The sequence below is a fragment of the Hyalella azteca genome, unplaced genomic scaffold (assembly GCF_000764305.2).
Source record: "Hyalella azteca isolate HAZT.00-mixed unplaced genomic scaffold, Hazt_2.0.2 contig17496, whole genome shotgun sequence".
In the NCBI taxonomy this organism is placed as follows: Eukaryota; Metazoa; Arthropoda; class Malacostraca; order Amphipoda; family Hyalellidae; genus Hyalella; species Hyalella azteca.
The window spans coordinates 12,680-80,242 of record NW_025947278.1 but is presented as its reverse complement, the minus strand read 5'-3'; the positions used below and the strand labels follow the sequence as shown (position 1 = coordinate 80,242).

Below are 67,563 nucleotides of genomic sequence, written 5' to 3'. Positions count from 1 at the left end.
AACTTCAGAGTTCCGACCAACCGCAATGAAAATATAAATAACGATTTTGAATGCTTAAAACAAACAAAATGTCATTAAAAACTTAGAAATTCTGCAGTTGTGCTCAAGAGCTCTTCTCTCGTCATGATCAAACTGTCGATCCTCCTAATCGTAGATACTCTGGGTATCGTAGATGCCATGGGTATCGTAGATACTCTGGGTATCGTAGACACTCTGGGTATCGTAGATACTCTGGGTATCGTAGATACTCTGAGTATCGTAAATACTCTGGGACGGTACTAGTAGATACTCCTGCACCCAGATCGAAAACCGACATGAAAACACTGACCCCCAGATAGTTACGTTTATTATATAATAAGCAACGTATTACACGAATGTCGGTTTGAATATGTTGCTATTTCGTTTGCAAATAAATTAATTTGTAAAACTTATTGCTGTTAAAGTAAGCGACAAATTTTGAGTGGGGTGAGTTTTGTAATACGCGCCTAATTTATACCCAAATAAAGTTGATATTCAGATGACTGTCAGACGTTAGATGTTCTGGCTTCAACACCGTATCAGTCTCAATGTATCCGTCGAGCTGTAAAGTCTAACCACTGCCGTTATGTAATGTAAGTTTCCTGCCACGTACATTACTGAATATAAATCAGTTTTATTACTGTTTCTGTTGCTGATTTTATTTGAGTTGTAATTTGTTAATTAGTATTTGATATCTGTTACTCTTATTCCAGGTAACTGGGCATTTGTTAGAATATAATCTGGATTGCCAAGTCTTCCTTATTTTGCTACATAGACAATACATACAATTACTGTGACTTTGAGAGAATTTAGCAAGAAATCTTGAGTATTGCTGCCAACTTTGGGCGCTGCTCAAGGCGGGCGCAGTGCGGAAACTGGAGTCAGTCCAGCGGACCTTCACTACAGGATCAGCGGCATGAGGGAGCTGAAGCTGGACAACTGGGGAAGATTGAATCACCTGGGACTGTACTCACTGACGAGGAGAAGCGAGAGGTATATCATACTGTACACTTGGAAGATGATAACCGGACTGGCTCCCAACTTTGAGAGCGAGACCTCCAGAATAGTGACATATTACAACGAAAGGAGGAGGAGACTGTGTATGATTCTCCCATTTAATAACTGAGCCGCGGCCAGAGTACAGACTTTTCGTGAGGGATCACTGTCCTTTGTAGGACCGAGGCTCTTTAATGCCTTGCCAAAAGTGCTGAAAGGAGGGGAGTTCACCCTTACAACATTCAAGAGACGACTGGACAAGTGGTCGAGGAAGATCCCGGGTAGTCCAGTAATGGGAAACTACCCTCAGCAAGTGACAAGCAACTGCATCTTGCATAAGCTGGCCCAAAGGATCGAGGGCTAATGGACGGAACACGTCCAACGTTACATCCGGGACCCGAGGGCGGGGTGACCCGCCTAGCCAAGACTCGGTGACGGAGGACGACGAAGGCGGCGCATAAGCGTGACCGGGGACTAGGAAGTCCCAAACTCATTATAAGGTCACGTAACATTTTATGCAGGGTGAGCAACTTGGACTTCTCCTCCGTAAATTACCATTATGACAAGATTTAATGTCTTTTCATACATTGGCCTCTATAAACAGTTTTATTCATCATAATTAGTAGCAACATGATGCCGCATTAGCTATAATACAATTTCCAGGTATATCGCTCCGCACCCATCTTTTCAAAGAGGTTCTTTGGGCATCAAAATTTATATAATGCTGAAAATATATTAGTGAGGCAGTTGCGTCATGACTGAGCACGCGCGTTTTTGAGCAATAATTAAACTATTCTGCAGCAGCAGCCAAATACTAGTCGCCATTGTCGAAAGTAAGTATATTCATTAACCTTTATCACAACGACCACATACATCATGTATGTGTGTGTTTCCGTGCAGAAAATTACTGAATACGAAAAAAATTTTCGCATAATATGTACTAATTTTCTAACACTGTACTGGTGTAATGAAGCACGCCAGGAAAATTCCCATTTCCAGGACTTGCATTGTCAACAAAAGAATAAAGTAATAAAATTTTTTGCCCAAAGACTGTGCTGCACAAGAATGATGCTTCGGATTAATAGTGAGTAATTATGCGATCTGCAATGAAATGTATTAAGGCCTAAGTGACAAACATGAGACGATAAGTTTTGCAAAATTATTACAGTTATATGCGCAGGTAATTTGTTATAAGCGATGAGTGACCGCAAAAATAGCAAAAACTTGTTATCCGGCAAAGATTGGGCCAACGAATGCTAGTGAATTAGTTAATTTCTGACGAGAACAAGAAACCAGCAGCAAAGGTTAATTAGTTAATTTCTGACGAGAAACCAGGCTCCTATAAGGAGCCTGATAGAAAACAATATCCTCGACGCCGTAGCATGTGTGCTACCGATGAACATGGCCACAGTTATACTAGTGGTTTTTACTACCCTTCCGATAAACGATATAACAGTGCTCAGTTGACGTGAATTAATCATTTAAACGCCAAATAAAAGGTTAATTTGACGCAAGATGTCTAGTGTGCAATCCTTGACTGAATATATAACGTAGAATTACTTTGTTTCATTTCAGCCCGCCTCATGATACGTTGATTGAAATAAATGTAAAACATTCTGTCTTATAACGGATATAAATTTTAATGGCTATTATGTTTTGCGGCTATACTCGCAAAACAATTTATAAACGTTGAGATTTTTAACAAACTACAGCCAACACGTGAAATATTCTAAAACATTAAACTTAGCTATTCTCAAAATAAGGACGTATAGCGAAAATGATTTAAAAATAAAAGTCTAGAACAACAGCGATATGTCAACATGTTAAAGAAATCATTCTGGCTCTCAATAGTAACTCAGCGACAGCCGTCCAAAAGATATCCATCTCTTTTTAATTGGAAATTTCAAAAGCCGTGCCGCGGACGAACGAAATGAAAGCGACCGCGTATACGTGCACGTGCGTTTATCGTGAGTTAAATGCTATGCCAGCTACTCTGCTCCAATCATCCTCTTCACATAAAATACTCAACCTGGTATCTCCGTTACATGTTACACTTACAAAGCACAAATACGGTTCTTCTTCCTCATATGCAACACTCACACAACACCCAACATGCTATCTTCTTTCTCATATACAACACTCACAACACCCAACATGCTATCTTCTTTCTCATATACAACACTCACAACACCCAAAATGCTATCTTCTTTCTCATATACAACACTCACAACACCCAACATGCTATCTTCTTTCTCATATACAACACTCACAACACCCAACATGCTATCTTCTTTCTCATATACAACACTCACAACACCCAACTGGCTATCTTCCTCCTCATATACAACACTCACACAACACCCAACATGCTATCTTCTTTCTCATATGCAACTCTCACACAACAACCAACTGGCTATCTTCCTCCTCATATACAACACTCACAACACCCATGTACACATCGGCCTCACCTCACGCAACACTCACACAACACCCACACACGCATCGCCCTCCTCTCACGACACACTCACTCAACTCCCATGCACACAACTCTCCTCTCTCACACAACTCCAATGCACACAACTCTTGTCTCTCACACAACTCCCATGTCTTGGGAGTTCACCATGCACACACTCCATGCACACAACTCTCATCTCTCACAACAAGTCCTCATATGCTGCACTCACACACCTCCTACCACGCAACACTCACACTAAATTCAGCACGTGTCTCTTCCTCATTTCCTCTTGGTGGCTCTTCAAAAGACTTTTAGGGCGCTGTACCCCTCGGCGGACAGCTCGTAATTACCTTGTCAACAGTCGTGGCCTATTTATCTCTTAGAATGATACGTGAAAGGTAATCTTCAATTGGATCGGGCAGATGTTCAAACATGTCATTCAAGCCTCTTCCATGAAGCGCAGTTCAACTCGATTTTCTTAATTGGAAAGTATTTGATTCGTAAACACATATGTTTCTTGATTTTCAGAAATTAGACAGGAATTCATGAATCATCTATTGGACATATCGTAAAATAATATCTATTACAGTTAAACATTAAATATAAAAATTTAAAATATGCGTTAATCACAAAAGTTTTAATTTTATGGTTGTTACTGGTATGGTTTGTGTGGACGATGTTTTTTACTCGCTTCCGAAAAAAGCTGATGGAGAAGAGAACACCAATTGCATTTGCAACGGTGCAGACAAAGTTAGAAAAATTAAGCGTCTTAACGTTCATGGGGGCGGACAAAGCAAATTTCATTTTACGAATTTCATTGCTTTCGCAATGAAATTAGCATTCTAATTTAGAGAAATTTTCTCGTAAGTGAAAGCAGAGCCAAGAGCAATTTATCTAGCAAGGGAGAGATTTATTGCTCAATTTTTAAGTGATGAGCTGAATAAGGCAAGGTTGAGGAGAAGGCCACTTGAGCCATGCGAATCATAAATGAATCAAGGCTTTCTCACAACCTCGGTTCACGATGGACAGAGATCAACAGACTTACGTGCTAAAACTTCCAGCAAATCGTTTAACTTCAACACCTTAACATTGTAAAATGACGTTTGATTACTTGTGATTAGAGTGCAAATCTTGGGTATTAATCTGACATCAAACAGAACATAGTTGAATGCCTCGAGTAAACTCCGTAGATTTATGCTGAACTGGGAGCCAAATTTTCCTGAGGTATTCGTAAGGCAACGTCTCATATAGAGACATAAACTAAATGAAATTGAATTCAACCTTTATTACATTGAATGCTTTATAATCACGACAATTTGAAGGCTATTCAGTCACTGAAGGAATGGCAATCATGAATGGCTTCAAACGAGAGAATTGCGCGATTAAATTGTCGTTAAGGCATTCATACAAGGCAATTACTGCAATTGTAATTACTGTGTAGTGTCTTGGATTTAATACTTGAAATGTACTATACATTTTATGTAAACTGCACTACAGTAATTGAACTTACTATTGAAATCCATTTAGAATTCTCCTTACAAAACCATTCAAGGTCCGTTATTAAAGCAAGCAAGACCGTCGCCCCGAGCTACAGTGAATGCGATATGGGAGTTTCCATTGCTTCTATTGTTGAACTTTTGCTGACTGAGGGTCGGCTGCTCAGACAAATTACGAAGGGTCGTGTCGGTAATTCTTGCGTGTGGATCAAAAGAGAGGCACTTGTTGCCGTCGCCGGGACAGTCGACAGCTTTGGAAGTTCACGACTTCTTTCAGTCACAATTATTACATTTCATAAGTTCACCATAAGAACACAATACGGAATGAAAGAACCTAAACTTATAACTCGCTACAAAATATTTGATTGTGCGACGTTTTTCATAAACAATCCAAATGACGATTTGATTAAAGTCAGTTATCGCGAAGGTTCCCGGATAAAATTTGCCTAATATTTCAAAACGCATTAAAATTCCCGAGCAATGTAGTTAGAATGGCAACTGAAATTGTAAAAAGACCTCGTCGAAAGGCGCGTGTGGAGCGCGCCGGGCGAGCGACCACACTTCCCGAGCGCCAGAGCCGCACTGGCGGCGAGGGAACGTGTGGAGCTCGGTGCTGAGAGTTGAGCGATGCTGGCAGCGGCGGCGGCGACAAGCCACTGAGGGGAGCCATAAAGTGTACGCGCAAGATAAGGAATGATAGTGTTTTATCCGCCGTCCGGCATCTTATGCAATAAAATAGAAAGCGTTTTATAGGATAGGCTCAGCTTCTTCACGCTGGCCTGGCCTCAGAAGCGTTTAACGTCGAGTATTATCAGCAGAAAATCACTTTATTAATAATATAAAGTCTTTACCGTTTTAGTATTCGTAAATCGAGCATAAAGCTTTGTAAATATAATGATTCAATATTAATCTAGTAGACAAAATAAACCACCTCGCAAGCTGCATAGTTTGCCTAGGCCACTCAGATTGCAGCAATAACCTCGGCCTATCCTAATTAAACTTTTTCGCCCGAGTTCATTAGGGAGCAGTTGGCGGCGGCGCCGGAACTTTCCTCTCGTGTACGAGGGCACCTCCAGCATCTGACCCTCAACTTTAAGCTTTATTTGCAGTTTTTATCTTGTACAATATTTCCTCCTGAGTCTATTTTATGTTATTGTGTTTCTATGCAATATGCTTATTTTTTGTGCAATATGCTTTTTATTGCATTACTTGCTATTTCAATCGGACTGTACATACCGCAGTATACATACCATGTCATTTTTCGCATACATATTGCTTCTTATATCAGTGTTTCAAGTAATTATCCTTTGGTCTTTGCTCTTTTGGATTTTTTATTTGTGCACGGTAAAGCTTCTAATTATTAATCAAGAATATTATACTTCGATAGACAGGGGCCTGACATGCATGTCGATCCTTGTGCGTTATGACAATACTCAGTCGCTCTCGATCAAACTCTCGTTCCTCCTGAATTATCAAGAATTCGAAAGCAAATAATATAAGAAATAAATTCACCATATTTTCTCTGAATAGCTCCATCATCAGTTCAATTAATAGAACCATCAAATTACACAGAAGACGTATCAATTTTAATGCCAGATAAACGGTCAAAAACGGATTGAGTAACAATTTCAAGCTCGAAAATATCAGTGTTGCTTCCACAAGATTCTCGTTTACAAGTATGCAATGGTTCCGAGATCCGTGAATCAGAAAGCCCAGAATTTTAGCCTAAAATCTTGAAACGGTTTGTTGCACTGTTCGGCGTGAAGTGACAGCAGAGTGGGGCGGGCGGCTAAGCTGAATTCCAAAACGAAAACTCCTCTCAAGGTATTCGACTAATATGATTTAGAAATTCTGCGGGGTCATTTCAACATATGCTGATGTGTACAGAACTGTACTCGTAATCGTAAACCGTAGAAGACGGCATTAGGGCAGGTAGCATATCTTTATAATAGAGAAGGAATCAAATTTTATATATTCACCACGAATACATGCAAGTAAACATTTGGAAAGTATTTCATGAATTTATAAACATCTGTAATGTCGCGTTCAATGATCGCCACCTTACATGTGTAGTATCGTGATGCTTGTGAACACCAACAACTGGATAGCATCGCTTCTCTTCATCACCGTCATTTGTACACTGAAAGAAAGCCTTGATGTCTCAACTATTGACAACACGCGCGTCAAACGGCTGACCAGTTTTAACAACCAATCGCAAGGCAGTGTCTAAAAATATTGTATCTATAACGTTGCACATAAGTATTAAGAAACTTTATCAAAATTTATTGGGAGCAATAATGCATGAATAAATATAATTAAGATTCTAAGAAAATCACAAATAGGATTCTGTGTGGAAATTAGCCATTGAATCAGCCTACTCTGGTACACTGCACTGGGAGCAAAGCTATTGGACTTCTGCCGTAAGGTTACCAAATAAATTTTTTTAGCTTCTATTTAATCATTTCATGTATTACCTCAAGTTATTATTACGAAGCATTAGATTTCATCCTTGCAGAATGTAATATTTGTTTGCTCCTTGACTCACTTCGTCCGACTCACGAGGCAATATCGTCATCTCAAGCCGAAGTGAATACACATAAGATATAACAGCAGGTCAAGCGGTGGCTCTCAGAGTTGTGCAAGTTCTCAGTTCCTAAGCTGGAGTGACGGACGGACAGCGGCTCCCTCAAATTGCGTTCATCTGAGGGCAGCCTTCCATCAACTCGACTGTGTTCCACAGGACTCGTGTTCCAGCTAATATCGCGGGTGTTTGCAGGAATTCACGAGCTTGTTCCTGTGGTCACTCCCGTCTTAGAATGTTATGGAGTGCATTTTACGTGGTATTTTTAATCCTTGGAAGAAAATAACTGGAACTGTCTACTTATGAATTATTTTTTGCAGCGTAATATACTCACGTTTTTATAACTTGCAAGTCATAATTAGCTGAATTTCATCGCTCGGCTTGGGCATCTCAAGCGTCTTTGGTAATTTGCAGAGCAGCAATGTACAGTATCGCAGTAAATGCGGCAACATGTCCCATGTAGGTTTTATGGCAGTGAAACCTTGCTTTTGTACTGCCTCCCGAGTCCGAATGATTGGCCTAAGCCCTAAGGACTGTGTTGATAGTCGGAAAATATCGGCATTTGTATCGGCTCTATTTGCTTAATGCACAATCTCGACACTAATATATTCCATTGCAAGGAACAAATTGAAAACGAGGCGTATGGAGAGAGTGGACTCATAGCTAAGTAAGAAAAGAACTTCTTTCGATCGTGCCATAGAGCAGAGTTAAAGCTTGCCTTATATATTTTGAAAATTATATTATTATTATAGTATAGTAGTATAGTATCTTCGGCATTGAAGAATAGGCCTGGATAGGATAGAATAGGCCTGGATTCTTGTACTTTTCTTCACTAGACTGGCCTTTTGATCAAATCTTTTCAACGGACGGTGAACGGATTATTATCGCGCTTCTAATTTTCTCTCGTATTTTTTACGAAACAAAATAATTCATAGTCTGGAAATATATTGCCGAAAACCTTTGCTTGGTGGCACCGTGGAGAGCAGTTAGCATGATTGCTTTGAAAATGAGCACAGAGTGTTAACAAGTGTGCAGTGCATGAAGCCCGTTGTTTCTTCTGGACTCTCTTAGCTGCTTTTAAACAATATTACGTAAACCAACACCAAATCTTAATTTTTACTATTGCATTCGAAGGGCTGGTGTGTTATGATTAATGTCTACTTGTCATTGACCCATTGTCCAAAAAATTCACCCTGGATTCGTGTGTGATTAACGTGACTTGAAGAGTCGGGGGCCTCGCGGTCAAATCATCTTGCTTTAAGTATTTGTAGGGGGCAACAAATTACACGCAAACACCGCTGGTCTCTCGTATGCCGAGCTCGATTAATTGAAGTGCACTTGAGGGCTCGGCGGCTGATGAGGGCAAACAATCGATGTCTGGCGAGGCTCTCCAGCGCTCAGCTGCTCACGCTGATTACACTCACTTGAAGGGCCCCGAAGGCTTCCTTCATCTCGACCCTATGGAATGAGGGATGAAGATGCTAATCTTAACCTCAAAATTCCTATTACTGCATTTTAAGGTTTATTGGGCGCACCAAAAGTGCCTGAGAACCAAGAGGGCAGTGGACACTGTCTAGCCGAACGTTACAAGCGCGTTTTTTAAGTATGTTCTTACGCCTCCCATACGTGGCAAAGAGGGGTACAGGGTTCAACGTTCACGATTGGTTCGGAAATGTTCACGATTGGTTCAGAACTTTCTACGCGACCGTGTTGAACACAGTGTTATACTTGCTATCACGTTCAGTTCAAAGGTGGAAGATTTTAACAACCAAACAGCATAATAATAAAAAAATATTATTGTTGCATATCTGAATCTTTCAGGCACGACACGGAAAGTTGGCTTTGCATGATTTTTGTCTGCTGCCAGCGCAAAATATGGGACCTGGTAACTTTTTTTTTATAATGCAAATACCTTCTATTGGTGCTTGTCCTGGTATAGTTCCACCACGCGTCACCACAAGCTGGGCATAATAGTCATTTTAGTTCTTATTTGAATATTGGGAAGGGTACTTGGAGATCAGATGTATTAAAAAGCTAAATACACTGCTCATTTAAGGAAATCTCATAATATAAAAATAGCAAATTATTTTAGTATGAAGAATAGCCTTGAGACAGCCGTCTGTCTCTCACTCTCTGGTAAATGAGAGCAAGTTTGACGTTACGCATGTGGAGAGCTCAAATTTTGGCATGCCATCATCGTGCTAAATAAACTTTCCTCTGCTGCAACTGGGAACTTTACCTTAATTTCTCTATCAAAAAGTTAAAATTTCCTGGAATTTCTGACTTATTTACCGGAATTCTCATCCTCGTATGAGCTGTTGTCTAGGAGGCTTGTGACTTCAAAGTGGCTTAACCCGCTTCCCTCTTCCTCCAGCCATTCACCACACAGAAACTCGGCCGTTTGACCTGCGGCGGCCTCCCGCTCCACTCAAGCTTTTATAGCCACTAGAGCAGATTGTTTTTCAGACATCACGGGTGTGTGAGATCGAGGGTTCTTGGGCGAGAACTGCTCGGAGCATCACTTCGAATTCACTGGCGAACTGTTGACTGCAATTGTCCTGAGCATAAACTCAAGTGCCCAGGGACATTCGGCCAAGCCGCAAACTCAGGTGTTCAGGAACTCGTTTGCGCATCACCACAAATTAACTGTAAAATTGTTAGCCGCAAATCTTTTCCCGCTTCACTTCCAGGGATTGCGATGCTGCGGTTGCAGTCAACTGCTTTGCACTCCAAATGAACATGAACAATTGAGGGCTCGTTGAACTCATTACCTTACACGATTTTCTCTTACTCTAATTTTTCCTAGTTTTAAAGGGGCAAGAATATGCATTATATGTGCATGGATGCGTGAAAAACAGAACGGTTGCGTAAACGTTAGAATATTATTGATTCCGGCGTTGGCGAAATACGGGTCAGTCTGCCGGGAGCCTAACCGATTTCAATGATCGGTGCGAGTCTTGACTTTTTACGCATTGAAGTGCATTCGATCACTCACGTTGCAAGGTCTCTACCTCTAAATGTGCAATATTTACTGAGAGTACATTTATATTGCCATAGCATGTACTTAGTCTGAATAAATAAGATGTGATTATATTACAACGACAAAGTCATATTTTGTCACGTGAATTGTGGTTGTTTTCTATAAAGCATCACCGTGATCTCGTTTCGTTGAACTTGTAACCCTTATCCTTATTTTCGTTAACCTTATTTGAAACCATTTATATTGGAAAATTGAAACAAAACTGCATTCCGCAACCAATTGAACGACGCAAGGAGCCCGAGCCACGTTGCGGTCATCGTTGCCATGCTTTCGCGTTATCCTGCATGAATCTTTTTTTCGTCTCAGACCACAAAAGACCAGCGATGACCAGACCAACGATAGCCAAACAAGCGATGACCAGACCAGCGATAATCCTGACCAGCGATGACCGAAACAACGATAGCCAGGCTAGCGATGACCAGACCAGCGATGGCCAGACCAATGGCTGAAGATTACCGACAATTTCTTTAAGCTTTAGTTACGCCAGTCAAGAATTTATGACTTTTCGCTGTGCTTACTATTTGTCTTGATTTTTGTGGAGTCAGAAAATCAAACGGGTTATCATAAAAAAATTCACGCTAGTTTGAAAAATTTATTTATTAAGCTGAAGATTTTTCTCTAGTCGGAAATTTATTTCAATAATTTCTTAATATTTTCGGCCGTTAATGAATATGTTGATTATTAGCATTTAAGCTGTACAGAGTCCATGTGTTTTTTTGGGTAGCAAATTTGAAATAAATTTAGCTTTATTCATAGCTGGACCACGAAGAAGTTCCTAAGGGCCATGTGTATCAATTAAAAGCATACCTATATAAAAGTCTCCTCTCAGTGCTCGTGTCGACTGTAAATATAGCGCCGTTTCAATACTATCCCAAACTGGTTACTAAATCCCAGCTTGCTCGCAATAACTTGTTTATATCGATCATGTCATTATAAAAAATTCCTCTCCGCACAGAATGATTTATTTATTTAATTCATGCTAGCAATTAGTGAACAGCGCCATGATACTCAAGACCAATCACAAGTTTGTTCATGAGTAGAGTTCAGGTTTAACGTAGATGATATAGAAGCTAAAATTTCACGCCGACGCTGCGTTATATCATATCATATATTTGTCCCTATCGCACGTTATGTCCTCACTCTCACGAGGGAGAAATATGTGACCGAAGATCGATCACGTTATGGGAGTGCCGAGGAAGATTCGCTGAGAGCTTCCTTGGTTTGTTTGCCAAACGATAAGTTTTAATGGTAGCCGTAATAGGACATAAAATTACCGGAATGGCAGCTGAAAGCGCTAACAGCTGCAAGAGCGAGCTATTAGGAGACAGCTTTAAAACTTTGCCAATTATTCGTTCCCTGTGAGTCTTTCTTTCCTTTGGGAAGCTCCAGAAAAACGTCGTAATATTGGAACGGACGTCCGATTGTGCGATAAAACGCGCTCGTTTCCGCTAAGCCAGCTTGGTCATAAACACAACCATGCTCGAGGCATTTAAGATGACTGCAAAAGTTACATTTCAAAAGTAAAGGCGTTCTATCAAGAAATTCCTCACGATTTTAATAATCGAATATTATACCAATTTGAAACCCAACTATCGTTGTCAATGGGTAAATTTGAAAGCGATTTATAATTCTGCACCAGCAAGCACTATTTATCGAAAAGTTATTAGCTATATTTTACATTTAATTTGTGTATAGCATTTCCCATAATCTAGTTCAAGATTTTGACTGCCAAGTCCTACAAACAAGTGATCCATTTGGCTTTTCTTACGAACGCAGCCGTAGAATGCGCGTAGCTGTCAATCATCCAGCAGCGGGAGGACGAGCTCGGAAGACAACGGCTGTCATCGGTCACGCTGCCGCCCGAGGAAGTCTACCGCGAGACGCACGGCTTCCGTATGTGCTCTGGCGACCGCAGCCGACGACTCCTCGACACTGTCGCCATGTAGCTGGACCTCTGCCTCCCCCTGCACGTCTAAAGACATTCAAATCTGTGCACGATATGATTGCAAAAAGCTCCTTATTTTACAACACTTCTCTTTAACTTCACTTCTTGTTGCTTATTTGTTTGTTTGTTTGTCTGCTACAAATATTATAATCAATATTTAACACACTTCTAATTGTCCAATCGATCTGGAATTTTGCACACTTGCGTAAAGTTGGAGACATTGCTTGACTCAATTGACAGAATAAATAATTTGAAAAATGGGGAAAAATTTTTAATGTTTAAAATTTAAAATTTTTAATGTTAAAATTCAAAAAAAATTTAAAGTATAGTTTTTTTATATTTTAAAGTAAAATTAGAAACTCATTGTACATGTGTAACATCGGAGACAGTGCCTCTTTAGAAGTGTTGTCTTCCAAAAAATGTAATTTTGAAACGTATATTTTTATTTAATTATAATTCGGTCTGCCTCTTCCTGGTGTGTGGGCCTATGCATAGTCAGGCAAGCTGTAGTTGGGAATCAGTCACTGAACTTTCTTGTGCTCGAATGGATTTTATGAGGAGACGTCGAAAATCCTACATCAATAGATACATGTTTGTTTTCATATTGCAAAGCGTGAAGAAGAATTGTGAGGACGCAATTAAAATTAATTTGGTACTGATAGGGCTAATAGTACTGAGCCCAGGACGCAAGGTGAAATTCTTTATCTAATTTGAATTTTATTAGAATTAATATAATTTTATTCTGGTAATGCGTAAGTTATAATGAGTGTTTGAAGTTAAGTAGTGATTTTTGAACGTTGAAGGCATCAAAATCTGAAAACGCAAATTTTGCTTCTTGAGTTTCAGCAAAAAATGTTTGATTTGTTAGGAGGCATGAATCATGGGTGAGAAATGCGAGCATGATCCACCATCATCGCTGATATCACAAGCTGGTAACCGAATGTCGCAAAAGTTCTGCGTTAACGCATCGACACCTCATAGTTTTCAGCAGCAAAGGCCGAATTTTAAGGCAGCCAATAACAGTTTACGCCAGCAAGGCAATGCGTGCATCTCACACTCGACAAATCCTTCGTCAATGTGTTCAATATCAACAATGCTGAATTTCTATAACAGAAACATCGGTATTTCTTTCAAAGCTTCGAAATACCGTTGAGTCATTTGTCTTAGCTTGTGTTAAATTCGTTAATACTAAATTAATCGAATAATTTCTTTTTACAAGAAGCATAAAATTCTACCTTGTCTCGTCCTCGTAGAGTTACATAAATCAATCCCAAAGCAATAACTTGAAAATAAAAGCACCAGTGATACAAGCCTGCAGAGAAGATCACTCATCTTTTCTTTTGCTTTTTTTTCCACAGAAAAAATATCGCAGATCTTCTCTCTCTGCTTCTCTCTCACTGCGAGATCACTGATCTTCTCTCTCGGTTTGTCATTCACTGCTAAATCACTGATCTTCTTTCTCGGCTTAATTGTCTCTCACTGCGAGATCACTGATCTTCTCTCCCTGCTTCTCTCTCACTACGAGATCACTGATCTTCTCTCTCGGCTTCTCTCTCCCTGCGAGATCACAGGTCTTCTCTCTCGGCTTGACATTCAGTGCGAGATCACTGATCTTCTCTCTCTGCTTCTCTCTCACTGCGAGATCACTGATCTTCTCTCTCTGCTTCTCTCTCCCTGCGAGATCACTAAACTTCTCCCTCTCGCCTTCTCCCTCTCCCTCATCAGCTAGATCACTGATCTTCTCTCTCGGCTTGTCTCTCACTGCGAGATCACTGATCTTCTCTCTCGGCTTGTCTCTCACTGCGAGATCACTGATCTTCTTTCTCTGCTAATCTCTCACTGCGAGATCACTGATCTTCTCTCTCTGCTTCTCTCTCCCTGCGAGATCAATAAACTTCTCCCTCTCGCCTTCTCCCTCTCCCTCATCAGCTAGATCACTGATCTTCTCTCTCGGCTTCTTTCTCCCTGCGAGAAGATCAGTGATCTTCTCTGAGCGAGAAGTTGTTTGCACAGGCCAGCGCTCCGTCTTCATGACGGTAAACACGTTCGTCCGCAACTCCTCATCTCTAGCGCCTCGGTTACGTGTGTTGCTCGTTCATACAGAGCACGTGCCCCTCACGAATAAATAAACAAGTTGTTCAGTAGCGCCGCTATAATGGGAAATGCCGGACTAAGCGAGGGCTAAGCCTCCAACCTTTGATTTCTAAACTATTATTTCTGGTAGGTGTGAGTCTAGAATGTTTTGGACGCGCCAAACTCTCCCCCCTGTGTTTTCCCTCAACGAGGCGCTTGAGGACCACTAAGTCACGTCGAGAAATATAGCAAGGCAGGGACGACCAGGACTTTGCTTGCAGCCTCGTCGAAATTCTCAGGCTTTGTTTATGAATCATACATTTAGTTCAGTCGACACTGCTCAATACACCTGTGAGAATGTCATCATTGTAGTATTATTGCATGTTTTTTGCTCAATAGTAGTAAATTCAGCCAATTCCGTCTCATATCAGATTGAAAATGAAGACATACTTTTTACTTCGATAATTGTATTTTTTCCCTAACTAATGAAGGGATTTAAGAATTAAAAGCATCTTTTAGGTTTTTTTACTTTAGCACACGCTAACATAAACTTTTAGGAACACATGTCAAGAGTCTCTATACCTGAAAATTTAATAATGCGCTCTGTGTACGAACTGAGGTTCCCATCGATAATTTATTTCCCAATACTGTAAATTCCTTAGCTAAAATAAATGCAGTTCAGAGGCCACTGTGGAGTTCACACGAAGCGATGGTCGCGTTTATGGGCAAAATCGATACTCGATTTTCCAGTTTCCAATACCGATATCAAGCAGCCAGAAATGTCCGATGCTTCATGGATGCGCCCGCGGACTTCGCTCGAGTTGGAGGCTCAGCAAAAATAAAAGGAATCGTCTATTTAAATATGGGGGTTCCATGAAAAATTATTGACAGTATATACTATTTGTGCAACTATTCGTTAACTATTTTCGAAATACCATCGGCGGGGAAATTGAGTTAGAAATCATCTGTAAGTATCTTTCAAATTTTCAACTTTTGGAATAAGGAGTCACTCAAACCCTTCTGCCATGCGCTACTTTCTTTGGTTTAAGCAAGAAGTTAGTTATCTTAGCAGATAACTAAGAAGATCAGTAAAGAACTTTTCACCACCATAAGACGGCACTATCGAAAAATGAATATTAATTGATGATGTCATCGAGCCATGGCATTTTTGAAGTGGCTGTATCCTTGATAAAGCATAGAGGATCTTCTCAATTGTGAACGATTTTATATCGAGAAACAAAAACATAAACTTGCTCTACGCGAATCTTGGTTCCGGAGAAATCTTGGGGGAGTAAAAGAGAATATGTTTATGAAATCCGCTGCATCAGCAAAAATTCGTTACGGCTGTAGAAAAAGTGACGTAGCCGTCACTGAAAGACTGCCGAAATGACCGCAGGCCATAAGAAGTGACATCGCAAGTGACACGATAGTGACCCTGAGGCATCGCCCCCAGAAATATCACCTAACTTTTGGGTGATCAAAAAATATAAAGAAAGATTAGAGGTGCTTTCTTTAGGAGTAACGTCCTAAGTTTCGATTTCTTTGCTAAGGTGGGAAATGTTCACTAGAGCTGCGACGCATTTTTTGGAGCAGCTTTGATGTCGTACTTCCAAAAAACACTGATATGACATCTGCTCGGTTGCAAGAAAAAATTACATTGATATATTGAAAGTGTAAAATAAATTACCTTGCAGAAGATGCTAACAGGACACGATACGGAGAGTTCAAGAGAGGATCAGGTACTAATAGCGGACTAATAAAAAATTATATATTAAATTAAGAACTTCATTTATTAAGGAAATTCTCACCAAATCGAGTCAAGGCGAACGCAATTGTTAGCGTTGTAGGTACAATACCGGTCCAAGTTACTCGCTATGAGCAGACACAAGCTGGCACAGATACTGAAAAAATTGAGACATCGATACATGAATTTCATTTTTAAATTGATTATCGATTAAATAATATAACGGAGAAGCACGATGTCTGGAAACTGTCACTTTAGTTCCGTCTTATAGCAGCTCGCCGTCGCCAATGAACATCAGGCATCACATTATGAGGGCTGTGGGCTGCCAACTTACGTCGCAAGATGGCTATTTCCAGAGATTTACCTCAACATTTTACCGCATGCTTCATCATTTTATTTCAAATTTAAGTGAAATTGATACTATCACAGGCCCATTTCTAATAGAGATTATTACTTCATTACATTTAATTATAATTGAAATTTTTTGGCAAACGAAACTTACGTCATTGGACGCGAAATTATTATAATAGGGTTCCTATTATGGACGAACCGGTGTCGAGGAGGTGGAAGCCGATTCATATAATTTATTTTGAAGTTTTAATTATTGAACACAGAAATTCCCGAGAAACTGAACAATAAACTATGGGTATTCTAAATGTAGGTCAAGTCTTTCGAGATGATCACGTGTGACTTTTTAAAGACTTGAGTAGCTGTGTGCGCAATGATAATCAAAGGATTTATGAAGATATTTCTTATAATGATTGTGAGGAAATCATCAGAGTGGGCATGTGTATTCTTGCCAACATGAATCAATTCAAATTCAAGTGTATTCACTCATGAAATTCCGCTATTATTGTATAAGAGCGCGCTTATATTCACAATTGTATCTGATTTCGAACTCTTAAAACTCACGTTTGCAGTAAATGAAAGCAGCGAGGTTTGAAGGCAGGAATGAAGGCAGCAGGTTTCGTGCAACTCGTTATCATAAAATATTTCAATCGTTAGCTGTTTGTTTCTTCTTGAATAACATTTTATCAATTCCAAGTTATCCTAGACTGAATATAATAACTGAAGTCACCAAAACAGCTGTCCAACTTAATTCAATCAAGCTAAGATAATTCACGGCAGAAACGAAGTTGAAAACTTAAGTGCAGCAGAACTCCTAACCCCGCTCATAATACATGCACAAACAATACGATTTTCTCACTGAACAACTATGCGCTCAATTAAGTAACTATATATTCCCGAGTTAAGTCAGGCAGCACTTGAACTAACAGCTACAGACATGACGACCTGTAGATCGCATTCAGTTCCAGTAATTATTTAAAGGTTGAAACTAAAGTTTTGCAGCTGTTACGACACTTCTGATAGGTATACGGTCGTAATGTGAACCGAAATTTGTCCGTGCAGTATCAATAAACATTACAGCTTTACCTACAACAAAACATCGATTAGTTAGAGGCCAATCACAGGCCGGCGACGATTTTCAGTACGGTTCACGTGTTTGCACAAAAAAAGACAGCAGCTGCAGCAGTGAACTGTTTACTGCCCAAAATCCAACTTACCGAAGTGTGCGCTCAATAAACACTGCGGAACTCTCAGAAATTCCCCATATCCGTTTAATTTAGCTTCACTGCTTTGCCCTCGTAAAGTGATCAGAGTTTTACGGTTGAGGCGAGTTACGCTTGCAGTTGCCGAAAGCATATAAAGCGTTGCCTCGATACCGCTTGGGAGTTGTGGCAACAAGAGGGTAATAAGTTCTGTTACAGGTAACGTCAGGCGTTACGTTGCTCTGTCACTATGCCGACATTATGTTGATACGATGCTTCGATGCTTTCAATTCAGTTAACTTCCTGGCGTTGTCCAAGATGCTACTGAATTCCACTGATGCCTAAACTTCTAGACCGAACTTTTAATTATAACCAAGAGCGTATTTTTAAACTAATTCTTGCTCCTTATTGACAAATAATTCATGCAATTCTTATTCTTAGGGTGTTGCAAAGTTTCTCTCTGAAGGTGTACGTTTCTTAGGACTTGCACAGCAGAATAGAGCAAAGTGTAGACGAAGCATTCGCCGAGTATTTTGTAAATTTGTCCACGTCGGAAGTTTTTCGTGTGCGGACCGGACTTGGCTATCAGTAAAACTGAGCCCGACGGCGGTTTCCGGAATTTCTTTGGCCGCGGACAATCCATTGTGTGGCCATATCGCTTTTTTAGAGTCTATTAAAAACAAATGCCAGGGAGATTGATGGGCTACGCTCGATATGAGCAAGAAGAGCAATGAAACGGCACGGAAGCTTGCTAGAGTGACGCCAACAACAAAGACTTCCTCGAGTTCTTGAGTGTGAACAAAGCAAACAAACCAAGTGGTGGGGTTTTTGCAAATTTAATTTCATATTCAGATCGAGTGTGAATTCCTTTTCCTTATAATCTGGCAATAAAAAAAAAACATGCTTTAGCGTTACAGTGGATGCGTTGTTCCTATATTTCAAAGCGTTTAAAAGGGGAAATAAATTTCAAAAGCCAATTTTTTCGCTGTTTTATTTTCAATTGAAGTGCCGTTTAAGGTGTTTCACTTCATTCGCTCGTTAACGAACTCAACACAACCGTTTCAAGCTGCAACTGTGCCACGCAATTATAAGTAATGCAAAATGCCTATAATTTTTATTCAATATTTGTGGTCACTTTTTAAAATTTTCAAATCTGAAATAATCTTGATATGGATTCTCCTTCACCGATATTTTCCATCAAGCTTATATGAACATTCCTTTGCGTTTGCGGAGCTTCGTGTTGAACATTTTAAGACATGAGCGTCGTACGTCGCAAGAACGCCTTTCCTCTTCGGTTTCATCGTGACCCGACAGCGCCATTACCATTAGAGAAACGCTGCAAACCGCAGGAATTTTAATGAATTACGAGGCTGAAGGATCTTGAAAGTGGCAAGCGGGGCGCAACGACTAAATTGTGTTACAAATTGAAAATGTAGGACATTTTATTGCTGCATTCGATAATCTTAGCGCTGCTTAAATCGGTTTAGCACTGTTTATTGATATCTTGTGAGTCTCAACCCACTTCGTTTTGCTGAACTCGACTTACCTCAGCTCTGTTGTAGGTACCTCAGCAATGCAGTTCCGATCAGAAGAAGAACAAGATAAGATCAGTATTAATCAAGTTATGCACTGCTAAAATTTTCTCAGCATTTGTCTACTCTCAATAACACCAGTGGCAGAAGAAACAGCTGTGCTGCAGCAATTTGAGAGCTCAACAACACTTAAACAGCACGAACAGCTCAGCAATAGGACTAACAGCTCACTAGCAGTAGTGACAAAAGTAAGAGCTCATTACCAACAGTTCATCACTATTATAGCTGAGCATAAGTAGGGCTGATATAACCGCCTGTTGATGACATGCTAATAGAGCTGCTCGAACTTAACGCACTCTGCGCTGTCCCTACAACAGCTCTACTAACTTCTCCACGTGACGTGTCGCCAGCTCAACTTCGTAAATCAACTTCATCGATGTGCATTGACACACACATCGCCTCACATGACTGCACATCGGCAGCCATGTACACGGGGAAAAAGATGCACCCGAGAAAACATTTTCGAACATCGACGAACACTGGGAAACATGGTGGAAATTAACTCAAACAGGCTCACATCAGCGAACATTGATGAACGTCAGTTCACTTTAGAATATATTTAAATTTGAGCAACTGACTGCTGCAGTGCAGTGCGTCCTTCAGTGAAAAAATAAAGGATATGTTGAAATTGTGGAGGCTGGGGATGTGATAAGGTTGGAGGTGTGAGATGACAAGACCTGTTCATTTAATTGGGAGCGCGACTACCAGATGACAAGACCTGTTCATTTAATTGGGAGCGTGACGACAAGATGACAAGACCTGTTCATTTAATTGGGAGCGTGACGACAAGATGACAAGACCTGTTCATTTATTCCGCTTACAACAGAGCGCGTCTAACCATCCTTAGTACCGCGCCAATAAATTCCTCGGAAATTCATGCATGCAGCAGCCAAGATTTCATTATGAGCTAGCTGCCGGGATCACCAGTTCAAGCCAGAGATTTCTCCGAGATAAATTCATCCAATTAATTCATCTCCCAAAAACATTCCTCACGAAACTTTTTCCAATTAATAAGAGCAGCGAGAAGAAAAAAGCGCGAAAATTTTCGTGAGAAGGCTTGCTCGGCGAGCTGCATTTCACAAGTTTGATGGTCAGCTAGAAATTTCTGAAGATTTATTCCTGATTTTCTTCTGCCGTTACATGCATTCATGCAGCCAAACACTTTATGCCCTTAACACTTTGCTTCAATTAACCCATTTCCAATGAAAGTCAGATTTTTGTTTCTTCATTGTTGAAATAATCAGATTTTTTATTTTTTTTATGGATTTTACGGAAGAAATAACAATCCAACCATTTCCAGCTTCCTTTTTTTCTACTGAACTCTGTTATGCCATAGCACTGTCTTTACATGCGTGTAAATAATTTATGCTAAAAATCTAATCAAACGGGTTTAGCATGTACATCCGACATGTAACGTTAATCCACATAGAAATCATCGTATACGAGAGTAATATGTTTCAGTATTCACTGAAATTGTGCTGAAATTAATCTTTTCCTGTGCATTAGTCAATCGATTTGCTCACAAGAATTACATAACATGAACCTTGTGTGCATGGATATGATTTTCAAGTTTTTAATATATTTCAGTTGCCTCTGCAATAATAGGAAGAAACAACTTTATTACAAATTCTTTTTAAGCTTATCATAAGTCTCTTTGCCGACCCTATCACTTTCATCTACAGAGATGACAGAATAATACGGGGCTGAATTTATGGCCCGCTCACTGAAATGGACTCAGCTTCTTTCAAGCCCGCCTTCGATTTAGTATAAAATTCGACAAACATGCAATATCTCAAGGATTTAATTAGACCGACATTTGTTCCTTCGACTTCATGTGTTAATTTGACACGAGTCGGGAACTTTCGCCCTGTCAGTCTTGTAAGTGCGGTCGGTTTGTAATCAAATAGAATCAGTGATGAGGGATGGTGTTATCGATCACATGTCTATCAACCACCTCCATTCGGACAAGGCTTCATTCGCGGTAGGTCTTGCCGAAGAAATTTACTATCTAACTTGAATGGTTTGACATGCTTAATGTACAAAAGTGAACCAAGCGATGCAGGGTATCTCAATTACGACAAATCAGTTGACAGTGTTCTGCATGAGTGGTTGTGACTTAATGTGAAGTTTTAATGAATAGATGAAAATGTACTCGAATTTTCAGAACCAGAAACTTTCTAACGGTTAGACGGAAACAGATCAGTGTTAATGGAACATCCTCGTTTATAGTGGTGCGCTGCGAGAAGCGATCTCAGGTCGGTGTCATTCGCTGCGTTCAGAAACGATTGACCAGAAGCAGTATACGTGCCAAGTGGACAATACAGTGAAGAGTTGCTTCAATGTATTGTACAGTGAAGTTTACAATACACTGTACTGCACAGAACTATGAAGCGTACAATACCCTGTACTGCACAGTACTGTGAAGTGTACAAAAATGTACAGTACAGTGAAGAACACGAAAATGAAAGTTCATATGCAAGATGATCTTGGATGGGGTGGATACAGTAGCATTCGAAATTTTTAGACACACAACGTTCCCAATTTCTTTACTCCGTGAAGTTAATAAGAAAAGGCACAAATTCGATACTAACTTTGTCACTTCAAAATGTTTCCAGTAGCACTTACTACCGAATCGTATACCGACAAATAAGGCAGTTTCTTTTATTGTCGTCTGCGAAGCCTCCGGTGATTTAGAATATTCTGGCACGCAACATATTAATCAGTTGCGTGTTAATGAGCTGACAAGTGGAAAGAACTTCACCTCGATACGTATAATGGACAACAAATCTACGTTATGAGAAGACTTGAGAGAAACGCTAGAAAAGACGGCGCATGAAGAGACGGCATCAAAATCATATCGGGGAGTTCACATCGACTAAGAATTACTTAATTTATTACGATTCTGTTTACAGATTTTAACAATTGTTACGCTATTTTTTCGAACGAATAAAGTGCAAATACTGATAAAATATTAGTATTTAGATGTAGAATCCATGAAGTTGCTTTTTGACGACCAACTGCCGTCGCACCAGGAATTCGGAATCGCTATGTTATCTTGAACTGCAACGCTTGACCAGGTTATTGAAATTTATTTCAAACATTACAGATCATTGACTGTAAAATGCCTTAGAACAACGCTGACATTTAGAGCAACGCTGACATTTAGAACGCTTACATTTAGAACAACGCTTACATTTAGAATAGAATAGAATAGAAGTGTCGGCGTTGAAGAAATAGGCCCATGGCCTGTTGCCGATTCTTGAACTTTTCGTGACTTGATTCACAAGGGATCCGGCCTTTGGAACCCGATCTTACTTATTGCCTGATCCGTAATTTGCTAGGCATTTTAAGACTGAACATATGCTCCTGCATAGCTTCGTCTAGTCTGTTTTTGAAGATGTTCATACTCGGAGCTTCAACGATGCTATCAGGGAGGCTGTTCCACATGTCGGTGACTCGAAGCGAGAAGAAATGTTGTCGCATGGATGTGTTCCAACGCTGTTTTTTTAGTTTATAGCCGTGGCCCCTGGTGTTGGTTCTTGTTTCAACGCTGTTTTTTTAGTTTATAGCCGTGGCCCCTGGTGTTTGTTCTTGTTTCAAATTTTAGTAATCCTTCTGGGACCTTGTATAAGCCATGAGTATACTTGTATACTTCAATGAGGTCCCCACGCAGGCGTCGATAATGGAGGCGTGGAATTCTTAGAACAGCGCTTACATTTAGAACAATGCTTACATTTAGAACAACGCTGACATTTAGAACAATGCTGAAATTTAGAACAAAGCTGACATTTAGAACAATGTTGCATCGTTTACGCTCCAGTTACGCTACAAAACGTCCGGATATACTCTTTTGGTCTCTACCCGGAGGGTCGTAATGTTCATTCCGAGTGGGTTATCAAAACAATTACTGTGTGGGTCTTCATAATATCCGATTCTACCCAATTTCATACCCGATTCTAGTTTTACACGATTCTAGTTTCTACCCGGGGTCATATTTTTCACACGAGTTCAGAAAAACTACTGAAATATGGGTGGCGAGATGCATTTCGGCTTGATAATGATCAGTAGAACCGACCTTTCATATGAAACAGAGATAAAATTCGAATCGAATAGCTGGAATGTAACCGCAAAATGAGTTGAGACGTTTGGTTAATGATTTTTTTCTTTAATTTCAACTTTCCTATAGAAAAAAATCTTCATACAGTCAACATTACCGGTTAAGTTTTCATGCGACTACTTCACAATCATAGTTCAGGAATCCAAGCGGAATATAAATCTCTTTTTATAATTTTATGGCTTCAACAAAATTTCACTCAACTGCATTTTGTCCTATCAGAATTCCGTTCCGCCTTATGCCGCCTTAATATCAATCGTAGTTCTTGAAAATTTGATAACTCGACCAGCTGATGTAAACATTGTCATGTCCAGTCAGTTTAGGCGTTACAGGTGGCCCGAATTAGACTATCTCGACACTTTCAAGTCATCAGCAACAGCTGAAGCCTGATACTAAATACCACGGTACCAATCAGAAGTCATGTCTCGAATTATAGTGAAAAACTTGCCTAAAATTGTAAGTAAAAGTGCCAAAGAATGTGATGATTGTAGCCTTTTTTTATTGGTGTAGCAATGAATGAGTAAATTAAGCTTTATGTTGAAGTTTGAACTTTGTTTTGAAGTTCATTCCTCTAAACTAGCAATTACCATCACTTTACTGTCACACTCAACTTGCTGCCCTTCAATAGAAACAATTTATTTTATTAACCAAACTATGCAAATGCAACCTCTTTCTAGCACAATCAAAAAAGCTTTTTAATACAGAAGAAGTAGAGCCTTGGTTAATGACATTTATGATAGTAATCTCAAATCTGTTCCTGAAAGGTTTATGTTAACTGAAAGTCTAACTCTAAAACATTAGTTAATTTAAATACCTAATTTCTCCCATAAGAAACAATGCAGGAGAATGCAATGCAGGAGCCAGGGTGCAGAGGGTGGATGCAGCATTGCCAATATATGGGTTTTTAAGCCCTAAGCGTTGCCGGGTAATTTTAAGATGCGTTGCCAGGTAATTTTTAATGAAAAGCCATTTATGCTGAGTAATGAAAAACTATTCACAAGCCACGAACTTATTTACAAGGTTGCATGCACGTGTCACCCCAAATAACTAATTTTACCCTAAAAACAGTCTGATTGTACAGCCAGGGTCAACTGAACATGTGATAAGGCAGTCTGACCGTTCTAATGTGACTGCAACTACGTAATCGTAAACTTGATGTTTACATTTTTTTGGTGGAAACTCATCGCAACTGATTTCCGGACAAGCTTTACTGCATCCTGATCCATATTCCATCCAACATACCAGAAACCTTACTTTTTTTTAAATAGTTGGCCGAAGACTGACGAATATATTAAATGCAAGAATTTCAATCTAAATGTGTCGGCAAGATATTCTGAAGGCATAAATTTTGCTACTGAAGACTTGACAAAAAATGTAAATGGCGAGTGAAAGGTGTGGACTGGGATAACTTTAGTGCGAAACTTACTGATACAGAATGGGAAGTGACAAGTGATGTGAATGGTATGAATGAACAACTCAAGAAATGTATGAACGAGGCTGCAAGGGCCGCATGTGCAAGGACAACTAAGAATAAACGCAAAAGCCAAAGAATTAATGAAGTCTGGTGGAGTAGTGATGTGAGAGTGGCAAGAAGTGAACGAAAGAGATGTAATCGAGTCTGTAGGCAACTTCGGAAAAAGAGGCATGAAAGTGAGGAATGTGAGCAGGAATATCAGGAAGCATGGCAGAGGTACGAAGAACAACAGAGAAGAACCAAAACTATCATTAGAAACCATATTGTTGAGTATGAGCGAAACAGAATAAATTAATTCGTTATGAAGGGAGAGAGCTGTCTCTTATACACATCTAGATGTGTATAAGAGACACACGCAGATGTCGGGCAGTGGTGCGTAAGTGTGGCATGCATGAAGCATGGGTGCGCCAAAGGCCCGCTGGGCCAAAGGACGAATGGGTGGTGACAGTACGGGGTGCGATTGGGATAGAGTGGGATGAAAAAGAGTGGAAAAGAGAAATAAATGAGCAAGTGAAAGACTATGGGCTGAAGGTATGGAAGCAAGGAATGGAGGGAAAGGACTCTCTAAGACTGTATCAGATGAAAGCGATGCCAAAATATGAATGTATGTATGATGGTAGTAGAGGTGGGGACCCTCTGTTTTGTGTTAGGGCAGGCGCGCTAGGTGTGAATGGACGTACATACAGGTGGAATGAAAGGAGAGAAGATAAATGTTTTATGTGTGATGGGGATGAGAAGGAAACTGTAGAGCACTTGTTGATGGAATGTGGGGCGTATGAGAGAGAGCGTCAGTCTATGATTGAAGTGATTCTGAATGAGAGAGGTGAGACTAACGAGGTGGGGCATGAGAGAACAAGCAAAGACTGGATGGCGATAATTACGGGTCTGTCTGAGGGAGCAACTGCGGCTATGTTTGAGAGTGTGAAGAGATATTTGGAAAACGTGTGGATGATGAGGGAGAGGAGGAGGATGTTGTAAGTGGGGTCTTGAGGAATGGAGGGTTTAGAGAGGGGAGGGTGGGAAGACGTGTGAACGTGCCGAATTGTTTTAGTACGTGGTTTTAATTTTTTGCGATTGTCAAATTTTTATATTTTTTCTTAGGACAGCTGTGAATATGGTATATTTGAACTTTTTTGTTAACATAGGAGTGTGAACTTTTAATTTTTTGATGCTAGTAAAAGTTTTTTAGGCAGCGTGTATGACCAATTTAAAGGTCGTGACCGTAGGTCACCACGCACCCCAATTCCAATTCCAATTCCAGCATTGCCAAAGATCTTGCAATATTCATCCACTCTCTTCACAGTGGTGCAGGAGCATATGTTCAGTCTTAAAGTGCCTAGCAAATTACGGACCAGGCAATAAGTCCAGCAGCTATCTCAATCAATCATCAGCTATGGAAAGATTGGGTTCCAAAGGCCAGATCTCTTGTGAATCTAGTCACAAAAAGTTCAAGAATCAGCAACAGGCCATGGGCCTATTTCTTCAACGCTGACACTTCTATTCTTTTCTATAATGGAATTAGCTACCTAGAAATAATTGGTTCCTATGCTAGGGCGCAGAAAGTGGGTGAATATTGCAAAATCTTTGGTGACGCATTATCATCAAAATTTACACTTTCAGAAGATCTTGCCAAAACATTTTTATTAAATTTTTAAAATTATTGCATTTTAGATATTTGCTAGTCTTTGGCCAACTGCTTATAAAATAGTTGAAAATCTGAAAGAGCCGGGATTAGAGCCCAAGTCAAGTGCACATGCCAATATGCCACACAGTAAGGTTTCTGACTTTCTGGATTGAGTGGTTAGGACACGAGAATAGGGGAATCCCCCTTCTAGAGACCATTGGAAATCTTAACCTTGGGGGCTGGTTTCTTTCTCAGTACCTGTCCCTTTGAGGTTCAAGAAAAAATTTATCCAGTGTCTGTTGCTTCTGCCTTTTTTTGTAACACATTTTGATAATATTACATCACAATATCAATAAATAAGTTTAGGGCTTATATAGCTTAACTTCTACTACACTACTATCATTCTTAGTTTTGGAATTTGGGGCATGACTAGATTCATTCAAATGAAGCATGAAATTACTAGATAAGGTGGATGTGAACAAATAAAGATTACAAACGTCCAATCAAAGCTGAATCTTATGCGAGAGTGATTGCCGTTATGTTGTCTTATAAGCTGTGTTACGTGCCAGGTCATGAAGCAAATTAGTTCTTCCCTAACTGAAATTTTGTTTCTTAGCAGAGATAAATTTTTATAGAAATTCTTTGTCAATAACTGATATTTTTTAGAGCAAAGCCTTTGCTAACCAATGTTCTACTGTATTATGTGGCAGTATAAAGTTATCAAATCCTGTCAATTGTAGTTTTGATCAGCATTATATGGTTTTTGTGACAATAAGTAAGGTTATTCCAGTTTTTGCATAATGACAACCTGTGTGCCATTGATGGTAGTCTAAAACTTATCAATCACTCTTAAGCACTCAGGTTGCTTAGCATTCAAAAGAAATTAATGGTATATTTTGTTATAAACTGAAATTTCCACTTTCTAGTGCAATCAAAAAAGCCTTTTGGTTATTATGCAGAAATGGAACACTGTAAATGGTATTTCTGATCAGTAGTGTTTAGTATTTATTGATGAGCAAGGATTTAAGTACAGAGGCTGGAGAGTGGCAACTTATGTGTCATTGATGGTAGAATAAACAGCCAAATCATGATACTTAGGTAGATTCTTTAAAATCTTTATTCTTCAAGTAACGTTAGTTTGAATATAATCTACTCCTCAAGCCAGTGAAGCCACAACTGAATTTTTAGAGTTTATTAAATTTGCAGCTATCTAAAGAAATTAGTTTGGTTTCATAGCCCCAAGTCAATTTTTGAAAGATAGGAAAATTTCTATTTACTGCGCCGTATCTTGACGCGCCGCGATCTTGCCGCTCCGCGATCTTGCCGCTCCGTGATCTTGCCGCTCCGCGATCTTGCCGCTCCGTGATCTTGCCGCTCCGCGATCTTGATGCGCCGCGATCTTGACGCGCCGCGATCTTGTGATCTTGCCGCTCCGCGATCTTGATGCGCCGCGATCTTGCCGCTCTGCGATCTTGACGCGCCGCGATCTTGCCGCTCCGCGATCTTGATGCGCCGTGATCTTGCCGCTCCGCGATCTTGACGCGCCGCGATCTTGACGCACCGCGGTCTTGCCGCTCCGCGATCTTGACGCGCCGCGATCTTGCCGCTCCGTGATCTTGCCGCTCCGTGATCTTGCCGCTCCGTGATCTTGCCGCTCCGTGATCTTGACGCGCCGCGATCTTGACGCGTCGCGATCTTGACGCGCCGCGATCTTGCCGCTCCGCGATCTTGACGCGCCGCGATCTTGCCGCTCCGCGATCTTGCCGCTCCGCGATCTTGCCGCTCCGCGATCTTGCCGCTCCGCGATCTTGATGCGCCGCGATCTTGCCGCTCCGCGATCTTGACGCGCCGCGATAGTCACATGATGCAATGTTTACACGCTGCAGTGTTGTTTCAGCTGAAATTCATGAAAATATAATGTTTTATCATTCCCAATTTAATTGTTTACATTTTGGAGCTCAGACTATGATGCTATGGTATACATTGTCTTCATTCACTATTGAAACATTACCTTTATATACCGACCAGAAAACCTTATCTCTCTTTTAATGATGTTATTAATGACTCTCTTAATTTCAGGTGACTCAGGACAAATTGTGTGAGCATTTCAAAACACAAGGGCTGATCACTGATTCAAAGCTTGCTTTTCGTGATGGAATTTTCCGAGGCTTTGCTTTCGTGGGCTTTGAGTCGCCTGAGCAGGCCAAGGCTGCTGTCAAGACCTTCAACAACACATACTTTCACAACAGCAAGATTGTTGTAGAGCTTGCCAAGGACTTAAGTAAGGAAATATCATGAAATTCTGAGCTTAGTTTCTTGTAAATATGTTTTCTATTATTACTGTTTCTATGATCACAGTTGAACAATGACAGACGTACAACTATTATGAAAGCCATTGAAGGTTTCTTTAATGTTTCAGTTTGTTACATTTTACAGCAATGCCACATCATCAATTCCAATTGTAGAGATTGTATGTTGATCATACATCATAATTTGATCAAGAAATATTAAGTTATATCATCTCTTTGCAACAGATGATGCGACACGCCCTAAGAGTCAGCAGCAGATCAAGCAAGAGAAGAAGGAGCAATTACTAAAGAAGCAACAGGAGCTTTGCCTGAAAAAGGAGAGGGCTCGTCTCAAGGCCTCTGGAGGAGATGCATCCATCAGAGCTCAAATATTGGATAAATACAAAAATGATCCTAAATTTATGAATTATCTTGAGCTCAACCTGGGATCAAATGTTTCCCTTCTGGAGAACAAATCCAGAGAAAAGAAAAATAAAAAGAATATTTTGTCTGTTGAAAAAGATCACAAAAATAATTCTGAAAATGAAGAAGAAATTGATGATGATTCAGACAAGCTGGCGAAAAAAAAGGAGCTGTCTGACCGGGAGGTGAGTGGCTGCTGGCCACCCTTGTTGTCCTGATTAGGTTATCTAAGCAGCATTAATGCATTATTACATGTATCCTGCTGTAATTTAAATTTAATAATAATATGAAATTAATTAAATGATAAGAATGTCTTAAGAATTAATGAAATGACTTTCTCATTTTCAGTATTGGATGGCTATGACTAAAGAAGTTGCTGAAGAAGAAGACAATAATGAAAAAAATAATGAAAATGATGTGGACAAGAAAACAGATGATGGAGTGAAGGCCCATAGCCCCAATAGATGTAAGGTATGTTCTTATAGCCATCAATATCCTTTATTGTGTTGAATTAAAATTATCATAGCATCAGTAACCTTTGTTATATTAATTAAAATTGTCATAGCATCAATAACCTTTGTTGTATTGAATTCAAATATCATTTAATGATTTGTTTGATTAGTAAAGTGTGATATGCTATGAAAATGACATGGAAAATGAATTTGTATTTAGTTTATGTCTACTTTGGTAGTGAATGAGTCCATGTCTAAAGTTGATGCTACTAAGTACCATATTATTGATGTGTGCAGAAATGGAAGGAGCTGTTTTCTGTTCGTCTTCGTATTGGCAAGTTCCCCAAGAAAGCACAGATGGGTCTCTCTAAGAAAAATAAAAGTTTATCAAAGTCAGATCTACGAAATTTTTTCAGTCCCATTAAAGTTTCTTCTATCAGAAAAAACTTGAAGGATCGCTTTGAATACTTCATTGGGTTTAGTTCTGCTCAGCTTATGAATCAAGCATTGAAAAAGAATGGCAGCATTTTATGTAAGTCATATATATAACATTGTGTACCAATGTATAAGAAGAATAATAATTTTTTACCATTATTAACCATATTTCAAAAAGTGAGTTGTGCATACGTATTGCATGTAAAAAATATCTTTAAAGTTTAGCATATTCTGTTTAAAGCAAATAATGAATTTTACATACTAGACAATGTTAATTAATTTACATGAATACTTCTGCATAGCTATAACTTTTCTCGATGATGCAGTGGGAGTACGTGTCAAAGTATCAGAAGCGAGCCCTCAGCAGCAGCAAGATGGAGATGAGAATGCAGTGCAGCGAAGGCAAGGCTCAGCGCCGTGGTCAGAAGCTGAGAAGCGGCTCCATGAAGCGGAGCCTGAGGCAGAGAGTGGCAGATTATTTGTCCGCAACTTGTCGTATCTTACCACAGAGAAAGATCTCCGTGACAAGTTCTCTCAGTTCGGTGTGTGGAGAACTTATCTTTATTTTTAGGAGAACTAATTTCGTTTATTTGAAGCCTTGTTTGCTCCATAATTGGTGATCGTTTCATGTGTTATTTAATGAGGTTTAGATTAAGGTGGAAGCAACACTATATTCACCGTAATCTTGACATTCTTGCCCGGACTTGAAGCAAAATAATTCACGAGTATTTTCCCTCGTTGACGCAATGTTCTTCTATGCATGTGTTATATTCATTAATAACCTAAAAACAAATACAAAGAAATGTGAAGTTTTTACAGAGTTCTTACTTTTAATAGGTCTAACTCTATAGAGAGCTCCTTGAGAAAGAGGAGTGAAAATCATATATTAGCCTCAAGTCTAAATTCTCAACTTAGCTGCTTGGCCTGAGAGTACTGAGAACCACGCCTCCGACACACTGTACTAACGAACCTGATAATGTGCAGGGGAAATTGTGGATCTGGAGCTGCCAGTGTGCACGCAGACACACAAGATCAAAGGATTCGCTACGATCACGTTCATGCAGCCGATGTCGGCGGTGATAGCGAGGGAGAAGATGGACGGAGCCGCCATGCTGGGACGCGTTCTACACGTGCTGCCCGGGCTATCGAAGGAGCAGGTGGACGAGATGAACCCCTTCAAGTCCAAGTTCAAGCAGCAGAAGGCTAAGGAGCTGAAAGCCACGGCGGGATCCTGGCACAACTGGAATACGCTGTTTATTTCCAGCGCTGACGTCGTTGAAATCATGGCCAAGAAATATAATAAGACAAAAGAACAGGTCAGAGCTGGCTTTAGATAGGCTTTTACTTATTAATTTGATAGTTTAATTATCATTTTCTCGAAAAACCTTTAATATTTTAATCAGTTCGATAATTTTGTCAGGAATAAAAGAATTCTTGAAAGGAAATAGGAATAATTGCGTCGTGTAAATTTACATTTTCTCGTGTTTTGTCTTTCATTTTTGAATTGTATCCTCTTCAAGTATATGTATAATTAGCTCACCAAAAAAATTTATTGACATATATGTTCTTGCCTCAGATTCTGGATAACGAAGGTCCTCAGAGTGCTGCTGTCACTGTAGCCCTCGGCGAAACTCAGATTGTGGACGAGACTCGAAGGTAACATCTTATTTCATGCAAAAACTTCATCCAGATTCTAATACTTTGTACATTAATTATTGCCAGCACATAACTATATATAATTTCGCAGGACCTTGAACTTCAAAATTATTCTTGTTCTGCTGGAAACCGAGACGCGTCGCGATCTTGATATATTGTTTTCAATAGAAGACAGTTGCGTTTATTCGCAACCAAAGCATTGTCTGTGATGATAAATATTTCCATCATCTCACTAAAACAAGCTAATACCGATATAGGTTCTTGGAAGACAACGGTGTGAGCGTGGATGCATTCTCTGACCCGTCTGTGGCTCGGTCGGACACAGTGCTGCTGGTGAAGCACCTGCCTGCTGGCACTAAAGCTACAGACATCGCCGAACTCTGCTCCAAGTTTGGTGAACTTGGTCGTGTGGTTATGCCACCTTCGGGCGTTACGTGTGAGTGTAAACATTTTGATCTATTTAATTCTCCCCTGTCGAAATCTGTACTAATATTGTGTCTAATATGTAAAGTTCATCAGATATTTATTTTTCATATTTTGAGCTAAACGGATGTTCTCTCGAGTACCAGAATGCAGTATTCAACAGAAATATCAAGGAGTAAGCTTTCATAGCGCTAATTTTTGCCTTTGAAAATAATCACATGAAGTAGCGTGTATGAATTATATCTTCTAAATTGTTTGGTATTGGCAGGCATTGTAGAGTTTTTGAGTGCTACCGAAGCCAAGAAAGCGCTGCGGGAATTGAGTTACAAAAGATTCGGAAACTCACTCCTGTACCTTGAACGAGCGCCCGTCAAGACCTTCAACACTGAGGCACCCAAATCCGGCGACTCTCGTCAACCTGACCCTGCGCAAGAGCCTCCTCCGTCTGGTGAATCTCTCAAGAGGAAAAGAGAACAATCGGACGACGGTAACTCTTGGGTCTCCTCCCATCATCAAGTTGGAATACTTTCATGTTCATGGGCATTTCTTCCTACTTTTGCCCAGTGTATTTTCGTAAGCGACGATTGTGTTGAAGTTAAAAATGTTATACAGTTTTTATAATAATACTTGTTCTAATGATTTCATTCGAAAATACTACCGTGCCTTGACGTTATATCATACCTTCACATTAGAAAGCGATGAGGAACCCTCGCTGGAAGCTGCTACAGTGAAGACTAAGAAGTCGGAAACACCAACGCTGGAGCCGGAGCCCCACACGACGCTCTACGTCCAGAACCTACCGCTGGACGCCACGGAGGAAGACATCAAAAAACACTTCAGCAGTACGGGAGAAGTGATGTCGGTGGTGGTTGCCCGCAAGGGTGACAAGTCGCTGGGCTACGGTTTTGTGCAATACTTGAAGCAGAGATCCGCCAGAGAAGCTCTCATTTCACTTGCCGGCTCCACGCTCAACGGTCGCGACCTCCTCTTAAAATTATCGGAAAAACGTCTCGCGTGAGTCTCGTAAATTGTTGACCAAACACCGCACGCAAAATCGTAAATTGGAAAGATGTTCGACTTACAATCTTCTATATTTTGCGTCGGGCAATATTTCTGTACATTAGCCCTTACAATAATGCCTGGTAATAATCATAATCACTTGTGTGTTCCAAAATCTGTATTGTTATATTTCACACACCAAAGTTTTATGAACCGCTTACAAACCGTCGTCTACGACAACGAAAACTAAGCATATTTTAATTTAAGCTTGAGGTATATCAAATTAGAATTTAGTTTTCAGTGATTTTTTCCTATTTTCAGCGCAACTGTAAAGAGTTCACGGCAGATGCAAGACTACGGCAAGCAGCTCTCGGCCAAGATCTCCGTCAAGAACATTCCTTTCCAGGCCACCAGAAAGGAGCTCGAGCAACTCTTCAGGTAAGCACAAGCTGTGCCGAGGCCGTGCTATTAGAACTCCCTAAAGTAAACTTAGCAGCAGATCACTTGTCTGTGATTGGTGCGTTTGATGTTAAAGGCCGTTAGTGATTGGCTGACGGAGTTACGATCTCGTAATTATTTTTGGTATTACGGCTTCTGCTAACTACTAGCCAGAATTGCCCAGTTCAGGCGGGTTGGAGTTTAACGATGACTTCGCTTAGATAAAAATGTGTTCTTCATTTTACATGATTAATATTTTGTGTTCTGAAGTTTTTATTTGTGATATAGACAAATTTTATGGCAATGTATTGATTTTATCTTGCTATTTTGCAGACCTTTTGGCGCATTGAAGCGCACGTTTTTGCAGAAACATCATTCGGGCGAATACAACAACGGTGGCTATGGCTTTGTTGAGTACCTCAACATGGAGGATGCGAAGGTAATGTATTTTTTATAATGAAGAAAAGTCGATCGTCTAATTATAAATGTACTTATTCCCTTCAACTATTTTCTCTGCGTCAGTATTCAATTCTTTATGGTACGACTGCATTATTGTATTTAGGTCATATGATTGGTTGGATGCAAATATGCTAAAAACGGAAAATTTCAAAATTCCCCACATTTTCAATAAAAACATTTTAAAGACCATTTTCATCATCAATAAAAAAATAATAAAATGTTCTTACAACGAAAGTTTGTTATTGTGTCATTAAATTCTGTAGCTGTCTCAGAAAACATTTTCATTTGAAAACTCGTGAATTGTTCTTTGCATTTTTTTACTTCAAATTTGAAGTTCATTGATGTTATTTGTCCGGAAGTTGTTTGTAGATATAAATCCTCATGTGTTTACCAGCAGACCTAGTTAGCTTTGAGTCCACTGTGTCACTGAGAGCCTGCCTCAGACGCCGAGTTGACTGCTTATACAGAATATGTGTTACGAGGACTCGCAGCTAATTACATAGGTCTGCTGATAAACACCCGAGGGTTTGTATCCACAAACTACTCCCGGACATATTGGTCAAAATGGTTGAACAGCAGCACAACAGCCAATATTTCTGCAAGTCTTCATTTACTTTGTTGAATTTTATAGCATAGAGTTTTAGTCCTGAAAATGAATGGCCTCTGGATCATAGTGAGGTTTTAACTAACTTCTATTCGAATATTTTTTTAAGCGCGCTTTGCAATCGCTGGGACTTTCTACTCATTTATTGGGCCGGCGCCTGGTTCTGCAATGGGCCAAGGAGGACGAGTCGGTCGAGGAGCTCAGGCAAAAGACGGCTCAGAAACACGACTTCGCCCAACACATCGGTGAGTCTATCAAACTTGTCAGAGATTACTCCAGAAAAATGACATGGAATAAGTTCGGCAGGACCTCAGAATCTTCACAATTTTTCTTTTGGCGACACTTTATTTATATATCATCATGGTTTATTCAGTGGATCTATATAGTATGAAAAACCATATATATACATCTATGTTTCAGGCTCGACCCATAAGAAGATGCGCGAAGCCATGCAGGAAGCCACGGGAAGGACCGAGTTCGATGAATAAAATATGCGAAAGGTATGCGTTTCATTCTTCTTTCTCCGTATGTTTTGGTATGGGAGAACAACTAATTAATATTAAATCATATATCGATGCAAGTAGTTATGAAGCCGATGCAGGAATCTGAACATCACTCCTGACAGCATTGTTCAGGAGTCGACGTAGAATATGGTAATGACAATAATACAAAGGTTATATGTCACAACACATTTTAATATTATTACAGTGCTTCTTTAAGTTCCAATTGGCATGTCGCACTATAAACTTGTTAATTCACCTTGTTTTAGAACAGGGTCTCCCAGCCATGGAGAAACGTGTACTCTACTAAGAACGTAAACTCCCATATCAAGGTTAACGCGAATGCTCATAGTTAGCGACAGATCATGTCTACAGTACAGATTGCGTTATGAAAACGTTGCAAGTATTCATGTTAAATGGAATTTATATGTCGAACTTTTTGCACTTAGACATGCAGAACGATCCTGGAGCAATTGCGGTCTGTGGACAGCAGGCTGTGTGAGTGATGGTTGGCAAAGGTTGCTGGGAGAAAGGGTTTACCACGCTACTATCTATTTCAAATTCGCATTAATATTGGAGCATATGCACTACTCAACATTACTTGTCATGCCATAGCAAATTACAATTAGGTTCTTTCTGGCGGACTGTGAAATACATTATCTAAGTCAGTATGCTCAAGAGCAATGAATTATGCGTATTTCAGTACTCATTTATTTGTGGCGACGGCTACTCTAAGCCTAGTTCCAGGAGTTAGATTCGTTCTTTGCAATCAGTTTTCATATCACTAAAAATACGTGACCTTCGTTGTATTCTCTTCAGCGTTGTCCTATTCTATGCATTATCATGCATTTCCTGATATAATGGCGAGCGGATAACGACATATATGGGATTGATATTAATGACCAATTGTAACCGTATTGCTACGACTAGCACAAGAGTCAGGGTTGATTACGATCAAGCTACCTAAACCATATTGGACTAGAGCTGCGACTGTGGCAACGTAGGGCGCAGGAGCCCTGCCAGCAGCGCATCACGAACAACAGCCAAACATCTACTTCTTATTGTTGAATGCGAGAAAAAACTAGCTAATGGGCACCACATACTCGATGAACTATTTTCAAAGTACAACACTGCACTCAAGACAAAGAGGCGTTAATCTACAGTTGCTGATACGCATGCTAATAACTTTCCTAAACAACCCGGTAACAATGAGTTTTTAATCTGGACTCGATCCCTGCTACCATTACAGTTACACCACCTTATCAGGCTTATAATTATTATTACTTTCTTTCTTAACAGCTCTCATGCTTTCTAAAAGTGGTTTTATACTACGCAATAATAGTGGAAGTTGTTAGGCGCCATCCGATGCGTTAAGGAAATGTTACAGAAATTCGGATGCCGATTGCAGTTCCATGAATATGACGGAGAGAAAATATAAATGCATGACATGACCACGATAACTACGTAGGAATCCATTGAAAATAAAAGCTCACGTGTTACATTTTTTCGTCCATTTTTGGAAGTCTACGAAGATTATCATGAATTAGGACAAAAAAATATATGTATATATATATGCAGCATGCAGACTAACAATGTATTCACTGAAAGACAAATAAAATTTATTTTCCCCAAATCTATAATAGAGACACTTACTTAACACCATCGTGTCATCGTGCAGTATTTTTTCACCGCAGTCAATGGCCCACTTCTACTTGAATTAGTTTCAATGAAAAGCAAGAGAAATGAGCGGTAGACACTCGGGACCAAGGAACAACCTAGCGTGAAGAGTTCAAAGTATAAAGAGTATTTATGCCGCGTTCATCACACAAGCGTAGTTGAGTTTGTATCACAAGACCGTTCGTACCACAGAGGGATTCGCTTCAGCTAAAAATCAATAACAATAAAATATCACAACCCACAAATATAATTAAGAGAATCAAAAACATCTATCGACACGAGCCAACAAATAACGATGTTAACACTAAACGCGTTTCTCTATCTAACTCTAACGATAGTTCTTATCATTATATTTGGTAACGCGTAGGAATGATAAACTGAATTGTAACCGAAAAACGCTGTCATGCATCTCCACCTTCAGCATATGCATCACAACGCGACGTCCCTGAACCTCTCGTTAGAACTTGGCGGGATTTCTCCTGGGACGACGTGTTGGTCTCCAATGTTACTCGTGACATGTGAAGACATTCCAAGACCGAATATTTCGACATTGAGCTACTGAAAAGCGAAGATTCCAATCTATGAGGATAAGTTCAAGAAAAACAGAGCTAAGTTCATTTTCGACAGCCACATGAATGAGATCATAGCGGTCTTCCTTATGGAAATAATTAGGGCCAACTAATTAAAAAAGTTAAAACTCAACGGCAAATTGTGAAAAATTGAAAGTGGTGACAATTTATCCTTGAATGGGAACAAACTTAATAATAAAAACGTAACCGGGCGTCTATTACCCTGCGAGTTCAACACTTTCTAGGCGATCACGCGTAAATTTCAGAATAGTTTGTAAATGAAAATATTCAACAAATAAATAAACACGCCGCAGTGTCAACTACGTCGATGCCTAAAACTAAGCTTTGGTACAGCAGAAAAATGCGAGAGAAACAATAAGTAGAAGAGAATGCAGCACGTTGAACTTAGCGTGAGGAGCGGTCGGCTGAATTACTAGCCCAGTAACAGTGATCACTAGACGCACGCTGCCTCACTAACAAGCTTCAATTACATCGACAGTCATGAAGTCGGAAACTTGTTCGCTTATCAAAAGTAAGTAAGCATTTGTTCCACTAATGTCATGGATGAAATACTTGTGACTATCTTTGACTAACCGGGTACTGAAATATACGTAGGCAGTGATCAAAACTTAAGAGCAAATCAGCCTGCATGAGCTTCAAAAATCAGCGTCGCTCAATAAGAATGCGATACTTATTGCGATACTCCAAATAATTCAGTCAGTTACCACATCCACGACTTGAGCATCATCATTGATGGCTAGCATAAAATTTCAACGGCATTAGCAAGCATAACTCGCGCTTCGTTAACGCTCAACAGGACATAGTATGGTAAAAACTGAGGCAAACAAACAGAACATTTGTGACGCTCTCTTTACACTTACCAATAATAATTACAAAACCACGAATAAAACATTGAGCAATCAAAACAAGCACAGATCCAACAAACAACTACGCACAAATGTAAAATCAAAATCAATCAATTAACGAGTAACACGAGGCGTTAAGACATATATTATTAAATTGATACATCGTATAACATTTTATCGAACAAAAAAATTTCGTTCATAATAATGGTTAAAAAACAAACAATAATAACAATCGCAAGGCATTCAATTCAAGTAATTGTTAAAAACCCATTGGATTAACTATAAATATTTAAATAATCAAATGTGATACATCATTCAAATTCGCACATTATCTCACGGAGCATTTCAATTCATGACATTAGGGCTGTAGCACCACATGCGAGGTCTTATTTCCTCGGAGGTACGGTGGGCAGGGCGCGGCCGGGCACCGTAGGCAGCGTACGGGGCGGCAGGGAGGGAACAGCTGACCTGGCGGGTAGGCTAGGCGGACCAGACCGACCTGCGCCCCCACGAACAGGTAACGGAGGAGGACCTCCAGCGGACACTGGTCCATTAGGACGAAGGATACAAGCACCGAGAGGAGGAGAGGTCTCAGTGCGAACTGGAACTGAAGGAGGAAGAGACGGAGGAGCTTCAGCTGGAGGAGGAAGAGACGGAGGGGCCTCAGCTGGAGGAGGGAGAAAAGGAGGGGCTTCAGCTGGAGGATGAGGAGACGGAGGAGCCTCAGCGGTGGGTGGAAAAGGTGATTGAGAGTTGAGATTTTCTACTGGAAGTGTTGGAGCCTGTTGGGGAGGAGGGATGGATGGCAGCTCATAAGCGGAGGGAAAAGATGGTGGAGTCGCGGCTACAGAGGGGTCTTGCTGGGCAGTGTTAGGATAATGGGGGAGAGGCACATCCCGGCGAGATAAGCTGGCGGAAGAAGCGATTCCACTATTCGACGACACTGAGCTACCGTCCAGAGGAGACCCTTCTGCAGAGGACACAGTCTCCACTGAATAGGAACTTCTTGGAGGAGATGGCAAAGGTGGAGAATTTCCAACAGGCTTCGAGGCAGCTCTCGAGATCACAGGAGAAGCGGAAGATGTCTCCTAAATAAACAAAACATAATATAGAAATCCAACGTTTGAATACAAATTTTCCAACAGCAGAAATTACTTTCGAGAATTTCATCCTAAGAATATTAATTGCCAAGCTAGGTAAACCAAACAAAATACCATAATCGAGTCCACGTTTATTAATGTGCTGCTTCATGGATAACTTCAGCTAAGTATCTAAATAATCTGACCTTAGGACCATGAGTGGGAGAAGAGTATTGAGGCCGAGGTGGCGGGGGACGCGACGGCATCGCTGGCCTAACAGGCGCGGGACGGACAGGGACGAACCGAGGTGAAGTTTGCTCATCGTCAGACGGAGGCTCGCTGCCGCTGCTGCTTTCCCTGCCTGGGTCAAATGAAGGCGAGGGGCACGGCGAAGGCATGGGAGACTGCGCGCTCTGACTGTACAGCTGGCCCAGTACATCTGCAAAGTTACTCATATTTTTATTGTGGTTTGGGCTGGACTATAGCGGTCACGTCGGAGGCCCAATATCAAAGGAGAACGGCTCAGGGAGAAATTCAAATGCAACTATTAGGACGTACAATTCATAAGTGTGCTAAAAATATTGCCTAAATGATAATAATTCGTATGAAACAAGAATTGAACTCGAAAAAAAGACTCTGAAATTCTTATCAATTTCATCAATCAATTTTATCCAGACTGCCTTATAAATTTCATTGAACTAAAATTAATATTTTGACAGCCACTTCGTCACGCGACAAAACAGTCGTCCGTTGCTTGACATTCTATAGTTCTTTTCCAAGAACTTGCTAACTAGGGATATAATTAATTAGTGCGCTCATCGGGTTTTTTAGCGCGTAAGATTTACTAAAAGTTAGAAGAACAACTATATTGTATGAATAGGATGGTTCATTATCTCGGGTAACGCCTGACCTCGGACGCTGCTGGGTGCAAGAAGAGACGTGGAGGAGGGAAGGTCAGGAGGCGTCGGGATGGTCTCCGTGCACAGCGGCGTTGTCGTGTCCATACAAAATCGCATCTCTTCCTCCAGCAGCTCCTGCCACCGCTCGGTCTTCAGCTTAATGCTGAACTCCAAACCGTCAACCTGGAGACGAGCTTAACTTTAACTAATAAGCGCTCCACAGGAGAACCTAATACACGCTTAGGCACACACAAGATGTAATAATTTTCTTCCGGACTTGATGCGCATGCATTGCTACACCACAGTAGTCAAGTTTTCATTCAGTTGAGAAAATTGTCTTGCCAATGAATCTCATAAGCAAACCCCTCTTAAAAATGCCACTCTATCACATCACCGGTAAAACTTGCATGAATATTGGTCTCAATTTATATCTAACACAAATAATGTATGAATCAGGAGCCTGTATAATCTCTCAAAGTTCACCTTAATGGGCGAGCTTGAGATGGCATCGAGCGCCTGCTTAGGAGAGTCGTAAGTGAAGAGGATGTTGTAGTTCTGGAAGCGAACTGTCACCAGAGTGCCCAGGGCGTCCATGGCTTCCTGCACAGCCTCCAACACCTTCTCGCTTAGCTCCTCCCCCATTTGCTTGCCAGATACGCACTGTGCAAGGTAATTTTATTTATCAATCAAATAATTTTAAATAAAAATACAAGATTACCAAAAAATACTGCAGACTTTTTACGAGATTTGCACTGACGAAGTGTAAATTTGTTTTAAATAATCCACAGAATACTTGGAGAAAACAAATTTACTCACGTAAGAATAATGGAATTGGGAAATTGTACAAATGAAGTACCAGCTCAAGAGTAAGCCTCTCACACTTAAACAATCACAAAAGATAAAAGAATTTTCCTCTATTTAGCGCCTGCGGTTACAGCATGAGAGACCAAGTTCAACAGCCAAGTTGTTGAGTGCATCTATAAAAGAGACACTGACTTGAACAAGCACAGTGCAGTCAGAGGGTCCCAGCGACGACACGACTTCCTTGTAGACGGCGTCCAGCTTGGCTTCGTCCACCTTCCGGCCCTCGCAACTGATGGCCGCCAACACAGGCCGATGGTCGCTCTGCTTCAATGCAGCACAGCTGTAGTGGTCTATGTTTCCTGCACAACATGGATTATTGAAATTGTTTAGAAAAGCATCCTATAAAACAGTAAAACTGGAGCGGAAGTGTTTGGGGTCATTTTCCAAGCGATTTTCCAACGCAAGTAGAATTATAATACACAGTTTATCTATGATTCTATTACTCTTTTAAATATACAATTTGCTGACAAACCTGTTCATTTAGACCTAACAAAATTTATGTATCGGATATATACACGTGTACGAGTGCCACGGGTTTTGCAGTAACACATATTCTTGCTCAAAATTATCCGAGCTACGCAGGCCCCAAAAAGATCTTGTAGCAATATCGCTGTTGGAAGCTTGTACTAATGTGTCTGATTAGCGATACTGAATAGAACTGTTGCAAATGAAATCTGGCGCTTCAAATATTTAAGGAGCAAGTTTGTCATCACAAGTTAGAAAAAAGTAAATGATCAACGCGAGATGATGCAGTGACGGCAAGAATCCGTTATTATTGATAGCTACACAATGGTGAAGCGTAAATGATTTTTAAGAATGGAAGTTGAAAAATATACACAACGAATTAAAATTTCTTGAAATTACACTTGTAGTACGCACCGTGAGACCAGGGGCAGTTTTCTTGCCACTTGTAGCGGCGGCGCCAGAACAGCACGCGGTCTGTCCATGCCGGCGATCGGGCTTTCTCGCTGGTGTCATAGTCGTCAGAGAAGAGGTCGTACTTGTAGGTCGGGGCAAATTTTATAGCTCCCTCTTTGAACCCTGGGAAACACTTGTTCTCTTTCTGGCTCAGCTGTTGAACAATCAAATCCTAGCAGTGAGTTTTTTTTGAGAAAAATAATTTTCTATCTTATTTTTACTTTAATTCAATTCACTTTACTGTTATTTATATTATAGTATTTCCTTATTTATTAGCGCTCTATTTCTCTGCTGAAAAATCATATTCCTTACAGATTTCCATTTGTCAATACAATAGAAGTAGTACCAAAAAATTAGATACAATTTAAAACACGAAAATAAGTTAAAATAATAGAAAAAAATGAAAAACTTAGTGGTAGAATACAACAGATTTGTGTGCGTGAAACAAAATGAATCGATGGAAGTGACAAAAAAATTCTGCCAAAACGAACACAAACACAGAAGATAAAAAGTAACACCGACGGTAAAAATACACAACTATGAATTTCGAGAGGAAATGACAAATTTCCCTCATTATTGAGAAGGCAAGGAAGTAAAGGTACTGACGAGGAGCTGGTCGTGCTCCAGCAGCAAGTCCCACTCGCTCTGTTTGACGAGCCGCACGATCTCCTCTCGTGGCAAGTTGATGCGGTAGTTGAAGTCGCCGCACCAGAAGACGTAATCGTGCGCCCACAGTGGCACTTTCTGCGTAAATATAGTTTAATTTAAAGTAAGCTTAATGATTTATCCTCATAATCGTCGTATACATTAAGCAGAAATTCATCATAATTACATGAAGCAAGCAGCAAAGTCACAAGCTAAATTGCACTGCGGCTTAAGTTTACTGACTGGAGGAAGACATGAACAAGAAGTACAATGCAGCAACAATTGTAGGTAAAACTTGCAGAGCTTAGTGGAGACTAAAACTGAATTGTCTTGATATATTAATGAAAGATTACGAATATAGAAACAATTTTAATCATACACAAAGTTTCAAGTTAAATTGTAAGTAGAATTCGGAAAGACTGGAAATACTCCATGCAGACGTGCAAAACGAAACAAATGAACCAAGAGATTGATTGCATTCTTCCTGCAGTGAAACATTAGACGTATCTTGTGTTCGTCTGCAAAGTGACTGACCAGATTGAAGATCATCTTGCGTGCGATGCTGTCGTAGTCTTGGTTCCGCTCGTTGACTTCCTTCTGACCCGCGGCAAAGTGAGAGCACACAAACGCTATCGAGGTGTTGTGCACCAGCAGTCTGATGCCCACGGCCCCTTTGTTGCCTGCAACAAATACTTACAATTTGAACTCCACTGCACTGTTGCGCAAAGACAAACTGAATTCTCCTGTATTACACACGACATATAATTTTTGCTGGAGCGTTCGCCGAACAATCCAAAAAGTTTTTAGGCTGAGAAGCATATGTAGTAACAATACTTGTACGCAGTACAGCAAATTCAAGCTAAATCATGTTAGTGCGAGATAGTGATGAATATTCTAACATTATTTTATAAAGAAACGGAGATTACGTAAGTTATGGTTCACTGCGCAGCCTTTTCAACGTCAATCTGCATAGTTCAGTAGAAATGCTCATATGCAAATAAGTTCTGCCTTTGAAAAACGTAATCATTCCGCTAGAAGAAAAATGCAGGATCCACGTGAAGTAATTAAAGAACTGTGCAATATAATCGATTATATCTATATATCTCGATGACAAAGCCCCTGCAAGTTAATTGGTTCAGAAGCAAACAGAAGAAAAATCACGGTTCACGAAAACAAAATTAAATATTATAAATAAATCAAATATCATTAAATATCCTAATACTGAGGCCGTAATTTCATTTCATTTGCAGTTACATAGAGAATTTAGAGCTATGATAAAGAGACGGTGGTGACCTGTGTTGCCCTGCATGCCGGTCTTGACGGTGTGCACGTTGACGTACTTGACGTGCGCCGCGTGCTTCTCGTTGACGAATACGAACAGCGCCACGCCCACCAGCTGAGCCCACGTCACCATCACGAAATTCTCGTCACGGGAGATCACCTATCGTTAATATAATTATTATTAGTACGATCAAATTAGCATAACCGGTATTAAATACCATTATTATATGAGAACAGAAACTGACGAAGGGAAAACTGAATAATTATTAAAAATTTTATGCTACATTGCTAGAAAAGAAGCAACATCCCATAGCAAACAAAGGCTCTCGAGGCAGTCCACTTCGGGGTACAAAACCTAGATCATATTCCTAACTAATAACCTCTTGCAAATATATCATATCGTAAAGCAGCTATTCTTTGCCTACTCACGACATGTTATAGTCCACGAAAACGAACATTTGCTAAAGTTTTTTCGTCACATCCACAAGGGCCAAGAACAGGAACGCATGAGAAGAATCCAGCTACAGAAAAAGGCATCTACCACAACAAAAGAAGCATCCAGACGCAGAAAACACCGATAATAACAACAAAGGAGCTTCTCTTACCACGAGCTTTGCAGCTCCACACTCACCTTCTCCAGCTCGTGCCCCCAGGAATTGGCATTCTCCGACCACTGAGTGTTGCTCATGATGTTAGAGGCGTTCAGGTCGACAATTTCTTCAAACCCAATGGCAAATAAATCTGGCGGCTTTTTGTTACTTTTCTCTTCTTCAGCTGATGTTTGAACCAAAACTTTACACGCGTTCAGAAGGAAAAACATAAAATTAATAAATTTAAAAAATGACTCAATGAAAATAGGCGGTAAAATAACAATGTCAAAAAATTTCTTGTGTGTATATTATTTAGAACGAAATATTTATATGCATTTAAAATCATTGACAGCAAATCAATCATGCAAGAATATTAAAAAAAAATAAAATAATAAATCAATTCCGGTGGCAGCATGAAAGATGGCGACAAGAAACGCGTGATAGCGATTATTTGAAAAACTAACCGAGCACTTACAAAAGAACCGTAAAATAATACAATTAAATACAGGGTAGACTGCAGTAGTGTCCTCCACAATCACGTAATGGATACAATAAATATTTCATTATTGACTAAAATTAATAGTTGTTGAGGATCCAATACATGCAAGTCTATCCACATAATTTAATTACAAATAAACAAATACACTATAACTGTAATCAGCAATCAAAATGAGGTGCGAGCAGACTGACAGTTGGCGCCGTTGTTGTTGCTGTAGTCGAGGAGCCAGTCGTCCAGAGATAGATGCTTGTAAGCCAAGCTGCGGAAATGTTTGCCTCCGTTGACGTTGTAGGTGCCCACGCACACCTTTAACGGGAGGGGCTCGCTGAACTCCGGGATGCGATCGGTGACGCTCTTCAGCACCGACAGAGGTGCTGTCAACATGGGAAATGTAACACATTACAACTTAAGCTTACAAATCAAACTCGCTGAATTACTATTTTGCTGCTAATACTTGCACGTCAGTGATGACCTTTCGGCAGTACGTTCATTTCACAGCAACTCAAATGTTTCAACATGAAACTATAATTGTTTCATGCTTCTATTTTGATTATTTATCAATTTAATTATATTTTATTTAAATAGAATTCATTCTTGTTTCTATAATTAATCTTTAAACACAAATTGCTGTTTTTTAAGGTTTCAACCAACAACAAAATACTAGGTGTGCACTAGTGCTAAGGCTAGTGACTCGTTGGTGCAGTAGTAGTAGTAGTAGTAGTAAGTATCTAGCGCTTCAGAAAATCTTGATCTAATTAGCGCCGAAGGTCGAACTGTCATTGCAGTAGCGAAACGACAAAATATGAGCGGCGCAACATTGTTAAGGCCCAAGAGAAGATGTGCTCACCGTACTGCAGGTGCTGCGGCAGGACGGTGCGGGCGAGCGCGGCCAGGTAGTTGTCCAGGAGGTTGCCGTGCAGCAGGAGGTCGATGGCCTCCTGCTTGCTGCTGTCCATCAAGTTGTTCTGTATTGTGCGCCCCACTGACCGCGCACCATCAATGATCTGCACCACAATGTAATAATTGTCTTAATTATATTGTTCACGTTTTATTGCTAAGGCTTTCCATTTATCAAGTGAAACGCGCAGCTCGAAATTTTCCAGCTAAAAAATTAGGTAAATAATCAGGATTACTTCCTTCATAAAAGAAAAAATAAAAGATACCAAGAAACAATCCAGTACACGCGAAGGCTCCGGCCGATAATATCAGTAGTTGTTTAAAACGAAGTCGTTAGTTTAGGATGTAGTGTAATATTTAAGAATATGAAAAATTAATTTAATCTAGTATAACGATTTCGTGGTAAATTATGTTCGGATTAAATGCCATGAGAACACATCAAAAAATAAAATACTTAAAAAAACTTAAAAAAAAACACGTTTTTCTTGTGGACTAAAAAGTAGAAAATAAATTATGGCTCGCCCCAAAAAACGTGTGTCGGGCAGATTTATGATTAAAGCGAAAAGCACACAACACACGAATTTTGGAAATTTGATGGTGAACGTACAGCCCGACCCACGTTTTTTGGGGCGAGCCATAATTTATTTTCTACTTTTTAGTCCACAAGAAAAACGTGTTTTTTTTAAAGTTTTTTTAAGTATTTTATTTTCTCCTTTTTAGTCCACAAGAAAAACGATTAAGACTTGAGTAAGTATGACTTGACGTACGTATCGATGATACGCAGCGTCAGTGCCTGCTCGTCTATAACGTGAGCGCCCGCACGTCATACTATATATATACTATATATACTTTACTCAATTAAACTAATTTCGGTCTTTAATTACTAGTTTTTATGATTGTATCTGAAATTGTTATGCGAAAATAGCCTGCATGCCGAATTTCAGATCTCTAGAGCAATCATAAGTGGGCTAATTTTCGTTGTCAATGTTAACAACAAACAAACAAACAAACAAACGCGAAGCTAAGCTAAGAAAAACGTGTTAATATAACTCAGTACTCACTGCAGTGAGTGACAGAGAGCGCATTTTCTCGTCGACGAAAACTTGAGGTCACGGACGGACGGACAGACAGACGGACATGGCGAGCACAATAGTGCATTTTTTCCATAAATGAGAAAATGCGATAAAAAGCAGCACTGTTCAAAGAGGTGAAAAATTTCAGCGGATTTCCATAGTAGTAAACATTTGTATACTGTAGCTTTCTGGTACACCTACATACCTACGTCTGGCTGATCCTGTTACAGTCTAAACCGAACTTTAACGCGGACAGTAATAATGAGATACCTTTGAACCTTGCAGTGCTCCAGTGCCAGCATATATCTGACTGATCTTGTTGCCGTTGTCTTTCCACATGTCTTCGAACTTGGAGCGCAGGCGATGCTTAATGACGCCGCTGGTGGCTGCCTCACCCAGCAAATCCAGCATTGCGTCTAGACGTTCCAGGCCCAGGAAGGTCTGGATGCGGTTGGTGCGGTCCAGGCAATCCAGGCAGTTGGTGCGCATCACGCCACGTTGCTCCTTTACAGACAAGTTCTTCTGATCTAACTAGGCATCGATCTTAACTTCTACAGAAGATTATCTCTTGTCAGCATAGAATAAGATGTGAAAAATTAAAATAAATATAAAAAACTTACAGCATCTCTTCAGAATTATACCAAATAGTTATGTAATATCAGGAAAACGAGTCCTCTGACAATGAGATTGAACCCTGAGAACTATTTAGTTCTAGAGCAGAAGCTGCGCAATCCTGACGCATGAAGCCAACCGCCATACCTGGACCACAACACCGCCTCTCAAGCAGAAGAGGCAAAAGGAGTCAATCTGCTGTTGGATTTGAGGCTGCAGTTTTCTAGACAAGTTGTCCGTGTTTCCTCCTCGGCATTCTTGGTGGAAGTCGAACACAATGTGTGGGCAGTCGCAGCTCCACGGGCACGTTTTATGCTGTAGCTGTATAACAACAATGTTATCATTATCTAAGACTCCGTTTTGTTTAAATTAATTGAATTTATTTCGCTATTAAGGGTGTTTGCCTTTTAAAATTTCATAAAAAATTGAATTTTAGACAAAACTAGAAAACAGTCACTGTCGAGTAGCGGTTGCAGATCGGGTGAAGAAGTAGTGAAGAAAAAACTCATGAGAAAATAATTGAAAGAGAGAAAAAGCAGTCACACCAATGAGTTCATTCCTAAAAACCAGCAGTAACAAGCCATATTAAAAATCTTGTCTCGATGACCACGGTCTGCAAGTCTAATACCCTGCTAAACCATCACTGTAGACTGTAGTAACTAAGCACAATAATTCATAAAAAAAATTTCCATAAACAGTTATAAAATCTCAACTAAGCAGAAACGAGGAGCAATTTCTGAGAATGAAAGCGGGACAAGTAACCTGGAAAAGATGAGACAAGGCAGCCTCGCCCTGACTCTTGCCCGTGACGCCCGTGCCGAGCACGTTGATGACGGCCAGACCTCCGTACTTGTGCCGCAGGAAGCGCATGTGCTCACTGAACGCCTTGCCGCTGATGGTGGGCTCTCTAGACATCTTCACCTTGTGGGACCCGACCTACGACAACACAAAGCAAATGTAATAAACACTTCCAAGTTAGGAAAGCTAAGTATTATGAAGTTTTATTTAACTCCACAGCACCACAATAAAGTTATTGAAGTTGATCGATGATACAAACACAAACCACTTCTCATTTTCTCTCGGTTAATTTTGAAATTGAGTGCATGATAAATAATACCTATATTCACTGGAGAGGTAGATGAGAGGTAGAAGCAGCATGTGCTTAGATTTTTAAACCCTAAAAAATTTGCACGAAATTTGTCGCTCTATGATGAAGTTTCTTTGGTGCAAATAAAAAGTAATATACCATAGCTCTGTTCCCAGCTGCATAAAAGCTTCAATTAACTGCATGCTTACATTTAGAAAACGTTTGAACAATCTCAGATCACAAATATTTATGGTCAATTAGTTATAGTACTAACAAAGTTACTCACATTGAGCCCAGGCTGCTCCCAGAAGAGCGGCACGGTGCCACGTGTCTGCACGTAGGATAAGATCACGTTGTCGAGCGTCTCCACGTGCACCAACTCTTCTGTTTCTACGAAGTTCGCCACGTGACCGTAGTCGTCCACGCCTCGCATCATGAACCTGGAGAGCACACGAAGCTTAGTACAAACAATCATTCTACTAATTATTTACTACAACATTGAGGAAACGGTAATACATAACTGAACCAACTGCAGTTCATGTTAATGAACCAAGCTAAAAATGAATACAAAAAGAGCATAAATTTACTTATGAACTCCTTAAAGGAACTTGTGGAAATTGAAAAGCCTCGTTAGAGTGAAGTATTGCAGCAGATCCATTTTGCTGTTCTTGTCCTCTTCAATAACTTTCCACTCATGTTCTCATTTTCCCCAGTGTAATAATCATGAATAAGGCAAAGTTATCCCTCTTTCAATCGATTAAATACGCGTCAGATGAACAATAAAGTAGGTAATTAAAATGTACCTCTCATTCATTAGTAAACATTGCATAACAATTAGATAATTTATCATTATTATTTTTATTTAACAGCAAACATACATGATTGATATTCCGCACCATTTTGTTGGGCATCTGGGAACACTTCCGTGTACCGCTTGCGATTTCAAAAATGCCCAAAGTTAGGAAGCTTAGATAAAGATTGGCAGAAAGCTTTCTGCAAAGCTTCTTACCAAACACTGTTAAAATGCCCCAAACACTTTTAAAAGAATTAGCTAGGTAGAAATTAAGATCTTACTGTGTGAATAGTTTCAAACCTTCATCGTACTGCAGCCTAAAACATATATTTTCCTGCATTAATTAAGCAATATTTTTTATATAAGATAAGATAAATAGAGGTCATAAGATAAATAAATGAGATTGTTGTTTACCTGGTGCCAGCTCTTTCACAGCTGAGGCGGGAGATGACGTAGAGTTTGGGTGCATGGTTCCCCATGTAAACTGAACTGAATTCCACACTCCCACATATCACCTTCAGCAGCCAGGCATCACAGTTGATGTCAAACCGCTTTGGGTGCAGGTAGAGCATGCGATTCCTGTCAGGGATGATATATTTTATATTTTCATTTTAAACAAATGAAAAAATACAGCCTTCCATTTGACACATCCTTTGAATTTACAATTTATTGCCAGTTTCTCCTTAATCAATACATTCATTTTCAGAAGGAGCAATTGCATAGGAAATCAAAAAAGGGTACAACGTCTAGGAATGCGAGACGAGTAGCAAAACCTATCAATATTGCTATTACAGTATGGTAGGTGACCAGTAGAACCTATTAATATTACTAGGTATTATAGTACGGGAGGTGACCAGCAGACCCTATTTATATTAGTTCAAATATTTGAGCTTACCAGAAGAACCTATTGTCACTGATGTCTGTCCTGGCCCGCCTCTGGGCGCACAGCGTCAGGTCAAGCGGCCGAGAATCACCGGCGACGCTCACACTGAAGTAGAAGCTTTCATTGCCCATCAGCTTCTTTATTTCCTTAACCCAGTTATCTTCATCCTGCAGGCAAATGGAAAATTGTCAAGATTTCAATGATAAGAAACTAAACCTTGTTCCTTGACAGTGAAGTTACACATTAGACTACTTTCTGTCCGAATTTGGCCCTACTGAACAATAAATTAATTATAATCTAAATTATTCCAGTTAATTTGAGGTCATCCAATGACAAAAAATTCAGATGTACAAATTTTTATAATATACATGTATCTTTTATCATATAAATAATATATGCTAAAAGAAAGTTAGCCTGATGGAGCCCAGGCTAAAAATTCCTGCAATTTTTAATTCCTATTGTCCATAATGTCAATAATAATAATAAAGCTATATATTTCAATTTTTAAAATATGTCCAAACCCACATTTACATGGCATGTAAAACATTTGACTCCCCTTCCAATTATCTTGAGTGGATATTACCTGGTAACAAAATTACATTCTTCAATCGTTTAAATCATGAAATATATAAAAACTGTGAAATTGGAATTGAATCAAAAATAAAATGTATTTTGGTACTAGAAAATTCTACAAAAAATAAAAAGATTCAATTTTTTATCATAAAAATTGCAGTCTAAAAGATGTTTTATGCTAAATGTGGGTTAGAACAGTTTTTTTAATTGGCATTGTTCAAAGATTATTGACAAATTACATACACAGGATTCTCAAATTTCAGGGATCATCTATTCCCAACAATGCCAAGTTAAGCTGCTAGTTTGCGTATAGTTGTTAAAAAAATTATCACATCATCAGACAGTTTGTCCACACTGAAAACTTTCTGATGTAAGTAGAGTCCTAGAGCAATGTTGGGCAAAGCAGAGCAATTCATGCAATTTTTCTAGTCTGAATCTCCCACATTCTTGTGCTACATCAGTAGTTGAAAAGCATCATTATGTTCAATGTGCTCTTCTTAATACTCAAGGGAAAGAAATATGTTTTTATTTATTGAGGAAACAGCAAGAGACCTGAGACTTGTAGCCTGGTAGGCGAGGCTGCTGCAAGGAGATTACATCAACTTCTTGTATTTTGTAGATGCTGGAGTTGAGTAGAACACAGACCTTCACACAGCGGGTCACCACAATCAAGTAATACTCTGTATTCTCACCTGCACAGAAATACCTCAAACACATGACAACTAGAAATTATATTAAACAATATTATTTCTTGCCCAACAAAATCTTCATTAAACAAAAATAACAAGATGGAGAAAAATTCAATAACAAGCTTAGTTTCTGCTTTCTAGTGTATTGTAAACAAGAAAGTGGTGAATATAAATACAAAATCTATTCACTCCACTTACCAGTCCAAGAAATCTCTGTCAAGGGTAGCATGTGAGGACAGATAACAAATAGAATGATTATATATATCATTATTAAAATTTGCTTCAATTAAGTAAGGAACTGTGGTAAATGAAAACCATTCACATCAAGATTTTCTTGCAATGTATCAAATAATGACATGGGAGGAAACTTTTTGAATGGACACAAAGTGAAAACAATCAAAGATTTTCTAAATGCAAACCTTACTGAAGAAATGAAAAATTTCACTTTACTTCATTCTCTTAACCAGGCTCCTAACCACTCCTTCTGCCTTAGGTTTCACTCAACTACAAATATTTCTGCTTGGCAACATCGAAAATTATCATTTCCATTATAAATATAATGCTTTGATTAACATTCCATTAGGTTCAACTTTATTTAGATTCAAATGGAAAACTTTCAAGGCAAAATTCTATCTTTGAAATAAGAGAAGTATCATTCATTGCCTGCTTATTGATTAGAACTGAGACTTGAAGGCAACTACTGACTTGGGCACCTCTGAAGAACACCCAAACAGCCATAGGAGTCAGCGAGGCGAGAGAAGTGATCGCTGCGGATGGCATCTGTTTCAGCCTGACCTGTGCAGCAGGAAATATAATGAAGATAAGAATAAAATCAATAAAAATTTTAAATCTATAATTGTTTAAAGGCTTGTATCCTTATCATCTTCACAAAATACTAACCAGCACATTGGGTATAAAGGGGAAAAATACTTATTTTTTCATATAAACACAAAAAACTGAACAATTCAAATCTTACCAAGCTCAGCAACAGTTCCAGCTTGGAATAGTAAACTTGTTTTGAGTCGCTTATTCTCCAAAAGTACTGAGAACTCGGTACTTTCATCCAATTTTTGATAAATGCGCAGGCTGAGAGAAGCCATTTTGAAGGTCAGACTAATATGGCATCATTTGGAGTATCTTAGTTAGTTCCTGTAATAAAATTAGCACTCATATATAATTTCATATTAGCATAAAAGTGTAACTCAATGCTGGCAGTGGCATTGCAAAATAATTTTTTTATTACTCTGAAAATAAATTAAAAAATATCTAATGAGTGATCTAAGTGAATGTTCCATAGATGCCATGTTTTGGAGGCATGTTATGCAGATAAAATTGTTTTGAAAATAGGCAAGCATCAAGATAATTCAATTAATAAGCAAGCTATGAAGTTGCCACTAGGCCCAACACTCCTGTTGCTGGCTTTTCCTAGAAGCAATCTATTTGTTAAACAAAACTGAACTGCAACTTTCTAGCAGGATCAAAATAGCTTTGTAGATTCTATATGCTAATCATGCTATAAATTGTAGTTTTGACCACTATACAAATACAGTAATGACAAGACTTTTTTACACTCTTCATTTGCTGAGTCCTATGAGGAGACCTGTAATGGCAGTAAAGTGTCATGGATACTGCATTATCATACACATTATTGACTAAAATTTTTATCTATATTATGAAAAGAAATGGAAACAGGTTTCAAAAAAATCTCATTTGTCACTATAAATTTAGGTTGGGTATATACCATCAAAGTGAGGAAAATCAAAGTGCACATTCAGGCATATAGTCAGAGCAAGAGCAAGACAAAGCTCAAGCTTCTGAGAGTGGGATTTTGGGACTTCAGTGTAAAATCCGTGCTTCACATGTTTTGGAGAAATGGGTAGTTTTCAGATGGCCTTAAAATGGCCAGCAGTTGGCTAAAGCTAATTAGCTCAGGCCAACTATTTGCAGTCTTGCCAGCCATCAATTTTCACTACCCATCAACAAGTTCCATTTCAGTTTCAATACAAGTCAAAAGAACATTAAAGAACCTCATATAGGCAAAGCAGAGAGTTTTTTAGACTCTCCCTCTAGTTCACTTCTTAGTCCTATAAGTAGACCAGTAAGGTATACCATGAATACCAGCATTATCATACTTAAGAAATTTGCTTAAATCTTGAGGAGATAAGGAAATTAGAAATGAACTGATTCTAAAAAATCTCTGGTTTGTTACAATGCCTCATGCAGTGTCAGTGACAGCAGACAACCCAACTACTAAATTAGTAGAACAATGAGCAGAAGCTACCTGAGTAACCTGACAGGCTGACACCTGTGATGCTGAGAATATATAAAATGCCATTTACTGTAGCTGCATGGCACCTGGTGAATTTTACCTGATCCAATCACCAATGGATTATGTATGGCCCTTACCTCATTTCTTAAAAAAATAGAATTCCTAATTTTGGCCTGTAATTAAAAAAAATATTTAATTATCATTTGATTCATTTCTACTAACAATTTATTAAAAATTCTAAAGCCAAATGACATTCCAAGAAAGTGTTATAAATCACACTTTTCACAGACCAGACAAATCTTGCAAGATCTTGCTAAATCTTGCGAAATCTTGCTAAATCTTAGACATCAAGTTTCTCTACCTTCATTTATCATATGGATTGGAATTATGGTTCATCATTTAATAATTATTTTCATTACTGCTTTACTACTAAGTTTATGGTTTATATATACATACATATTTTTCTTACAGTCAAGTCCACATCAGTTAGGATAGGTATATTGGGCAAAAGTTTCCTAAAATTGCTGGTAAAAACAATTGTTCACAGGTAATTTTAAAAAATTGATGGTAAAAATGGGTCATTTTACTTATTTTTTACTGAAAAAATGGTAGAATGTTTTTTATGGTGCTGGCTGGCCGCCCCCGGCTCGGCTGGCACCCTACAAGTACAAAACATGTCATTATTGTCATAGGGTAAACGCGGTATATTCTGACACATTAAGGACGCATCAAGAAATGAAAAACTAATGAAATGAAACTATAACCCTATGCGTTACTCAAGTTCTGTTTGCTTTACATGACTCGCAAAACACTGTACTACGCGCCAGCAATGATGAAACGTCACAAAATGTTGCCATATTTATTTAAAAGCCTTTAGAATGCAAACCTACCAAATCGGCAAATCCCTATATTCCAACACTGTGTGTGGCTATATTTGGCACGTGGTTAGAGGTATTCTGACCGCGCTTCAAATTGTACTAATACGTAATTCCTACATCCACGTGTTCGAATTCCGATCGCTGTGTGAGCTGTATTGGAATATGACACGGCTTTGAATTAGAACACTATTGAATATTGAGCACTACTTATTTAGGCTTTTAATTAACAGTTTTTAAGCTTTTAATTAAGAAAATTTTAATTTTTACACACAGCTTGGAATGAGCTGTGTGTGTCCAATTCAAGTTGTGTTGGAATTAGTTTTTATGTGTCTAAATCCATTTCTCAACTTAATCATCTATTAATTTATTTACCACTTGAAATAAGCAAATACAAGTATACTTAAAGGATTCCTAATATATTCACAGACGTATTTAAAAGTCTCAAACCATAATATTCTTTCTACACAAACAGTTTATCACTATTTGGTAGAGCAAGGTCAACTGTCAACTTTGACACATTTTTCGATGATCTCATTCTCATTGGGTGGCATGCACCGTCTCTCTTTGGATCTCAACATTTTCCTGCTAGATGGCCCAGACCTAGTGTTTTGGCAGTAGTTTGACACTTTGACGCGCAAATGTATGACATCACTATTTCAACCATCAACAAACGCATGGAACTAAAACAAAGCTTAATATAATGGAAAAACTAGAGAGGTGTCAGAATTACCCACGATGTCGGAATATACCGCGTTTACCCTAAATCATAATCATAAGGCTACTATTAGTATTAGAGCTCTAGTGGTCTAGCCTCTAGCCTACTTAGGGCTTATGATTTACAATGCCATTGCCCATTGGCATTTGGCAGTTGGCACCATGGCATGGTAAGCCTTTAGGGCTTACTGGCTTAGGTCTTAGGAATTTAGGATTATGGATAAAATTAAAAAATAAAATCGCTGGTTGCGGAAGTAAACTCCAGTTATCCTAGTTACAGTAAGGCTCAAATAAAATTCTTGACCAATCTGTCATAAGTCCTATCATTAATCTCAATCTTCCAATACGATGCGGCTTCACGACACTGACGACAGGATGTTACGAAATTACGAATGTGCGATATACATAATAACATTATTAACATAGATGCCACAGATACAGAATTTCGCTTTTCAATTGACATTTGATGCTTTGTGGGAACCGCGAGCCGCGAGCGACGAGCCCGAATAGGCTACTTCTCCAATGTCTCCTCTCAGCCGCCCTAAGCGGAATGGGGAGGCGATGTCGTCACAAACGAGCTGCAGCTGCAGGCAGATAGGTCAATGTAAAATGCCTGAAAGGTACAGTGGAAAACACTGTTTTCAGCTCGGTCGGCTGCACTCCCCTTTTTTTCCTAGGGCGCTCGCTGTCGGGACCACAGGATGCTGTTAACTGCATTGTGACGCGGAAGAGGTTACGTAAGGGTAAATGCATGATTGGACTAGTGAATCATGGGTAAATGCATGTGACATAAATTCTTGAATTATGATCAATATGATTGGTGTTGCATTGAGAGACGATGATTCAAGCTTCTGTTTATGTCTTTTTGGAATCCTTACATAGGAAAAAAACTCTGATATGTAATTATGAATAATTTTTACATTTTTATGATGCCTTTCTTCCAAAAATTTGACTTAAAATAACAAATAAGAGACTTATGAGTCGTAAAAGCGTTTTGAATTTCTTGAACTGCTTCAAAATTCTATTCAATATTCATATGTTTGACAATGCTGGTATCCATGATACTTTAACCATAGGTCTACGCATAGCAGGGTTGAACTATTAGTTCAACCATGTACGCAAACGACTTGACCATTACGTACGCATTAGTTCAACCATGTACGCAAAAGACAAAAAAAAAAAAAAAAAAAAAACAGGAGATTGAACAAAAAAAGCTCGTTTGCCATTATGCTCGCCGGCGGGCGAGATGGGCTCTCTCTCGGCTTTCATATCAATGCGTTATTCTGTGACCTGTATACCTATAAAAAGTGGTTATTTTATATCAGATAGCAATGTCCAATACAAATTGTAGTGGGTTATTTGTTTGCTAAAATTCTTTACATCATTTACCTATAATAATTATTCAAAACGCCATTCACTCCTGAAAATATTGGTAATCTCTGGACTAATATGCGTAGCTGATTTACGATGAATTAATAACACTAAAGAGAGACTTGCGCAAAGGTAGCAGTCGAGGACACGCAAGACATCGAGCAATTGAAGACGGTGTATGACATGACCCCACGAATTGACAGAGTGTGAGGGCGCGTTGCGTGGCCGCGTGCCTCTCGACGGCATAGCACGGGTGTTGTGAACGAGGCGTTCTTTGGAAGGGGCAAGGGCATACGTGCAACCGAATTTCGGGCCAGCGAGGTTCTTAGGAGGTACCCGCAACGCGGGTACCTCCCTGTACCCGCGCAGCCCCGCAGACGTCGGTAACGACAGTGGGTCTGTGGTTTCAAAAAGTTGCGAACGCGGGAAACTTCCATTCAACCACATAGCATCAACATTACGGCAGTGAAATAACATAGGTAGCGATATTGAATTCTACAATTCTAGCTTTTTCTATTCAACCTCGTTTATTCTACTGCCATGCCGATTCTCATATTTTTATTCGCCTAATGAACTTAAAATACCACATTAAGCGGATACTAGAAGCAAGAAAATTATTTACTATGGCAGATCTGAGTCTTAATGATTTAATTCCTTCGGAGACTTAAGCGTGGAATATTCAGCACGTGCTTTTCGCCGACATGAAGATACTGGTCTGGATCAGATAAAATTTGGTAAATAAATTTGTAAAAATGGGAACAAACGAATTTAGAGTGTTCTATTCATTTCTGATGATTTGCAACCTTCAATTTTATATGGTCCAGGTCCGACGAATTGGTCCAGGTCCGACGAATTGGTCCGGGTCTTAGTCAATACCCAAGCAAGGGGAGTGACAAATTTTTCGCATATTGTCAAATAGTTGAAACATCTGCGAAGAGCACTGAGCAGAGTTACACGCTTCGAAACGACTGTTGAACAATTCAAGTAGAGAATTGGGACAGTCGTATCCATTCTCGCTGCCACATGATACTTGTAGTTATCAGTAGAATATTATAGCGGGGTCAGCGTTGGTTAGGCCGCTAAACGCGTCGCCGATATTTAACATAGCTGAATATGTAAAGGTTGTTGCGGTCTAAAACCCATAACTCACTGCCTCAATCTTGGTACTGTGAATTGTAACCATTAATACTAGAGCTTCTTTCTTTACAACGCATAAATGATCATTCACGAACCTATTTTTCTTCTTCTATGCACACTTAAAATAAAAACAATTCAACGATCGTGGCTTCGAAAAGAACCAAGGTCAGAAAAACTAATGTTTTTTATACTAAAACCAGTACTCAATAGAGATGCTTTATTAATTCCACTTCGTACACTACAGTTCTTTTTTATCAATTCAAAATGATTTGGAATGAGATCAAAGGACATGAGATAAACACATATAAGAATGATCGATGGTAAAATTAGAAACAAATACATATGGTAATTCTTTTTTTGCGCAGATCAGACACAAGCAAATATTTCACGTCGGAAATATAAATGATCCTAAAATAAAATTGTGTCTAAAACAAATTTCAATTGACTTTAATTAATTCGGGTTTCCGTCTTTAATCACTAGACACAAAGTCCATATAATGGTAGCCGCGAAGTTAATACTCAGGCAGGCATCAAAGCTCCCACCACATCAATATTTAACACTCATCAAACGCACCACTTCGTCAGCGACATCCATTACGCATACCATTTTCTGTTGATGCCAAATGCCTGAGCGAGAACATCCATATTTGATGGTGGCTTTGTCAGAATCCTTGACGAGGATTACCAAGAAAGGGCATGGTAATTCGCTTAGATCATCTTGAGATTTGAAATGAGCGAAGTCGCAAACGATATTGTGCTTCCTCAAAGCTTTGAATATGGAAACGCGCTCTTCAATCTTAGCATGATTTTCTTCTCCATCGCCTACATAGGCAACACAAACGGTCATGTCGCCGCGTCCGCACCCGAGTTCGGAGGTGAACGACCAGTCTGGAAGTGGTGCGTGCGTGTCTTGTAAATCATCTCTGAAAACTGCGGCCACAAGGCACTCCAGGGAGAAGCTGATGCCGACTGCAGCTACGGGAACATCGTTGACTTGGCTAGGAGGGAAATATTCCTTTGATTTTGCGATAAGTTGATCAAACATGCCTCCTTTAGCAACAACGTAGCTCTTTTTCGAATGTTTTTTCGAAGAACGCAGCTTGGACATCACGAATCGGCACATGAAGTCATTGTATAAGCTTCTGTTGGAAAAACGCAATGGCTGCAATCGAGTAGTTAATTCGACACCTAAAGCTGTGGCTTTATGCATCGTTCGCTGGAAAATTTTCGCTTGAGATACGACTTCTTTGGATGAGCTATAAGATGACTTTGAGATGATTTTTTCTAAAATCTGCTCCACATTTCCATCCATTGCAAGATAAGGCTTCAAGGCTCGGTATGATTTTTCACTGACACCCAAGGCAGAGAGCTGAAGGCAGATTTCTGGTATGGAGCACTCGCTCTGTAAGGAGTCAGTTATGGTAGCAATGACATCGCTCCGAATCTCTTTGTTCACACCACACGAGTTGAGAATGGAATAAACAAGCGGGAGATACGCCACTTCAAGCGTAACGTCGCTGGTGCTCACATGACGAGTTACGTCCGTCAAGACTTTGATAAGATCGTGCCCCAGTTTCAGAACACGCACAAATAACTCATCTTGTTCTTCAATGGCCCCTAAGTAGTCAAAAGCACACTCAAATTTGCCGACGGGAAAATCTGATTTTAGGTTTTTTGACGGCAGATAGAAGCGATCAATGCTGTAACGACGGAGCTTGCACCATTTTTGGACAACTGCAAGACGTGCAAACGATAATCTCAACTCTGGAGCGCATGTCATTACACTTCCTCGCTCACTCATAACTTTGAATGCCTTCTGACCAGCTCTGCTCTCAGCGTTGTCAGGCGGGATGAAGAGAGGTACAGGTATCCATATTCCGCCATACGAGCGAAACACAGATTCAATTCCTTGGATGACATAGTCAACCTTTTGAGGAGAATTCATGGCAACTGGTGCCTTATTGAGGTGAAAAAAATCCAGTTCCATGCAAACGTTTTCCTTGGGTTTAAAGAAAGCTTGCAAAATATCTTCGTGCACATCATAATCGCCGTTTTGGAGGCTCTTCTGAAGTTGTTCCCTGAAATGCTGTTCTTCAATTGTGAGAGGCGGCAGTAGCTCCGATTTGAGCAATTCGGACGTGCTTGGTCGTTTAGTGGGATCATGGTTGAGGAGATTGAGCAGTATTTGCCTCTTGGATACGTACCTATGCTCTTCGAACTCAGGTGGGAGTAAAACTTCTGGCTTCCTCACTTTTATCATCAGCTCATGTCGCTCAGAGCCAGATTTTGGCAAAACGTAGGTCATTTCGAAGAAAATAATGCCCAAGCTGTAGAGGTCAAACTTGGAACTATATCGTGCTTTGGAAGAGGAAGAAGAAAATTCCGGAGCAATGTAATAGAAAGTTCCAACGTTACAAGACTGCTCGGCTGAATCAGAGATTGCCTGATTCTGAGCAGTTAATTCATCAGCTCCTCGGTCTCCGGTGAGTTGGTTTTTAATGACAGTCGCGAGGCCGAAATCTCCAATCTTAACACGATCTGTACCATCAATGAAGATGTTGCCAGGCTTCAGGTCGCGATGTATCACATTCTTGGAATGCATGTAGTCCAGCCCACTGATAATGCCACGGAACATACGCCACAGACGAGAGTCTTTAGTGTACAAATTGTCGTCGATGGCGTGCCTAGAGATAAAATAAAGTAAAATACCACAAAAACGTTAGGATTAAACTTCTATAATGTGGTAAAATAATAACAAAATTTGGTCATTGGTAGGCTGTATTTATTAAATACAGTGCTCCAATTGAGGGTGTTTCTGATTAACAAAACAAATGATTTTGTAAAATATTCACAATAAGTGTAGACTATCTTGAATAAACAATCGATGTCGTCAAAAAAGTAGGAATAGAGCAAGTAATTGCAAGACAATAAAGAAGATGAGCAGCACACTGACTTGAGGGTGTTGTTGGCGCAGTACTCCATCTGGATGAAGAGGTAGAGGCGCTTGGTGGGGGCCGGGGCAGCTCTGGACGAAGCGCGCTCTCTCCTGGACAGCTCTGGTGATCCCTCAGACGCGGGTCCGTCACGCTCGGTGTTCTCGAAAACAATGAAGTCAGACTCGTCACAATCCGGGACTTTTTGGCCATAACTGCTGATGGAATCGTCATCCTCATCGTCGTCGTCATCATCATCATCATCATCATCGCCGTAGTCGAACCTGAGTTCCGCTGCAATAAAAAAAATATTTACAATATTTATACGCGATGTGTTTTTGGTAAAGCGGCAGAGTGAAAATTACAGCTTTGCAGTTACACGGCATGTTTGAAGAGTAATAGGCAGCCAAAGTGCAAACTCACGGACGATTTCTCTCGAGTGAGTCTTATTCTCGGTTTTGCTCTCAAGCTCTGATGCAGTCTCGTCATCGTCAGAGTTTGAGTCGGTGGGATCTCGTGGCAGAGTGACGACGTCTTCGATCCACGACGTGTAGTAGCGGACGACGTGGTCGTGGTTCAGGGATGACAGGCACTGAACCTCGCGCAGGATGCGCTGTACTTCGTCGCCATCAGGACCTCGGCGGTTCAAGCTCACTTGCTTAAGCGCATACAAGTTCTTGTCCACAAGATTGCGTACCTGATTACAAGCTCCATCAAAATATTGTAATCATAACAATGTAGTCAGAGAAATACGAAATTTAGAGCCCATTCAAAAGAAGCCTATTTATAAAAGTTTAGTGGCAAATTTAAACCCAGCGCTGTGCAAAGCTCTCATTTTTATCACAGCGCTATCGGGAAAGATGGTAGGTTTTAATTGAATCTAGCATACATTGGTATCTCTGTCCAAAGATTTTAACACTTTAGCACTTGAATAAAAAACTATTTGACAGCCTAACTTCCGCTGAATTTCGCGAGCAGTTACTAGGCTAGTTACAAACAATACTTCAAGTGTCATTTGACAAATTACTGTGCGAGTTGCATGAAGAATTACCGTTACGTTCTTCATAGTTTTGAATTAATTATCCTTATAGTAAACATATTTTTTTATTTCAGTTTCCAGTTCAGCGAGACTGATTTTTCTGTATTAAATAGTGATATGTATTAAAACAATAAATAATACAATAAATTTGTCTTATTTGAGCAATAAATAATACAATGCCCCAAAGCTTGTCCCCATGAATAGGAACTTAGGCAGAGATATGACACGTATACATCAGGGGCCATACTTTCAAAACTCGCTAAGTGAACGTTAGTACTTACGCTCCATTTTCTTGACTATGATTGGTGGATTTTGCTCGAAAGGCCGTCAATGATTGGCTGACGAACTTACGATCTCGTAACTTTTTTGAAAGTATGGCCCCAGAACTGCAAACCTTATGCACGCGTCCGAAGCCACCTCTGCCGATGAGGCCCAGGGTCTCGTAGTCCTTTGCGAAGCGTGAGTCGCACGGAGGAGGCTCTTCTGAAATGCTCTTGTTGCGTTCCTCTCCGCACTGCAAACCAGTGATTCATTATTCATTTTGCAGTAGTCTCAAAAAAGTTGAGTCTTTTTATTTAATAATGTTATTCCAATGAGGAGACGTTATTACTTATTCCGGGTATGAACGATAAAGGAGATGCTTTACAGGCTGGTATTAGCAATAAGATGCCTCTTAATTGGGATATTGTGATTACATTATGATGAGATTATGAAATCACAATATTTTTTATGTATGCCGGGTCAGAATTTGTGTTCTTAGATGTACTTTTCCCACCAGAAGTACCTAATTGATTGATTACTTCGTAACAAAGACTCGACCCTAAGGAAAACTGGCACAAGTACTTATCTTTGGTCTGTTTAAAGCGCAAGTTTAACATGAATTTACAAGCAAAGGAAACGCCGAGCAAGCTCACCATATCGTCAATGATAACGTATCAGATACCAGCTCCATCATCACTTTAAAAAATAATATAATACATGACAATCGGTATTGCAAATTAAAATGCACGAAACATATTACAACCCGAGTTAACGAGAAATCTAAAAATAATCTAAATCTAAAAATCTTTGCATCTCAATATTCGTGGAGAGCAGCTCTTCATATACTATACCATAAGATGTCATTTGGACTAGAATATTGGGCTTCTTAACTGTAGCACATTATATTGTATCATTTAAATGAGAGCAAAATAGGACGAGCTTGCTTTTTGCACCTAAAATTACATATATGGATAGCTGCAAATTCAATCGATGTAAAAAACTTACATATGTATATATTACATATTCAATTTCTTGCTTATTCAACTTGAATATTACCCGAATGCCGAGCTCGGCGTCGTTCTTCTTCTTATCCTTGGCAGTTGTGACGTTGTTCATGGTTCGACAGCTGTGTGAAGCCGCCCTGTGCGAACAGACATATTCTCATTACACAAGAAGTTTGTTTATTCAGGCAGAAAAACTAGTCCTGCTACAGCGTATTCTACTAACCATTTGGCTCAATTATTTCGAATTAAATTCCAGGGACAATGCTTCTGCAGCATTCGTGACAGTGCACTTAGAAGAGCCAGAGAGAATAAATCAGCCGTGGCCACCTCAGATCTCCCAGGTCAACACTGTCCTGTTCTCGATGGCAACTCCCTTGAAAATCTGTGGGTGCACGTGGTGCACCTAAGGCAGTTTGCGACACGTTTTCAAGGGATCACTTTAACAATAGTTAAAACTATGGTCTTCACATCCTCTAAAGCCAATCCAGTACTCCTTTTCGTTAGGTGTTTCCATTCAGAGTTGGTATGTGAATCATTTTATTAAAATGCCATTCACAACATGAATCAGTTTTAGAAAAAATAAAAGAAGGAGGCAAGTGGAAAAACCGAAAGGTTTCGAACTTTTCTTTTGAGTTTTTTGCAAAAGTTTATAGTTTCCATTTTTTAAAGTGATAGCCTTAGTTACTTTCTATAAATCAATGTGATCGGCATTATTTGCCGCCATCATACCCCTCAGGAGCAAAGATAGGATGGGCGAGCAGCTTGTCTATGGACCAGCGCAAGGTATAGTCAGGCTCAATGCAGTGCTTCAGGAAGTCCTGCAACTCCAAGCTTATGCGTGCTGGGATCGTCGGGGTGCTCTGGAAAGACGGGTGCAGTCAAGTATTATAAGCCTGTCAATAGTTTATACAATCATGAAAGAAATTTTGCATAGCATTGAAATAACTTTTATTACAATTGCATTATGTCTACTTCATAGAATAGAAAACCCAACACCTAGCTTTAACGTATTTTACACTCTTATTTAGATTAGAAATCAGCAGAAAATGGGATTAAAAATCAGCAAAGTGAAGTTTATTACCTCAGTTACACGTTCTCCAACAATCAGAGATATGAGGATAAGACCCAGGCGGAACACATCCCGCTGCTTGGCGTCAGCTCCAGAAGAGCCGTATGTTACTGGAGCTTCTTTATTCAGGAAGTTCATGACGGCATCAAGAAGTATTCTTTCGATACAAAAGTCAGCAATTCGCACGTCATAGACTTTTTCGCCAGAAAATATACAAGAATCCCTCAGGTCGCCGTGCGCAACTCCCTGTTGGTGCAGGTAAGAGAGCCCTTTGAGGCACTCTTTAGCATACTCCAGGACGTATATCTCACGGAAAAGACCCTTCGTACCCAAGAGGAAAGAGAGTGGTCGCATGTCAAGATACGGCTGCAGGAGGTGAATTTTGATGTCAATGCTCGATCTAATAACACTGAAAGCCTCATATTCAACTATGTGAGAATGTGAGAGCTTCAACAGCTTTGGCAACTCAGTCTCTATCTTCTTCAGTTGCTGGAGGAACTCTTCCATGCGCACAGTCTCCCAATATGATCCTTTGTTGGCTGAAGAGTTTCTACGAGCCTTGATGTTACTTAAGCGAACTTCCCATGTATGCAAGACCCCCACGGTGTTTGTGGCAGGACTAACCACCTCGTACACCGTGTGGTAAGACTGCTGCTCCAAGTTCTTACTTAGCGGCCGCACAATTTCTACTATCACCTCTTCTCCTTTGGAATTAGTTAGAGACACATTCACTGTTTTCACTGTGGTGGAATTTTCCGTTATTGATCGCGAAGATCTGTGAACGGAATATATTTGCTCATTAATATAAAAGACATGAATAATCTAAAATAACAAAAAATACTAAACACACTACGCTTCCTCAATCCCACATTGAATTCACGACTCAAACTAGATATTGAACACACGGATGATGCAGAATTTGAAACTGAATAATTTAATTCAGTAACTAACTGAATAATTTAATAATTTCACCTAAATTATCCATATAAAAAGTTACCTTTTGCGCGTTGGCGTCTCATGCGGTACCGGCAGTGATAGGGAGCGTTGCATTGATTCAGACCGACTATGAAGATCAGCATTGTCACGGCGCTCAGCTCTCCGTCTGTGCATCATGGAACAAATTCATAACTTATTCAAGAGTATGGGTTTGAATTGCATCAAACACTGGCAGAAATTATTTGTGGTTATATTTTTTATTTGTGGTTCTTATTCAAAGTGATAATTTATTTTGAACAAAACACAGGAGTCAGTATTTAAATGATTCAAATATTCAAATCGGTTACAAAAATGTTTCAAACAGACTAGACAGCTCAGCTGCAAAACGTCATCAAACAATTATAAGTCAAATAATAAAATATTTCAAAAACTTCAGATGAATTAAACATTGCAGCAGATGAACAAATTTCAAATGAATAAAATGCAGATATCACATGACACTTGTACAGGCATTAAAATTGAGTGTTAGCAACTACAAGTCTTGATCTTGTCTCACATACTCATCAAGGTATTGTCGGTTAGCTGCCTCAATTTGTTCACTTTTGATTTTCTTCTGCTGTCGCTGTAAATTTTGTTGTTGTTCTTCTTGCTTCTTCTTGAGCAGCTCAACCTCCCGCTGACGCGCCAGACGCTCGTCGTGCACGCTAGGACGGTGGGGGCGGCAGTGGTCTGCTAAGTAGCTCTGCCCAGCAGTTAACATTACATCAGTTGCAAACTAGTTTACTGTTATCTCTTACCTAACTGGTTTTACTTTCAAGGTAAATTGCATTTTCGTGTATCAAAGATATAGGTAAACCATTTGGATTACTCTAATAAAACACATTCTGAGAATTGCTGGTCTTAATGGAAGAGATGTGAGCATTCTGGCAGAAAATTTCTCAGAAACTAACAACCCTAAGTTAAACACTCCCTCATAAAATACCATATTTTCATTCATTATGATTAATGTCCCAGTATATAATCTGTATATATGTGGAAAATTTATTTACGAAATTGGTATGGCAAAGTAGGAATTTTTTTCCATGATAAAACCTTTTGGATTATGCAGATGATTTTACAACGTAATTCTTGTTAAGAAATTACCTTGACTTCTCTGCAAACATCATAGAAGACAACCATTCCTTCAGAAGCAGCTTCCGTGATCTTCAATTTAACTATGGCTTCCAGCTCATCTTTCTCAGCCACTGTAATTCCTTGAAAATCCTCTATATGATAAATGGCAGGGCTGGAAATGTAAAACTTTAATAAGAAACTATTAAACATAATACTAAAATTTGTTCACTAAAGACTTCTTTTGTTTCTAGGCTTGAATGAAAAAGAGCCAATATTTTATGATAGGTATATAGTTACTGATTTAATTAAAAGATTCATTGATAAATACATAAGAAAAAAGACTAAAATCACAGATAAAGCTGAAAATATTACAATACTTTGAGGATTACGAAATATTACTAATTCTACAATATTTGCATTAATTACCTATTTCATATTTTGTATATTGAAGGTGCAAACCACAGCTTGATACACTGTCACTATGATTGAAATGTTATGTGGTGCAAAATTGTAATAGGTATGTGAAAATAAGGGGAAAAATAAAACTTCAATATTACGGTATGCAGTATTATGAAGCTACTGATATTACTAAAAATTTTTAATTTAGCTTCTGTTATTATTCAAATGAAATGCAAGAAATCACAACTTTTGCATAAGTGTAAGGCTTTTTAGCGCATTTTCTCATTTATGGAAAAAAGGCGCCGTTGTGCTTGTCATGTCCGTCCGTCCGTCTGTCAGTCCATCTAAGACTTCAAGTTTTTGTCAATGAGAAAATGTGCTCTCTGTCACTCACTGCAGTGAGTACCGTACTGAGTTATATTTTTTCCAAATGCTCTTATTTAACCCTTTAGGTACTGATGAGACCACTTGTCCCAAAGCCATCAGGTTAGAACAGCATTGATGATTATAATTGCATACATAGACAAACGGTCAAATTCTCATGGGTTTTGGGGCAGGGTTGGCAAT

The 67,563-nt window shown here is 39.6% G+C and overlaps 3 protein-coding genes across 5 annotated transcripts in view; 1 reads left to right on the top strand and 2 right to left on the bottom strand.

The window, feature by feature from the left end:
* The first annotated feature begins 23,862 nt into the window (after positions 1-23,862).
* LOC108677277 (probable RNA-binding protein 19) lies at positions 23,863-35,379 on the top strand. Its single transcript, XM_018165484.2, has 15 exons — positions 23,863-24,060; positions 28,782-28,983; positions 29,237-29,598; positions 29,762-29,884; positions 30,163-30,397; positions 30,627-30,842; positions 31,285-31,616; positions 31,877-31,956; positions 32,214-32,392; positions 32,648-32,866; positions 33,072-33,393; positions 33,700-33,816; positions 34,150-34,255; positions 34,989-35,124; positions 35,300-35,379. Exons 1-15 carry the CDS (start codon positions 24,025-24,027, stop codon positions 35,365-35,367), a joined length of 2,733 nt encoding a protein of 910 aa, XP_018020973.1. The 5' UTR covers positions 23,863-24,024; the 3' UTR covers positions 35,368-35,379.
* Positions 35,380-38,674: 3,295 nt separating this feature from the next.
* Positions 38,675-53,118, bottom strand: LOC108677276 (synaptojanin-1). Of its 3 annotated transcripts, none has more exons than XM_018165480.2 (22): positions 52,850-53,118; positions 52,579-52,668; positions 52,072-52,086; positions 51,737-51,876; positions 50,624-50,778; positions 50,143-50,307; positions 49,222-49,375; positions 48,611-48,784; positions 47,996-48,169; positions 47,507-47,740; positions 46,114-46,270; positions 45,458-45,640; positions 44,809-44,969; positions 44,190-44,337; positions 43,431-43,576; positions 42,858-42,995; positions 42,213-42,405; positions 41,466-41,632; positions 40,953-41,129; positions 40,481-40,652; positions 39,777-40,009; positions 38,675-39,579 (listed from the first exon to the last, which is right to left on the bottom strand). In XM_018165480.2, the coding sequence occupies exons 1-22, from the start codon at positions 52,971-52,973 to the stop codon at positions 38,878-38,880; spliced, it is 4,002 nt and encodes a 1,333-aa protein (XP_018020969.1). In that variant the 5' UTR covers positions 52,974-53,118; the 3' UTR covers positions 38,675-38,877. The 3 variants fall into 3 exon arrangements, with proteins under 3 accessions (XP_018020969.1, XP_018020971.1, XP_018020970.1); XM_018165482.2 differs by having other exon boundaries at positions 44,809-44,951; XM_018165481.2 differs by lacking the exon at positions 52,072-52,086.
* A 5,327-nt stretch (positions 53,119-58,445) lies between these two features.
* LOC108677279 (eIF-2-alpha kinase GCN2) overlaps positions 58,446-67,563 on the bottom strand; it is a 12,982-nt gene continuing 3,864 nt past the window's right edge. The window contains exons 3-12 of the mRNA XM_018165486.2: positions 66,628-66,769; positions 66,045-66,226; positions 65,546-65,650; positions 64,561-65,323; positions 64,209-64,339; positions 63,532-63,616; positions 62,609-62,728; positions 61,599-61,872; positions 61,196-61,469; positions 58,446-60,926 (exon numbers count right to left, since the gene is read on the bottom strand). Coding sequence (XP_018020975.1) covers positions 58,790-60,926; positions 61,196-61,469; positions 61,599-61,872; positions 62,609-62,728; positions 63,532-63,616; positions 64,209-64,339; positions 64,561-65,323; positions 65,546-65,650; positions 66,045-66,226; positions 66,628-66,769 — 4,213 coding nt within the window. The 3' untranslated portion in view covers positions 58,446-58,789. The remainder of the gene's footprint in view (positions 60,927-61,195; positions 61,470-61,598; positions 61,873-62,608; positions 62,729-63,531; positions 63,617-64,208; positions 64,340-64,560; positions 65,324-65,545; positions 65,651-66,044; positions 66,227-66,627; positions 66,770-67,563) is intronic.

Coding starts and splice junctions, on each gene's coding strand:
- LOC108677276 (XM_018165480.2), bottom strand. CDS start 52,973: ATGGCTTCTCTCAGCCTGCGCATTTATCAAAAATTGGATGAAAGTACC. Junction 49,376..50,142: donor TGTGAAAGAGCTGGCACCAG/GTAAACAACAAT, acceptor TGTGCTCTCCAG/GTTCATGATGCGAGGCGTGG. Junction 47,741..47,995: donor GAGGCGGTGTTGTGGTCCAG/GTATGGCGGTTG, acceptor TTGTCTGTAAAG/GAGCAACGTGGCGTGATGCG.
- LOC108677277 (XM_018165484.2), top strand. CDS start 24,025: ATGTCTCGAATTATAGTGAAAAACTTGCCTAAAATT. Junction 28,984..29,236: donor AGAGCTTGCCAAGGACTTAA/GTAAGGAAATAT, acceptor TCTTTGCAACAG/ATGATGCGACACGCCCTAAG. Junction 32,393..32,647: donor GCCACCTTCGGGCGTTACGT/GTGAGTGTAAAC, acceptor TGGTATTGGCAG/GCATTGTAGAGTTTTTGAGT.